This window comes from Macrotis lagotis, chromosome X (genome assembly GCF_037893015.1).
Source record: "Macrotis lagotis isolate mMagLag1 chromosome X, bilby.v1.9.chrom.fasta, whole genome shotgun sequence".
Lineage (NCBI taxonomy): Eukaryota > Metazoa > Chordata > Mammalia > Peramelemorphia > Peramelidae > Macrotis > Macrotis lagotis.
This window is the reverse complement of record NC_133666.1, coordinates 184,848,679-184,910,986: the sequence shown is the minus strand read 5'-3', so window position 1 is coordinate 184,910,986 and position 62,308 is coordinate 184,848,679. Positions and strand designations below refer to the sequence as shown.

The following is a 62,308-nucleotide window of genomic DNA, read 5'->3' as shown; positions in this document are numbered from 1 at the left end:
TAGAGCAAAGGCAAGTGATCTGATCTTCCCATCCACATTTGTTAACAGTTAGCAATGATACAATAAATACAATAAAAATAAACTCTTACAACAAAACTCAACTTCTGTATCTGGGAATACCTACAATTACACGGACTATATATAAGATTTATATAAGATGTATAAGATTTTCTATAAGACTATAATCAAATGATAGAATAGTTTCATGGATGAGTCAAATTAATAAACTTCTCAAACAAGGTTTGTATTTAATGCAATACCAATCAAAATCTCAACAAGCTTCTTTGCAAAAGTAAACAATTCTATATTCCCCACAGACTTCAGAAAAACTTGGAAAGACTTAAGTGAACTTACACTGAGTGAAGTGAACAGAACCGGGAGAATACTGTACAAATTAACAGCAGCATTGTGTGATGATCAGCTACAGCAATATCTAAGATGATTCTAAAGGACTTGTGATGGAAAATACTATCCATATCCAGAGAAAGAACTATTGGAGTCTGAATGCAGACCAAAGCATCTATTTTCCATTTTTTAAAATTTGTTTTATGCTTTATGCTTTCTTCCATGTTTTTTCCCTTTTCTAATTCTTTCACAACATGATTAATATGGACTATATTTAACATGTTTATACACGTATAATCTACATCTGATTACTCCATGTCAAGAGAAGGAAGCAGTTAGGTAGCACAGAGGATAGAGCACCAGCCCTGGAGTCAGGAGGACCAGAGTTCAAATCTGGCTTCAGACCTTGGGGAAGTCATTTAAACCCATTGCCTTACAAAATAAGAAAAAAGGGGAGGGGGTGAATGTGAACCTCACAATCTTATCAAAAAATGAAGTTGAAAATTATCTTTGCATGGAATTGGAAATGTAAATTTAATTTTTTTTAGGTTATTTTTTTGCAAGGCAAACGGGGTTAAGTGGCTTGCCCAAGGCCACACAGCTAGGTAATTATTAAGTGTCTGAGGCCGGATTTGAACCCAGGGACTCCTGACTCCAGGGCTGGTCCTCTATCCACTGTGGCACCTAGCCACCCTAAATTTAATTTTAAAAAATGAAGCAGGGGGTGGTTAGGTGGTGTAGTGAATAAAGCACCGGCCCTGGAGTCAGGAGTCCCTGGGTTCAAATCCGGTCTCAGACACTTAATAATTACCTAGCTGTGTGGCCTTGGGCAAGCCACTTAACCCTCTTTGACTTGCAAAAACCTAAAAAATAAAAAAAATGAAGCAGGGAAAAAACCCTCTTATGCCCAGTGAATTACAGCTGGATGATAGACAAAAAAAATACAAAAAAAAAAAGGAAAAAAATGGAAGTTTTTGTAGATAGGACATAAAATCTGATTAAATTTGAAGGAAAAGTTTGGACATGATAAATGTCTGATTACAATAAAATGAATAATTTCTACATAATCAAAGTAACAATCTTTAAAAATCAACAAATTGGGAAAAATATTTCACACATTCCTAGGCTTTTTCTTATCAATGATATCAATGATGTGAGAAAACCAAATCTCAGCATCAACCCAGTGATGCGTCTTAACCAACGGTGTGGGATGGTTTGAGTTTTCTACTGTAATGGCCTAGGTTAATGAAACAACTGCCTGAACTGCTAGTCAGTCCTCCTAAACCCAACAAAGTCCATACACACTATACATCCAAGATAATTTATAACTACAAAGGGTACAAAGTACTGGCAGTATTCCCAGTGGCCTTTATCTGTCATGTGGTAATACTACCCAGACCTTCCACTTCTAACGTGGGGACTCCAAGATGATCTTCCTTTGAGGGTAGGGGGTTATCTAGCAAATCTGTAAAGATCTGAACCTTGCCTTCCAATACAATAAACTTGACACCTGGGCAAAAGGTCTGATCTCCATTTAATTCAATACCAAGAACTGAGTAAGTCTGGGAAGTCTGGTCCCTTGAAAATCTAAATTTGCTAAAATGAGGTAATTGGGGATTTGTGAAAGTCAAGGGAGAGGGGCTGAAGACCTTACAACCTATTCTGCAATTTCCTAATCAGGACACTAAAGGATTGGCTGAACAATCTTTCTCTTATTAACCCTGTTTTAAAAACTAAATTCTTATCTTTCATCCAAACCAGGTCTTATCTCATCTTTTTTTTGGAGCAAGCCATTCAAGGCAGCAAGTAACACTGCTTAACATGAAAGTGAGTCACCCTTTTTCAAATAGTATCTAGGATAACAATAAGGAAAGATGCACCACAAACTGGCTGAACTTGCAAGAGTTCTATGCCATCTAAAATAAGTATAAGGTGCCTAAGGTGTGACCAGCTGCTCAGTATTACACAACCAATCAAGGACTGTCAGGTTCTTCATGATGAATGACCACTTCCTTCCCCCACCCTTACCACTTTCCCAGGTCACAAGAGGAAGATTTTCTGTTCCTCACTGTATAGGGTCCCAAGTCCACCTCACAACAGGGGATCTCAGTTAATTCCTCCAACTTATGAGATCTAGCCTCAGTAGATAAAATCAACCAAAAATGTAAAAGCCAAGCTTCTTTCTAGAAAAAAATATTTAGCCCTAAAGGGCTTACCTTCTTCCCTGAATAATTTTTCTTTTTTAGGTTTTTGCAAGGTAAAAGGGGTCAAGTGACTTGCCCAAGGCCACACAGCTAGGTACTTATTAAGTGTCTGAGGCCACATTTGAACTCAGGTCTTCCTGACTCCAGGGCCAGTGCTCTATCCACTGCACCCCCTAGCCTCACCTGAATATACTTTAATCTATTTCAATTCTTTCTCAATGATCCACCCTACCATAGGTTGGTAAACGAATATACCCTCTAAATTCTAATATTTGGGAAACTCTGAAGCTAGAGCCAAGATGAACTGGAGGGTCAACAGAGTAAGTGCTTCCTTACTCCAATATGTGCTCTTCTTCAGAATTTCCAACAACTTGAATATCCTAGAACAGGTCAAAGTCAAGATCAATGCAAAGCCTAGGACACAGAAATAATAACTAATGATAAATAATAATAAATAATAATAATAAATAACTAATAATTCTATAGTGCCTGTGCCAGGGATTATTTCAGAGAAATGCAAATTAGGTCATCTGATTAAAACCTCTCCTACTTCTAAGTAGGACCAACACAAAGTGGCCATTTTCTGTGGAATGTTTAATCAACTCAGTCTCATTTAATTTCATTTTATTAATTCAAGGATGAAGTTTCCAATAACCAATAATAAAAGTTATCACCCAGCTGAACAGCCTTTCTGTGAAAGGAGGGGCTACAAGCTTATCCTGTTGATGGGATCTCTCCAGGGTCCATTAATTCCCATGCCATCAACTAAAAAGGGACCAATCTCAGTGTATACCAGGAACAAGTCACTCCTTTCCTATGCCACTGTCATGCCTCTTCCTAGCATGATGTCAATTTGATTTGTTCTTTTAAAGCTGCTCATACAGAAACACTGAGGTGTTTTGGTGAGCTAAAGTTATGCATGCCCTTCAAGGATAGAAAACAATAAATTATAGAAAAAAAGAGCATAAGATTTGAAATAGATACTTGGCCTTAAATCCCAGTTATATTATAGGAACCTGGGAAAATCCTTCTTCCCAGAATCTCAGCTTCCTTGACTATATAGCAAGAAGGAGAACTTGGACTATCTTTGCCCACTGGGCAGTTATGAAAGAGCTTTGTCAATCTAAAAACAGGTGTATATACAAGTTTGGGTTATATGACTTGTAAACCTATATTTATAATAGCAACCTAGCTTAAAGTTGGGAGGGAAATGAAATCTCAGAGACCTTTCAGCCCAACATCTACTCAAAACAAGTCCCTCCTACAAACCTATCAAAAATGACCATCAAGTCTTTAAGTCCCAAAGACAAAAGAAATAATACTATATGCTATTTGAAAGAGAATTTTATTATCAGTACAGTTGAAAATGACAATGCACAAAAGCACACAAGAGGCTATTGTCCTGGAGGTTTTCACTCCCCTCCCACTTGGAATGCCAGGGAGAAAACAGTTGAAGAAAACATGCAATCACAAACAATGATCAACTCTAAAGACAAGAGGTTTGGTCCAAAAGAACCCAACATAATTAATCCAATGACTGTGAACAGCTTCGCTGAGTAAGATTAAGATATTGCAATCGTAGTGTTTCCTTGGGCTTCCCCTTCAGTGAACCAGGGGGGCCTGCTTGAGGGAGATGAGGACTGAACGCATGCGGGACACATCCTTGGCCTGCTTGCTAGACTTGGGGTTAAAGTCACACAGCCGAGCCACCCGTTCCCACTCAGTGCCAGGAGAAGTCTCTTCAACATCATTTACAAAAGCTTCTTCAGCTGCCCTGCAAACAAAGAGACAAGTGTTACTGTACTGTTCTCTTACACAACCCATGATGCCATCTCATTGCCTTACCACAAAAGCACCTCATCTGCCAGGTCTGTCAAATGGCATTGGGTTTTTCCCCCCAAGAAGAAAAAATACTTTCCTATGGCAAAAGACAGATGTGCCACATCACATGAACCCCCTGTGCACACGGAGTGCTGAGAACTGCTGTGTAAAATGTTGGAATACAGGTGTTTGGTTTAGGATTGCTCTCTGCCAATCTTGACCTGTCCTGCACTGTCACAACTATGGACTGATTTTGTTCCTGAGAGTCAAAGACTGGTACTTGTATATTCAAGTAGGCATTTGTGTATTGGGTTAAGCTGACCTGTACTGAATTCAAGTAATTTAGCCATGTCTGAAGACTGGCTAGGCCATCATAAAAATAATGAGCTAAATCTTAGGCTGTAGAGAACAAGGCCAGACCGAATGGAACTGAAGTCAAAGCCTCCAAGCCTGGACAAGCTGAAGACTGGAATCTTCCTGTTGATGTCAGGCTGTTTTAAGGTGAGCAAAAGAGATAACACTGGCTCTTCTGAAAAGGCCTTTGCTTCACAAGGCAAGCCAACACAGAAGGGGAAATGTTATCTTTTTGCAAGATGCTGCCTGAAGCATTCCTTAGTAAATATCCCCTGTTACTTTAATCAGGAATTGATTGGTGGGGGGTACTCACTCCAGCCCAGAAAGCAGTGGTGGGGAAAGAGACAGTACACAATCTAGAAGGGAAAACCAAATTCATCTACTCCAACAAGCAGTAAAGGAAAAGCCAAAGCAATGGAGATGGAAATTCCATGGAAAGGTTTTGCACTATTCACAGGAATGACTATGTAAGACACCACTGCAGACCAAGCTCACTACAACACTGCTACTTCATGGGACAGACACTGAGGGGCAGTGAGAAAATTTTACTTAACTGTTCTAGGCTGTAGCAAGGATGATTTATGTTTGTGCTTAAAGGTGAAGAGAAGAAAAGAAACAAGGAGAGAAAGTTTAAGTCAGATATAGGAAATGAAAATGAGCTTAATGCAGATGACAAGTAAGCTAGACATGCCCTCACCACTCCGGCTACATTCAGGAAACATGCTAATTTCATTGTGCAATTTTACTGCATGGTTGAACTGTATTATCTACAAATTGAACACAGTATAACCAAAACCCATCCTTGCCATTCTAGTTTTTCAAAATCAAAAATATTTTCAAAGGCAAATCAAACACCACCTGTAAATCCAGCATTTCACAAGTCTTGTTTCAAATCCATCTAGGAAGTTCATTACGTAGAAATTTATTTAAAATAACCATTCTTTGAAGTTCCAGAAAGGGGGGGGGAACTCAAGTATTGTATTTCTACTATTATTCCAAGATACTAAGATAACAAAGGGAAATTATAGCCTTAAAATACAAAGAAAAAGTCCAACAATTAAAGCCAAACAAATCAAAAGACTCTATTTTCTTTGTTGGGAAAAAATACCTAAAATTAGCCTGCTGCTTATAGTTGTGACTATCTCATCCTGTGAGTTAGACAAGGGTAGGGACAAGAGAATGGAGATCATCTAAGGGGAGAAAGGAAGCTCAGCAACAATCAAGTGGAAGCACATTCATTCATGTTAAGAACATAGAAAACAAATACACATTCATCTGAGAAACTTCTGATTAAATTATCTTCTTCCTTGAGGAAGAGACAAAAGCAACAATGATTGCAGCTCACATCTATAGAGTTCCTCCACAAATATTCTCCAAGTAGACAAATTAAAACCACCCTGGGAAACAAGTAGTCTAAGTACCAAAAATGAAGAAAGCAAAACTTAGCGAGCTTCAGTGACTTGTCCAAAGTCATAGAGACTAGAATCATTTAGGTGGCAGAACTGAAACTCTTTCTCCAGGCTGGCTCTAAATTTAGGATTCTTTTCCCTCCTGCTGAATACCAAGTGCTTTCTTTTATTCCCAATTCCACTCCACCCCAAGGCTGAAATACCTTTCTCCCTGCCCAAGGGTGTGAGATGAATGGGGAAAGAAGGCAGAAACAGGTGTTAGGGTCACACATCCCAGGCCTCCCTCCCCTAAAAAACCTTTGAAAAGGAAAACACTTTCCTTCAATACCTTTTGTCATAAGATAAAAAAAAAATGGTAATTATAGAGAATAGTTTGTAGTTTAAATCATAGTTATGTAAAATACCCATAATTTATATTGCCTTTTACCAAAACTGCTAAAAGGCAACCGACAGAATCAATCTGAAATAGCTTTAAAGGCAAGACAACTATTTTTATACCAAAAAAATACTAACATCAGACAAAAAAAGTTAAGAAGATCAAAAGAATTAGTTTTGCAACATACACATAACCAATCACGTCAGCGAAGGGTTGTTTGTAGAAAGCTTCATCTGCCACCCTAGACAGCAAGAAGTCCAAAAGGCAGGCAAGCAGGCAGGAAAAAAGAGAGAACATTGAAAAGCAGAAAAAATCTAATTATCAGTTTCAGCCTAGTGACAATGGAATTACTTTTAAGACCTCACAGAAACTATTAGCTCTGTTTTTAATCCTGTTTAGATTTTGGTAGAGTAGTCCAATTTTTGGACAAATCTACCAAATGGAGTTAAGAAATAGTGAATTATGTTAATCAGCTAAATTGTCTTCTCTGATAAGTCACTGAAAGTGACTAAGGGAATGAAACCTTAGGTAACAACCTAAATAAACATTAAAAGCTAAATTTATAGTAGCTTACACATTAATAATGGCTTTACAATTTACAAAGTATTTCACAACAACCCTGTGAAGTTGAGGCAGAATAAATATTCTTAACTTGAATTCTGCTTTCTGACTTTCAATGAGAACATTAAAACTCTCCACTCCCTTTTAAAATTATCCATATTACCATACCTTTTCAAAAAATTTGATTGTTTCATGCTTCAATATACTAAAACACTTAAGTAATCAGTTTAAGAATCTATACATACTCTATAAAGAAAAACATGAGCACTAAACTGATTGACTTGGCTGTAAAAGAGCCAATGGATACCCAAACTTAATTGTCACATGGTTACTAAGAAAAATAAATGTGTGAAAATGCCAGGGTCTTTAAAAATATATACAAAGAAGGCAGGACAAGGGAAAGATACATATTCTAATTGAGTCCCTTATTTCAAAGATACCATGAACTAGAATTATACTAAAGCTAACTAATTTGTCACTCCCTCTACCAAAAAAGTTTGATAATAATGCAGTTTTGAATTAAATGTAATAAAGTCCCCAGAAGCCTAAGGGAACCTCTTATCTTTAACTCATGATATTAGAATATCTAGGCCTAGTCAATATAATATACCCATATCTACATTCTCATCTTTTAAATGCTTACCACTAAGCATCTTAATAAGGCTTACATATTATTACCTAGTTAAAATAAAAGAATAACTCTTAAATGACAGTAATAATTGAGTGTTTCCTTAAATTCTCTCACTTCTATAATTCATAGAGATGATTTACTTTTTTAAAACAGTCACTGAAACTTGTCTTGCTTTAAAAAGGCAAGTTTTATCAGACCTTAAAGAAAAACATAAAAGATAAAATAATTTGATGAAAGAAACACTGGTAATAAAACATGATGAATTTTCAGGAAGGTGTTTTCAAGGAGAGCAAAACTATTATATAAACTCATTATTCTTTAAAGTTTAAAGAAAAAAATCAGGACTGATTTCAATCAAGATTTGTTATTTTTAATCAAACAGATAAATTCTATTATGTAATACCAAAGATTCAGTGTTAGAGATCTAGCCACCCTCATTATATAGACAAGTAGAGAGGGAGGGAGGGGGAGAGAGAGAGAGAGAGAGAGAGAGAGAGAGAGAGAGAGAGAGAGAGAGAGAGAGAGAGAGAGAGAAAGAGAGAGAGAGAGAGAGAGAGAAAGAGAAAGAGAAAGAGAAAGAAAGAAAAAGAGAATCTGACCTGGAGTTGGAACTTAAATATGGCTCTCCTATTTCCCAGGTCAATGTCCTTTGCATTAATGAAGAGAAACAATTTATCAAAATTGGAGATGCTTTTACCCTTTTTCTGAGCCCCATTATGAATAAATTAATAAAAGAAAGACCCAGTGTTTATAGAATGAATACAGACATTCTTCAATTGAGGAGGGCTACCATATCTTCTTTCTAGTGAGTTTAGTCATGGATTAGTCACCAAACATTTGTTAAGCTCACTATTTTAACATGCAATAGAGATAGAAAGAGGGAGAGTCACAGTTCTCAAAAGAATTTAGAAATGTACACACCTTTTTGAATACCACCTCACCTCCCCCCACAACATCCCCCAAGAATTTCCCCAGAGAAGCAACTTTCTTCAAGGAACACAGATCAGTTCTTCTCCTCAACTCAGGTGAGGACCCAGAAGGCTTAGAGAACGAGAAATGGGGAACAACTGTAGAAGAATTCTAAGAGTAAGATGCTAATTGAAGAGTTAGACTTGGTACAGAGCCAACTAATCATCTGGCTTAGTTCAGGCATGGCCAATTCAAAACCCACATTTATGCAGCTCTTCAGAGTACTACATATAGCTCTTGGAGCAAGGGCTAACCAAAAAATATTTGCTGTCACAAACTTTATCAATACTGTTGCTTCCTCAATATTTCAAGGAAATGTGATTTCATTCATGTGCATCCTTCTTCCACTAACACATCATCACAATCAAACTTTTAACTTAGTGGATGGTCCTCAAAATTTATTGTGGTGGAAAACTTCATCACCCTGCAACCAAGTTGGTGACATATGAATACAGAGAATGAGTTCATTTCCAATTTCTATAATTTGAAATTATCATAATTTATTTATAACAAGAAATTCATAGGCATAATTTCAAATCTTGGTAGCACAACATACATGGGTATTCACATTTTCTTAACCATCGAAGAGTTCCAATGTAAAAATAAACAAAATGCAAGTTGGTATTGTAATGCAAGGAGACCCTGAAATATTTGACACATTTGAACCTGCTTTTTTAAGATTCCCCCTCCCACAATCACAAGCAAAACTTCAATGGCATAAGTAGATATTATGCAAAAATAGGCATAAGTTCATATCTAAAGCTCTGGAAATTTTAGTTCAAATAAATTAGGGTGCTATTGCTACCAAACACCCTCCAGTCAAGAAAGGCATGATGGCATTTTACTGTCTATGTGCACTAACTGGTGCAACCATGTTTGATTCTGGGAGTTTTAAAGAGTGAATTCTCAAAGATGTGACGAAGTACCTAGAAACCATGTCACATGAAGAACAGTTCCAAGTTCTAGAGATCTTTAATCTGGATAAGACTGTTGGAAGAAAGGATGAGGGGGAAAAAAGGGGGGGGGGGAGTAAGGGCTATATCAAAGTTGTAAAAAGATCAGTGGTCAAACTCAAATAGAAACAAATCTGTGAAGGAAGCACACTTAGAAATCCACAAATTTACATTATTTATGTAATTATTTTAATTTGCTCAATCCTCTCATCTAGAGTTGGATACCTCTGATCGAGATCACAGAATCAGAACCAAAGGATAGTAGTCACAAGGAAGATGATTAAGGACTCTGCTAACTGAAGATACCTAATAATTAAACTTTGAGGCAAGTAATGGGGTCCCTCTTCCATTAGAAATACTTCAGTAGAAGTTGGATGGCCATTTATCAAGCAAGTTATAGAAGAAATCCCTACATTAAGCAAATTTGACTCAATAAGCTCAAATCCTAAAATTTTGTGAAAAATTAACTATATTTCCAGTCTAACTTTCCCACCTATGCTGGTCAAGAGGAGGAAATGAATTATCCAATGAATATTTTGAAAGAAAAAGGAGAAAAGTATTTTCATAAAAGCAATAGAATACTCCCTTTTTTTTCCTCTCTCTTTAATTTCCTAAATGTTACTGTTTGAGAATTTCTTTTCTGGTAAAGTTAAGATTAATTGAGGTAGAGGAACTAAGGAAAACTACTGCTTTTTTATAGTCAAAGAACATAAATGTCAAGAGTTTATATATTTTCTTCCCCTTTAACAAAGGGGTAACACAAAACTACATGTCGACAAAATTTCATAAAAGAGTTGAGTGGGATCCAGACAAGGACTAGAGAAAAATTTACTGAACTAGATCTATTGTAGAGAATGTCATGGTAACCAAATAAAAATATAATTCATAGAGCCCCTTAAGGAAAGTGCTAAGAAAGAGAACTTAACACTCACAAAATAGTTTAGATCAGTCTTTATTATGCGCACTTGTTATAGATTTAGAGATGGAAGAGACCCCAGAGGTCATCTGGGTGAGGACTTCCAGTCTAGCAAGAGTTAAATTACTTGCCCAAAGTGACAGAGGAATAAGTAATACAGCCAGGACTCAAACTTAGGTTCTAATTTTAAATACCCTAAAACAGAGATATGTGTTTGATGATGAAATTAAAACATGTAAGCCAAGCTCTCACATACTTTTTGAGAACAATTCAATATACTAGTTAAGTTGGAACATCAAAATATAGCTACCAGAAGATGAGGCACAAAAGAAATCTGAATATGTGACACATATTATTTCATATTGGAAACTGTTGCTTTATCTTCTTTGAACTTACCTGTTATTTACTTTTGTTTTTTGTAGTTGTTCATCTTGCCTTGCATACCACTCTTCCAATTCTTTTATTGCTTTTTCTTTCCATTCTGCTTCTTGCTTCTGAGAATTAGCATCTTTGGAGAAGAAATAGAGTAGAAACTTTGTACATTAGTTTGTTCATAGTTTTATCTTCAAAAATAAGAAATATCAAGACTTTTTAGTCATCAGCAAGGGGGAAAAGTGTCTCTACTACCTATTCTAAAAACCCACTGCTTAATACCATTTGTTTGTCTTTCTCTGCAACGGTTAGGGAAGAATTTGATAAATCAGGTTTGGGTACTAAGAATTAAATTAAATTAAAACAACCACAACCTGATTTGACAAACTCCAAAAGAATCAGGCAGAACTGGGTAAATCTGTTATCTCATTCTGAAAACTTACAAGTCTGAGTTCATACTACATACAGGTTGGGTGATGAGCATTCACTATATGTTTAGTAAAGGGAACAGAAAGTTGGACTGGGTAGGGAGTAAGTGATGAGGGAAAAAAGTGTTCAAGTTGAATTTTCATATTTAATATTTTCATATAAATATTTTCATATTTAATATTTTGACTTCCAAGCCCATTCTAAATCCATGAAGAAATAAATTCCAAATATTTATTTTGACTCTTGTCACTTACTAGCCATGTGATTCTGGGTTAAAAAAAAAAATCACAATCCTTCAAAGCTTCCATTTTCTCATATTAAAAGAAAAAAAAGATGGAGGGAGAAAAGAAAAGTAGGGAATAATACTTCCCAATTAACTTCACAGGATTGTGAGTATCAACAAATTGAAGTTGAAAGAATACCTGACTAAACCTGGATACCAGGCCCAGATGTTACCAAGTGAACAAGTCACCATCTCTGGACATCTATTTCTTAATCCATGAAGGGGGGGGGGGGGGGGTTCCAACTAAAAGATTTAAGGTTCCTTATAGGTTTAATGTTCTATAAATATATGTGAAAATACAATAATACAAAGAATAACAAGTGGCAAATGCCCAAATATAGATTATAAATAAAAATAACCAAAAAAGTTATTGGACAGTTGAAACAGGACATAAATGGGATAATGTGGAGGAGCACTAGGATGAAAGAAGATGTAGGACTTGGGGAGAAGTTGATCCTAGATGGTTGGTGAGGGAGTAATAAGGGATAAGAAAAGAAACAGATGGTAGGAGTTTAATAGCCTCAGGAATAGTTGTGGGTGGCAGATGAATAACACTTTTTTAGGTTTCAAATATTATACACTTTTCTATAAACAACAGATTGGGTGACTGGGTAGAGGATTACTAGAATACTATGCTCTCAGGTATATACATATATATATATATACATATACATACATATATATATACATACACACACACACACACACACACACACACGGTCATTACATTCATAAAATTGTTACAAAATTAGAAATCTATTATCAAATGGAAGCTAAGGGGCAGCTAGGTGGTGCAGTGGATAAAGCACTGGCCCTGGAGTCAGGAATACATGGGTTCAAATCCGGTCTCAGACACTTAATAATTACCTAGCCGTGTGGCCTTGGGGAAGCCACTTAACCCCATCAAAGATAGATACAAGAAATTAAAATTTCATATAAAAAAGTTATCAAACTTTAATAATGCAATCTAGTTCAATTTATGTTTTGCCTCTCAGCCAGTTCTGATCATCAACATAGCAGTAATAAGATGGAGGGATATTCAAAAACAGGGATAGGTCTTTTGGCAAGAATGCATTGCCAACTGCTAGCTAGGTCAACAGTAGTAATACTGATACACTTTGGGGCATAAGAATAGAAATGGGATGAGGGAGGAAATAAAATATGCATCACAGTAATTAAACATTTATATCAGAGTGAAGAATTCAATGCAAAAATGATTCATTACAATATTCTCCCTCTTTAATCCTTCTATGTCCTGGCTCTGAAACAAGAACAGTAATTTGAAAAAGCCCCAGTCCTTTATCTTCCTATTAATTTTTAAGAGACTGAAAATAATAAAAATCAAGCTCTCCTTAAATATCCACCTCAAATATTCTGGCAAAAAAGGGAAAAAAGGCAGAATGAGACTAATGTACTCAGAGCTAGAATCTCTGAGGAACTGTTGTGTTTCTGATTTGATCCTTACAACAGATGTATACACTAAATGTGCATAAAATTTTAGAGCAAACTATATATTTTGGAACACTTCCTCATATGCCTCTTCTTTCCCATATTCCATTGTCTTCAATCCATATCAAACCAAGATACTACTTATATGCAAGTGTACATTGACCTTCCAATGGAGAACATCAAGCTAAAGCCAAGAGTCAAATAAGATTCTAAATGCTTCAAAGATATGCACCATTAGCATTAGAACCTATTACATAAGGCTAAATGTACAGTATTCTATGAATGAATGAATGAATGAATGGAATGAGGAAAAAAATGAACCAAAGGGAAAAAATATGTTGATTTTAGTAATATAAACTTAAAAAAGAATTGTGAAAAGATTACCAAGGACTTCTAGACGTTTCATTTGTTCTTCTCTCCATTTACGGATACTTTCTGGTTCTGACTGTAATCGATCCACTTGTGAAATAGCCGCATAACTATCAGTTGGACCATTACTCTCCTTTACACAAAAAAATACAAAGTGTTAGATTATTATGAAGTATATCAATGGTATCAGTTCAAAATTAAATTGCCTTGTCCCACATAGTTTAGTGCTGACATTTGAGAACAATAACAAAGTGTATTTATAGTACTCAGGGCAGAGAACTGAGAGATGAGACAATGGCAATTATTTTAGTAAAGAGAAATCTGAACAAAGTGGTTAATTCCAGAATAGCTCAGTCTAAGGCATATTTGAAAAGAGGAAGGAGCTTCCTTTAGTAGCCCAAATTTCCTCAAGTTATTAATAAGTCAAAAATATTTAGGTAGCTAGAAAGCCTTAAATTTTGAGTTGAGGAAAACATACAGGTATATTGTGAATTAAATGCAAGCAACTAGATAATGGCTAATTGTAATTAGATATATGTAAATAGGTTAACATAACCCTTCCGAATTCTTACAAGTACTAGATTACAAGTATTAGAATAGTCAAGTATAGGACAAGTAAATTGAAAAACAGTGAAACCATTTAAAAAACATCACTGAATTCAGTTGATTATATAATATTATAGAATATTAATTGTGTCATATACATAAATTGCCTTGCAAATAAATAAATAAATAGGCTGATAGAGATTTAAAGTAAAAAGGGACCTTAGAAGGCACAGAATTTTAAGAAGTGGCAGCACCTTGGCAGTCCAGCATAAAATATAATATTACCAACAAGTAGTCATTCTGTCTCTACTTAAAAGATGGGGAACCCACCACCTTTTATTAGGAAGGTTTCTCCTAATATCAAGTTTAAATTTTCCTCCCTCCAACTTTAACTGATTCAGATTCCTGTGCTTTTGCTCTCTAATGACAAAGAGAATAGCTCTTACAGTGCTTCCACATAATTCAAAATATTTGAAAACAGCTTTCATTACACCAAGAGTCTTCTTTTCTCCTAGATATAATGTTCTTTTATCAATTACAATAGGCTGGTCCCTTATTCTGCAGGTTCTGAGGGATTAAGTGACTTCCCCAAGGTCCTGACAGTGAGGAGCAGAGCCAAGATCAAAATCCAGATCCTCTGACTTCAAGGCAAGGACTTTCCCCACTGTACCACACTGTCCATCAAAGAGAGAAAATACCTATTGATAAGATAACATATCTATACCAAAGGAACACACAGACCAGAAGTGAAACTAGAACATAATGACATCATAAGAAGGACCCAGTAATTGACTGTTTCTATTGATAATAAGTAGGATATGAACTCCTTTAGTTAGTAGTATATTTAAATAAAAGGTCACTGCCCCCAAAATTACAAATTTTCTTCCAATTGTTATTGTGGACCTCAGAGGATCTCAATATCCTCAAGTCCCCCAACAACATGAACATATGGAAAGATTAAAAACAATCATTAGTGTTAACAGGAAAATATAAAACCGATCCTTAAAATCTGGAGACTCCCAATTATTCAACATCTCATGAATGTAATAGTTAAAGAAATTCTAATATAAGCTTTAAATACTTTTCAAATAAATTTCACAGAACTTTAAGAAAACAGGGAAAAAATATGATTCCAAGAGCCAACAATATTTATGGAATAGGCTCAATTGTAATAAATACTTTCATAGTAGAGGGTAGAGAGGGAGGGAGGGTTACTTCTGAACAATTTTTCCCTCTTTGTACTCCCAAATTATACTAATTCCTTACACCAGTACAATTTTTAGAATTCAATTTGATGTTTTATGGGGATAATTTTATCTGGGTACATTTAAAAAGCTCTACCTTAATTAGAAAAGGAAGAAACTCAAATATGATAGCAAAATGGGAACTATCATTACTCTCTATTTCTGAGATGTACAACGCACTCTGGTTTTTTGTTGTTGCTTTTGTTCTTTTCAGGCTAATCTTTTTAAAAGGAGAATTTTGCTCCATTAAATCTTCTCTGGCTTCACCATACTCCTAATGACTGGAGAACCCTCTGAAATGAAGGACTAGTAAAACCTATTACATTTTGAATGTTCCTGAAATAAAGCCTCAGTGGTACATAATTAATGAATCTTAAATTACTGTCTTATGTAAATTTATATATATATATATATATATTACTACTAGTTACTGAAAATGGACAACGAAAAAGATGTAGTACTTATAAGATACACTTATTTAAGATACTGTGATAAAGGTAAGTAGATGGAGTTCTCGAGAAGAGAATGGAATTTCTTCCCTTTTGTTATTGTGATGGTTAAGTCAGGCAAAGAAAAATGAGTTAAACCAGTACATAAAACCCCTGAAAGAATATTGGGCACTTAATTGTCTTCATCAATAACTTTTTATTCCCCCCCCAAAATTTTTTTTTTAAATTTCATTCTGCTACATATACTCCCCTTCAATTTCTGAGCAGAAAGGAAACTCAAGAGCTAGTCTGAGACCTATCTTATTCTATAGACAATAATATTAAAGCCCACTAGAAATTGTGACTTATCTAAAACCAACCAAGTTAATTAGAGGCAAATCTAGGACCAGAATCCTAAGTTCTACACCTTCTCCCCTTCATAAGTACTTGTAAACCTTAAATGCCACGTGTAACCTATCATTACCACAACCTGCTTTCAAAATCTTTCCATTGTTAATGTGCTATTCACTCCTACAGTAATAAAAAAAAAAGAAGCAAAGTTATCAAAAGAAATAGAGCACTCTAAGCTTCTATGCAATACATTTGAGGGCATTTAACTTTGTTACCTGGTAGTATTCTCCATTCATCACTCCATCAATAGCATCTGTAAGACACAGGATTATAGTATTATAGTCAATATCAAAGCTCATCACAATTAGAGTCATAAGGAATAAATGAATTCAGTTTGTAACTAAAAATGAGATAATATAGAAAAAGGCTCATGGAATTATCAACTTATGGAAGGGGAAATGAATTATATAGAACACACACACACACACACACACACACACACACAAAAGCATTTACATAATGCAACATTAAAACCTACAACCTCAACAACACACTGCTTTTACATAGCCAGGTATTTAACTGAATATTTAGGAAGTGGGGAGAGAGAGAAAACAAAAGATCCAACCTCAGTTGCTCCATCAAGTTCAATTAAAACTAGTCTCTAAATCTGCAGTCTCTTTTCTTTTGATTCACCTTTCATACTCCATTAGAGCGTATATGAACAAGTCTTATCACATTACTCTCCTGTAGGCTCCCTCCTATCTAAACTGGACCTTACAACCCTATCTACCATCTTTATCTTTTCTAATTTACTCCCTTTTTCTGAACGCCCTTATCAAACATGGACTCACACTACACAGTACTTTTTTGCTCCTCTGCTCATCTTTGCTATCATGTTCTACATGAGAGCATTCCATCCACTCATTTTGCATCCTTTCTCCAATTTACTCCTTTTTTTCCATCAAACATGGACTCCCTTCTCAGTATAAGACCAATTCCATCTACCCATTTTGCATGCTTTCTCTATCTTTGAAAATCCAACTCATTCTGAGATCCAGTTCCAATGCTACTATTCCCACAAAACCTTCCTGTAATGTCCTCTCTTATGCCAAAAAGAAAATCTTTACTGCCCCTGACCTCCAATAACCATTTGTAACTCTAAAGTTCTTATTCTACTTTGCAGAATACAGTAATTTACTCTAGTTACTAGTTATTTTCCATTTTAAAATTAAAGGCAGGCCTTCAAGTTAAGATGGTTTTGTGGAAGGTTACAGAAGATCTTAATTCTCCCATATACCATTACAGCAAATATCTAAAAAGGGTACCAGACAGAGTAATCAATAAAACTTAAGAAAAATAGAAGTAAGCATCACTCCAAAAATATATAACCCAAAGTCTGTAGGTGTAGGGAAAAGGCTGATAACACAGAGAGTAAAAGGCCTATCCTTGGGTCTAGAGTTGCTCATGCTACAAGGGGGTTAAAAACCAATAATGAGCTCTGGTAACTGAGGCTGAAACTGATGTCTTTTAACAGAAGTGGTAGCTAGAACAAATCCTGTTAGGTCACAAAGTAGGGGGGGAAAGACAAAGGTATTGAGTGCTTCTCTGAACACAACAGGAGGGGCTATCTCCAATGTCAAACTGAGGGTTGCTAGGACCACAGCAGGAGATGGAACCAACTTGCAACTGGCAACTGAACAAGGACAAAGAAACAAGTACAGACCAAAGTTAGCAAACCCATTAGACTTCCAAGAGAACTGATTGAGATGTGAGGTTAAGGCTTACTAGCTACTCTATTCAGATCAGAACAATAAATATCTAGCTGTCAGAGGGAAAAGAACAAAATAAGATCTACCCAATTCAATGAAAAAATTCCAGAGAGACTGAAACCTGGCTCCAGAAAAAGTCTTAAATCAGATAGTAAGATTTGAAATAGACGTTCATAAAGAGAAGACTTCCAGATGGAAGAGATCCTCAGAGAAAACAAATGGTTTTGTCATAAGGATTCTAAAAGGATTAAAGAGAGTAAAATAATTGAAATAAGAATAGGTCAGAAGAAAAGGTGAAAAACTATCAAGTAGTGGGTTCCATGAAGGTAGAAAATGTAAGTAATTTATTAAATGTAAGTAAGAACTAACTAGAACCCTGTGAAATCCATGACTAAAACAAACAAAAAAATTCTCTGGATACCAAATTTCAAGAAATAATAACTACAAAGATCTGTTCAAACCAGAGAGCAAAGTGAAAAAATATTTTTTCCTTTCCAAAGTGTTTAAGACATACTTTAAGAAAAATCACCTTGGGGCGGCTAGGAGGTGCAGTGAATAGAGCACTAGCCTTGGAGTGAGGAGTCCCTGGGTCCAAATCCGACCTCAGACACTTAATAATTACCTAGCCATGTGGCCTTGGGCAAGCCACTTAACCCCATTGCCTTGAAAAAATCTTAAAAAAAAAATCACCTTGATAGAAAGAGATCGGAGAAATGACAGACTTGAAGTAATGTCACCAGGAAGAAATACCCCAAAAATGTTATCTTATTATGTAATTTTGTAATAACTCATCCTTTTATGTTTCTTCCTTAATTAAGGATATGATTTCTCTCTCATCACATTCAACTTATATCAATGCATACCATGGAAACAATGTAAAGACTAACAGGCTGCCTTCTGTGGAGGGTGGGGGAAAGGAAGAATGGGGAAAAAACTGTAAAATTCAAAATCTGAAATCTCTCTAAAAAGAAAAAAAAAGAAATCCAAAACTAGAAATGCCCAGGAATGTCACAGCCAAAATCAAGAGTATCCAAATAAAAAATAACCTATTGTGAGGAACCAGAAAACAAGAGCTGGAAGTACCAATTAATCAAAATCACACATCACAAAGAGATAAAAGGACTCATTTTCCCAAAAGTAATTACAATAGCAATTTTTATTCTAGCAAAGAACTGGAAACAGTGAATTTCTATTAATTGAGGAATGGCTGAACAAACGGTGAATATAATGGAGTATTAATGTATTATGAGAAATAGTGCAGATCTGACCACTCTCCCCCTAAAGCACCCACCCTTGAACTCTGGTGGTTCAACCTTTTGAGTTCAAATATTCCCTCTGCTTGACATTTAGGGTGCTTTACAATCTAGCCCCTTCCTTCCTTGCCAGTTTTCATGTCCCTTCACCCCTTTCCATATTTTTAATTAGCATTGCTGTCCTACTTGACCGTTCTTCCCATATGACAGTGTATCTCCTGATTGTCCCCCATTATTTCACCTTGCCCTTTAGGACAAATTAAACTCTGTTTTGTACAAGAAGTCTTCCCTTCAGCATTGACACCCCACCCCTATCTTTTTATCTTGTATGTATAGTTGTTTGTAGATTGTATACCATTTTAGACTTTTTGAAGTCAGGGACTCTGTGTGTGTGTGTGTGTGTGTGTGTGTGTGTGTGTGTGTGTGTGTGTCTATCTGTCACATGTATGCAGTGTGTGCACACAACTTTTTTTATTATCTGTAGCTTTTGGCACAGATCCTGGCACATAGTAAATCCTTATTAACTGACTGAATGATGACAGTGTTTTTATTCTCTTATCTCTGCATACATTCATCCAAGTTCTTTGAGGTTTCTCTGAATTTGTCCTTTTCACTATTTCTCATAATACATTGGTAGATAAGTGGAGATGTCCTGACTTTTCTCCTCACTGGGTCTCTGTTTAAATGATACTGTTTTTGTGTGCTTAATCTTTTTTCTTGAGGTTTGTTTCCCCAGGCTACCCATTATACATCTCCAATAGTGAACTTTCCTAGATACCAACCAACCAGTACCCAGTCCTGACAACCACTATCCTGTAGACCTTGCCTCAACTGAGTTCCCACTGAAATGCATTCCCCTCCAAATGAACCCTGAAAGACTGATAGGGCAAGCAAGAAACCCCCTTTCAGTGAAGAAATTACAGAGGACTGATGGATCCACATCCCAATATCTAGATGAATCTGGGTCCCCAAATTTTGGGGGGGGCAGAGAAGGGGGAAGATGCAGGACACAAGAAATGACTAGTGTATAGACCATCACCCATCATGAGTAATGAGTATTGTCTTGGCCACTTCTTGGAGAATGACCCCATGACCTATGTATGGGAAAATACCCAGAACCTGGTGCTAAATCACTCCCCAAAAGTCACCCTTGTCCCAACCCACTATGGAAATGCATTTAAGGAAGGGCTCCAGAAAGAGAAGGTCTCTTCTTCCTTCTTTCCTCTCCTTTGTAGGATGGCCACTTTCTCTAAGCTAGAACCACCAGCCTGGTCCAGACCTCTAGAGACCCTTAGTTCTCTATTCCTTTCTCCCTTACCCTCAGGCAGTCTCACTTAAAAACTGTAATTCAACCTCAAGCTTAAGGCCTCAGTTCCTTTGCCCCAACTCAGTTTCAGTTCAGCCAGATTTCCTTTCACTCTTTCCCTCAGGCACCTCACCTAGGCTTTTATTATTTCACCCTGTTCTCAAGAAGCTCTGTCTCTTTAGCAAAAGAGGTTTAGTTCTGAGAACTTTGCAAGTTTGTGAAATAAAAGTCCTGAGCTTTTTCCAACTCCCAGAAAAAAAAAAATTATGAAGGCTGGAGTGATGAGATAAACTTGTGACATGGAAACCAATCAGTAGATTATTGGAATATAGGCTTATACCAAGATAATGGCTTTTTAAGTGGAAAGGAGTTTTATATGAAAGATGTTCTAAAGGTAAAAACAATTTTCATCGACCAAGAATGAATACGTGGGATAAGTGAGAAAGGAATTGAGTTTGACATTGAAGTTGCTAGTTGAGATGACTAGTGGTGCATTCCACAGGGATCCAACATTTAGATCACTGATAATTTTGGAGAGTATCAGGTCTAGAATCTAGTGGAAAAAGTGAAAGTGGAAATACCTATTATAGCTGACTTTGTCAAAAAGGTTAGTTAAAACATGGAAATATTTCATTTGGTGTGACCTCACTTAACCCCACTGCCTTAAATAAAAATATAAATAACAGGATAAGTGAGAATAAAAACAATTTTTTTGGGGGGAAGCAGTGGGGTTAAGTGACTCGCCCAAGGTCACACAGCTGCAGAATTATTAAGTGTCTGAGGCCAAATTTGAACTCAGGTCCTCCTGACTCCAGGGTCGGTGCTCTATCCACTGAGCCCCCTTAGCTGTCCTGAATAAGAACAATTTTATTATCCAATCAGTTAATAAACATTTTTAAAACACATTACTTACAAATAACCACATACCTAAAAGATAAATGGAAGGTAATGAGGGGAGGGGGGAATAGAGAGGAGTGCTTATCCAGTATGAGGAATACTTATTTTACTCAGAAATCTTATTCCATTATGTCCTTCACTCCCATTTCACATGATGAGATGGCCCTTCTCATCAAGACCAACCCATAACTTACAACCTTGATTATTTCTCCTCTTTTTTTTTCCTCCAACAGAATGTCCCATCTATGGTCCCTGCTGTCTGTCTAATCTTTAGTTTCCCTATCTATGGACTCTTAAAGGAGATCTCTTATTTTTTGGAGTGGAGAAAGAATTATATGATGCTAATGATAAGCTTCCAAAAAAATTCTGAGGAAAAGTTTAAAGGGGGACATAAAAATCAGGGTAGAATTGGAACTATCATCTTACATTTTACATATACTCAAAAAAATTCCAAGCTGTTGATAATAATTTATCATGGCAAAGAAATCTTCATATTTGTAAAATAACAAAATATTTAAAATATTAAATTCAAAGGAGACACATTACATATTTCTATTTGTTCCATATATATATTGACAGCAGTGTAAAACCACTCTTGGATGGAAGTTTAGATTTAGGGAATTGGTCAGTATGGGGTAAAAAGGAGGGAGAGATATTGCGAAATGTTTTAAATAATGCACACTGGCCTTGTCAAACTTTCAACTAGAAACACTGCTGTCATATTAAATTTTGTCTTATCTTCCCCTGAATGACCAGAATATAAAACTCACCATATAAAGGTAATGACACTATACACCTAGTTCTTTTGGCTTTAACTCCTTTAACTTTATCAGATTCCTTCAATTCTAACTATAATAAACAAAAAATTGAAGAGGGCAAATAGAACAATGTTTATCACTAAATCTGGGAGCTTTTTTAAGACTACTGATTTAAAATTTAAGTGATTGTTGAAAAGTTTAAAAAAATCTTTGTCAAAGGATAGAGCCTGATCACGAGGGGTTCAGTGTTATGGCAGATAAGCAAAATTATTTACAACACTATGAGGTAGGGTTCATATTGTCTCTAGTTTACATAAAGGGAAAAACCCTTTCAGAGATGTGACGTGACTTGTTCATGGATCACATAGGCAGTAAGGGATTGCCTTTCCTGATGTAATAAGATAATAGAAGTATAAACACTTTGCAAAAGACTAGATTTGTGGAATAAATCAGAAAGACTTGAAGATGAAAACTAAGTTGATATACTAACAGAAGAATTAACCATAGTCCATGTTGATAGTCTTCTGAAATTTATAGCTTAGGAGTGGGAAGCCTTTGAATGAAACAGAGTGCTAAGGCTTAAAAGGAACTTGAACTTCATGAACTTGAATTTGAGGCGCCTCCATGACTTATTCCAGTGTGGGTCAACTCTCTCATCGGATATAATTGCCTCTAGGTATTTTTTTAGGGGTTTTTTTTTTTGGCAAGGCAAATGGAGTTAAGTGTCTTGCCCAAGGCCACACAGCTAGGTAATTATTAAGTGTCTGGGACCGGATTTGAACCCAGGTACTCCTGACTCCAAGGCCGGTGCTTTATCCACTGCGCCACCTAGCCACCCCGGTAGCTTTTTTTTTAAGGCAAAAGTAAGGGTCATCATTCAAGGGTCATACAAAATTTCGAGTCCTGCCTATGACTGCCTTGGCAGCACCAAAACAAATGATTTCAAAGATTCTATACAGCCGGAGGTTCCCTGCCCTCTGCGCCTCAGAGACTTTTTTTTCTTTTAGGTTTTTGCAAGGCAATGGGGTTCTCAGAGACTCTTAATCTGGAGTCCGTGAATTTGTTTCTTTCTAATTTTTATATTCAGTTCTGAATTTTTTTTCTTCTTGCTACTTGTCCACTCACATAAGATAATATTACATATGTGAAGTCACACAATTTTGTTGTGAAAGGAAAAAAAGAAAAATAAAGTAAAAGAACAGATTCAACCTGCACTCAGAATTCATACCACTTGACCCAGCAATATCACAATCAAAGAAAAAAGAAAAGAATCCAGTTATAAAATATTTATAGCAGCTCTTTTTGTGGTGGCAAAGAACTGGAAACTAAAGGGAAACTTATCAATTGTAGAATGGCTGAACAAGTTATGGTATTTGATTGTGTTAAAGAAATAATGTACTCTGAGGTACCACCACACGCCTCTGAGACTGGCCAATATGACCAGAAAGGTCAATGATCAATGTTGGAAGGGATGTGGGAAATCTGCAACATTAATACTATATTGATGGAGTTGTGAACTCATCCAACCTTTCTGGAGAGTAATTTGGAATTATGCCCAAAAGGTAACAAAAATGTGCATTCCCTTTGATCCAGCAAACCCACTACTGGTCTATATCCTGAAGAGATTACAAAAAAAGGGTAAAAACATCACCTGTACAAAAATGTTCATAATAGCTCTGTTTGTGGTGGCAAAGAAATGGAAACTGAGGGAATGCCCATCAATTGGGGAATGGCTTAACAAACTGTGGTATATGAATATGATGGAATACTATTATTCTATTAGAAACCAGGAGGGATGGGAATTCAGGGAAGCCTGGAAGAATATGCATAAACTGATATTGAGTGAGATGAGCAGAACCAGAAGAACATTGTACACCCCAACAGCAACAGGGGAGTGAAGATCAACCTTAATGGACTTGCTCATACCACCAGGGCAACAATCAGGCACAATTTTGGGATATCTGTGATGGAGAATGCCATCTGTATCCTGAGAAAGAATTGTGGAGTTTGAACAAAGACTTTCTATGTACCTTTAATTAATTTTCTAAAAAACTGTCTTATTATGCAATTCTGCTATATCTCATACTATGTTTCTTCCTTAAGGATGTGATTTCTCTCTCATCACATTCAACTTAGATCAATGCATACTATGGGAATGAAGTAAAGACTAACAAACTGTCTTTCTGTGGGGGGTGGGGAGAGAGAATTGAGATTGGGGAAAAATTGTAAAACTGAAAATAAATAAAACAAGATGATGGGCAAAAAAAAAAAAATAATGTAGAGGATGGTTTTAGAAAAACCTGGCAAATTTCTTTAAGCAAATGCAAAATGAAGTAAGCAGAACTTGTAGGACATTGCAAACAGTAACTACAATTTTGTAAAAATAATTGTGAAAGCCTTAAATATAATAATTCATGACCACTCCAAAGGACTTATGGTGAAAAATCTATCCACCTTCAAAGAGAACTAAGGAACTCTGAATGCAGAGCCCTATCTCATTTAAATCAACCTATTTTTATGTCAAGATATCATCCTGCTGATGTCATTGATCCTCTTCAAGAAAGAAGGTGGAGGGGCGGCTAGGTGGCATAGTGGATAAAGCACCGGCCTTGGAGTCAGGAGTACCTGGGTTCAAATCCAGTCTCAGACACTTAATAATTACCTAGTTGTGTGGCCTTGGGCAAGCCACTTAACCCCATTTGCCTTGCAAAAACCTTAAAAAAAAAGGTAGAATTCAACTTAGATCAATATATACCATGGAAACAACATAAAGACTAACAGACTACCTTCTATGGGGGGGGGAGGGCGAAGCAAGAATGGGGGGAAATTGTATAACTCTAAATAAAATCTTTCAAAAAAAAAAGAAAGAAGGTGGAAAAGCAAATTTTTACATTTAAAAAGGTACTCCTCTAGTTCTAGACTTCTGGTTTTATCCATATCTTATAAAAGGATACCTATTATATCATTATTTGACATTCACCTTTCTAAACTGAATTTATCTATCTAGTAATTCATTTGAAAGAATGAAAATTATTACTAGAAAGAAGTTAGTGATTTTGGAGGATGGGTGAAGAAAGGGCAACTCACAAATCTTCAGCTCAACAGCTTTCATTTAAAAACTCAAGGTCAAAAATTGAATCAAATAAGTATTATCCTTGATTCTTAGCAACTATTCATAATTAAATTGGCTGACTTTACCACCTGCTTCAGGAAAAACAACAACAAACCAGAGGGATTCTAAAAGGAATTGGGTCTATTTTGTCTACTAAAAGATTTCTAGGAAAAGACTTTTCTGAGAATGGAGATGACAGTTGCTTGGGAGGGAAAAAATGTATTTTGTGATGGATCATGAACACACTGCTGAGAATACAGAAGTGAAGAATGAAACAGAGAGCTTAAGGCTTAATTAAAAGGAACTTGAACTTAATGAACTTGAATTTGAGGCACCTCCAGGAACTGTTATTCCTGTGTGGTTAACTTTCTCATTTAATACAATTCAAACCAATTTCCTCTAGGTAGTTTTTTTTGATAAGTTAGCAGTTATTTATCACTTTTCTGTTTCATTCCAAAAGTCTCCATTTTTCAAACCACAATAATTAGAAACTTGTTTGGTTGAACCTTCTCTCCCAAATTCTACCTTATACCTTTTTTTTTAAAGGTTTTTACAAGGCAATGGGGTTAAGTGGTTTGCCCAAGGCCACACAACTAGGAAGTTATTAAGTGTCTGAGGCTGGATTTGAACTCAGGTATTCCTGACTCCAAGGCCGGTGCTTTATCCACTACGCCACCTAGCCGCCCCGCTCTACCTTCTTAAAAAAAAAAGTTCTAACTGGAAATTTGATTCAGTTCTTAGGTTACATGCTAGGTAACATGTGTTAATAGTTAGTTAATACCTACTAATCTAAGACTACCCACAACACCTACCAATTTTTTCACAGCATTCCAACCCATGCTGAAAAATCCATGTGCCACATGAGATATGCACTGCATATACAAAGGTATAAGATCATACTTTGAGTTATTAAATAATTAGGATCTATACTGATCCATCAATGCACTTGTATTTAGTCCTTCAAAAACTGCCCTGAAACAATTTGGAATCTTGGCCTTAAAAACACTGTGTTCTAACAACATAACACTAATCACCAGATTCCATAATATAAATTTCTTCATAGGTTCTCTGAGATACTGAAGAAGGCAAAATCAATAAATAGTTTAAGGTTCTACAAGTGACAGTCATCTTCTCCCCTGCCTTTTACAACTACCTAGCCTTCTCTATTTATTTTCCTTAACGTTTACTTGAGATAGCCCAAAGAATTGGATAAGGAGTCATGGGTTTAAATCCAAACTGTGGTGTCCCATACTGATCATGCAGGCTTAGATTCATTGCAATTCTTTAGTCTCTCTGAGTCTTAATTTCCTAGGTTGAAATGGATAACTTTTTTTTTAAGGTTTTTTTTCAAGGCAAATGGGGTTAAGTGGCTTGCCCAAGGCCACACAGCTAGGTAATTATTAAGTGTCTGAGACCGGATTTGAACCCAGGTACTCCAGACCCTAAGGCTGGTGCCTTATCCACTACGCCACCTAGCCACCCTGAAATGGATAACTTCTAAGGTCCCTTCCAAGACAATAAATCCTAAAAGCCCTCTTTCCTGAAAGGAGGCCTTCCTTCAAATCAAAAGGCCTTAGGTTCCCTTTTCCCAAAGGAAAAGCTTCTCTAATCAATAATCCACATTTCCTCATCTTGATACTTATTCTGCTAGAGTAATCTCACTGTGGAAGATCAAGGTAGGGTAGAGATGCTGAGTAAGTTAAGGGTCAGTAAGCATCAAATAGTTCGTGGGTTTTGAGGCTTTTTCCCCCCCTGGTTCATGAGTGTTCTGGATCATGGAGAAAGTGGGAGTTACTTTATCTTTAGGACACAATTTCTGTTTTGGAGAGATTTAGTCTTCCATGTTGCTAATGTGCCTCAGAAATTGTTGGCACTCGCTCCCTCTTTAACCACTGGCAATCTCACTCTTTCTTCTATCAACTCTACCTGTTGCTAACTTCCTTTTTTAACACTGCTGACAATCTACTTCCTGAAACTAACCTCTTCCTATAAGATAATTTATCTTCCCAGTCATTTACTGCCCCCTTTTTTTCTTTTGGGGAAAAGGAATAATCTTGCATTTGATTGCTCCCTTCCTTTTTTTGGTTTTTGCAAGGCAAACGGGGTTAAGTGGCTTGCCCAAGGCCACACAGCTAGGTAATTATTATTAAGTGTCTGAAATTGGATTTGAACTCAGGTACTTCCGACTCCAGGGCCGGTGTTCTATCCACTGCACCACCTAACAGCCCCTAGGAATAATCTTTAAATAACAGTTGAATCCAACTTTTTTATAATCACATTTGAGGTTTTCTTGGCAGATACTTGGCATTTCCTTCTCCAGCTCATTTTATAGATGAGCTAACTGAGGCAATAAGGGTTAAATGACGGCTAGTTAAGTATCCAAGACCAGATATGAATTTAGCAAGATGAGTTTTCTTGACTCCAGGCCCAGCACTCTATCTACCTTGACACCCAGCTGCTCATTAAAGAATATTAATTATGAATATTAATCAAGTCTTAGAACACATCCCTTTGCTCTTTACAAAGTTTCTTTATTCCTTCAAGAAATGTTCAAATATCACGTTACTAATCTGGGATGTTAACTTGTTTTTTTTAAAATAGTGGTAACTATTTTAATTTGTTCTGCCTTATAATCCTCTGTATTTTATTTTCTTAAAACATTACTGAACAGAGGTCCATAAATTTCACCAAAAGGCTACATTAAAAATTCATTGCATATTTATTTTGTATCTATTTATGTATGTCTCCACTTGTTTTTAAGCTCCTCAAGAGCAAGGTTGGTTTAATTTTTGTCACTGAATCCCCGACCCCCTAACCTGACCTACACAGTAAGTATTTAATAAATATCTTTAATTGAGAGAAGTCAAGTCATCCATTAACTTTCCAACCCCTTGAAATCTGGCTTCCAATCTCACCAACTCTCCAAAAGCTAACTCTAAAACTATACTACAAAAGTTAAAGACCACTTAACTAAGCTTGATAGTCTTTTCTCAGTCCTCATCCTCCTTGACCTTACTGCAGATTATAACAGTCAACCCCTCCTCTTTCAGTTTCCACTGCCCTCTCCTGGTTCTCTGCTTACTCATCTAACTAATCCTCAGTATCCTTTGCTGGATCATCATCTATATTCAGTCTTCTCAGCATTTATGCTCCCCAGGGCTTTATCCTAGCCTCTCTTCTGTCTCTATATTCCATCCAGAGTGTCATCAGTTTCTAAGGGTTCATTTCTGTGCCAATGGGTTCCAAATCTATACACTGAATCTTAATATCCTGAATGCATATTATAAATTAATTACCTGCTAGATATCCAAGACAGAATTATTAACTTCCCTATATTTTTGAAGGTATCAGTCTCCCACTAGCCCAAGCTGGAAACCTCTCATTCTCATTGAAACTCAATCTCTAGCTCCTTAAACCCCATTCAATCAGTTTTCAAATTGTATCTGCTCCCTCCCACCTCAGTCAGATCCCGATCACCTTTTGTATTAGGGAGGTGGGAGAGGTGGAACTATGATGTCATTGGTATAAGGAACTTCAAGAAACTTTCTTGAAAAGATGGTTGTCCTGCTTTCAGGGTCTGACTTCTCCAATCAATCCCCCAGATAACAGGTCTCTGATCACTTTACTCCCCCTGCTCATAACTGTTTATAGTCATTTCTTATATGTAAGTGCATTTTCACAAACAGTCCCTCACATATGAGATGTACTTTTTATTCCTTTCTCTCAGAGGCTAATTTATAGGTTGGTCTCATTCAAATTATAGTACTCTCTATTTAAATGCTTACAATTTTCAATCCTCAATGGAAAGTAAAACTTCTTGATTGTCAGTTGTTACTTTTGCCCCCAGCACCTAGCTTTGTTATCCTACCTAGAGCATCACTGCTTTCCTGGCCCCCTTCTCCCAAAGAGGAGTTTTTCTAGGGATTCCCATTTTGGGAATGGACCCAGGCTGGTCATACTTCATTTCTCTCCTGGTCTTTGACATCAAATCCAAATTCAGATAATTTTCTTATCACTTCCTCCCTACCTTCTTTGTTGCTTCTCCTATTAAAAAAAAAAACCTTTTTTTAAGGTTTTTGCAAGGCAATGGGGCCCAAGTAGCTTGCCCAAGGCCTCCTCGTTGTCAATTATTAAGTGTCTGAAGCTGCATTTGAAGTCAGGTACTCCTGACTCCAGGGCTGATGCTCTATCCACTGTGACACCTAGCCACCTCATCTCCCATTAAAATTTAAGGTTTTTGAGAACAGTGACTACTGTCTTTTAGCTTACTTTTGTGTCCCGAAAGCTTAAAGAGTACTTGGCATATATAGCAAATGCCCTGTGCCTGGACTTCTGTGGAGAGCAGAGGTTAGATGCAGGGATTTGAAGTAGATAGCTATTGCAAAGTTCAAGCAAATGTGATGGGAGATCAGTGAGTGAAAAGAGAATGAAGAGTTGTTGAGAAGGGAGAAAAGATAGGATTTAATAGCTGGATGAGAGAATGGGTAAACAAATAAAAAAAATCAAAGTAGATTCAATCTGATTAAGTTTCCTACCCGACTAAAAGATCCATGAAGGTAAAAGACCCCAAAACTCATCTAAATTTTCTTGTCACTAACAAGGCAGCGCTTTTGATAAAGTAGCTGTTGGATATTTACGAAACTCAACTGGGATCCTTGGAAAACTGCATTTTCCTAGGTGCTGTTTGAAGCTCCTCTACACAACCTTCCAGTCCGACACTGGTTCCTACAACCTACCCAAAACGCCCGGGCCAATCTTCCCAGCTCTTTTTGCAATCTCGGGTGCTAATAGGCTACTCCGGCTCACACCGCTGAACCACATCCAGCCTAACCCTGTTCCTCACCCTCTCCCAGAAAAAAAAGACAAGTGAGATTATCCTTTTGAGAGATGGCTCAAAACTCAGGGGCACAGGGAGCCGCGGACTCGGGAACGCCTTCTTTTCCTAGCTCCGGCTCCCCACCGCCCGGCTGCAGCGTGTGGGGCAGCTCCCAGCTCCTCCGGCTCTCGGTTTCCTGCGGGGGAGTGGGCACCGTCCTTTCTAGCGGAGGCTCGGTGCAGGCGCGCTCAGCACCCCCCGGCCCGTAGGGGCCACCTCGGCCCTCAGCTACACCCCGGCTTGGCCCGGCCTGTCTGTGTCATTTCCTGCTTCCAGATTGCCACCTTCCTCAAAACCCGCGGCCAGCTCACCACGAACCGCTGCCCGGTGCGCGGCGGGCGCCGGGCCGGGCTGGCGGCGGCTCACCCCCTCGCCTGCCTGGCCTGCCCTCCCGCACCGGCCTGGGCCGCGCCGCGCCGCGCTCCCCGCCCCTCCCCCCACGGCACACCGGGAGGCGGAAGGGGCCCCCGTTCGGCGCTCACCCGGGCCTCCGGGGGGCTCCCCTTGCAGGGAGGCGGGCACGCTGCCGCCGTCGAGGATGCTGAAGCCCTCGTCGTTCTCGATGCCCGCGATCTCGCTCTCCTGCTGGGCTAGGAAGGCCGCGGCCGGATCTTCCTCGCTGCTCCCGCCGCTCGCCACCCCGTTACCCACCGCGGGACCCCCCGGGGCAGGGGCCGGGGCGGCGGCGCCGAACGGATCTACTTCAGCCATGGCGCGCAGAGCCGGAGCGGGCGGGCGGGGAGCAGGTCCGGGGGGGAGGGAAGGCAGCCAGGGACGGAGGTCAGCGGCCACTGTGGAGCTGGTGCTGGTGGGAGTGGGGGCCGAGGGGCGGAAGCGGAAACCCCGCCCCTATAAGGTGAAGGGAGGAGGGGAGGAGGAGGGCCGGCCAATCGGCAGCCTCGCTGCTCCGAGCCCGGGCCCAATCGGCGGGGAAGCGGGGGCGGGCCCTGGGAAAACTCGTGACTCTAGGAGACGGGGGCGGGGCTCGAGAGGAGACCAATCAGGGTGGTGAACCGGGAAGTCGGGCTCCTCCCCGGAGGAGGCGGAAAGGGCGTGTGGCTGTGAATTTCCCGGGCCCGGCGGGGACTTCCTCGGGTCTCCCCGGCGCCGCCTGTGCGAGCCTGGGGGCCCTCTGGACTTTGTCTTTATGGGACTCTTCAGAGAACCGGCCACCTGTATCTGTGAACCCCGCCCTCTCCCCTTTCCTCCCACCATACTTTCCCCAAACCACCCGAAAAGCACATTCAGCACCCAAATACAATACACAGCCCCATACAGCAAGGGCCCACTGGCTCCTGTTGGCCAAATATCACAATTGAGCTGCATCTGGAGTCGGAGGATCCTAGCTCAAATTCAGAGCCAAGTCACTTAATCTCCCTTGAGAAGAGGTGCCCCTGGGCCCCCACATCTCTAAATCTAATATCCTGCAAGATGATGCAACCACAACCTCAAACACTTAAAATTGCCCAGCCTTGGGCAAGCCACTTAACCCCATTGCCTTGCAAAAAAAAAAAAAAACTAAAAGAAAAAAAGATGATGCAAACATTGACAGATCTATTTGGACTTTTTTTTGGTACTTTTTTGGGGTGCTATTCAGTATCTGAATTGTTTGTTGAAAATTATTCTGAATGAATGGAATTCGGGGGTTGAAGCGCTTTAGTGGCCATTTAGGTCCGGTGGCACAATTCTTTTTTTTTTTTGGTAAAGAAAGATTTTATTTATTTTGAGTTTTACAATTTTTCCCCCCATTCTTGCTTCCTTCCCCCCTACCCTCCACAGAAGGCAGCCTGTTAGTGTTTACATTGTTTCCATGTTATACACTGATCTCAGTTGAATGTGATGAGAGAGAAATCATATCCTTAAGGAAGAAAAATAAAGTATGAGATAGTTAAATTACATAATAATATGACACTTTTTACCCCCTAATTTGACGGTAATGGTCTTTGGTCTTTGTTTAAGGTCCATAATTCTTTCTCTGGATACAGATGGTATTCTCCATGACAGAAAGCTGAAAATCATGCCTGATTGATGGAATGAGCGAGTCCATCAAGGTTGATCATCACCCCCATGTTGCTGTTAGGGTGTACAGTGTTCTTCTGGTTCTGCTCATCTCACTCAGCATCAGTTCATGCAAATCTTTCCAAGTCAAAGCACAATTCTTTACCAGCTTTATTAACACTGATTTTGGTCCACTCTAAATGTTAAGTTCTTTTCACATTGAGCCTATCTGTTAACAGAGGCCTTAGAGATGTAAATTTTTTCAACTATTTTGTTAAAAATTGAAGTGTGTAGGGGCAGATAGGTGTCAGTGGATAGAGCACCAGTCCTGTAGTCAGAAGGACCTGAGTTCAAAGTCGGCCTCAGATACTTAATGATTATGTAGCTGTGTGGGCAAGTCACTTAACCCCATTGCATTGCCTTGCAAAACTAAAAAAAAAAAAGTTGAAGTGTGTGGGTGTTAAAGAAATAGCAGAAGATACCACATTTTAATGGGGAAAATATTGGATTGGGACTTCAAATTCTGGTTCTGTTTCTTCTAGGCTTGTGAGCTTGGACCAGGTACTTCACATTTCTAAAACTCAGTTTCCTAAACTGTAAAATAAGTAATGTGGATATGATAATGTCTAAAGTCTCTTCCCATTCCAGATCTACTTCATACAGGGTAAGATAAGAAATTTGAAATGTTAGCTTATGCAGCTAAAAACTTTAGCTTATCCAGCTAATTCAGCCACCGATTTCTTCCTGTTTACTTACAGAGGCACAGAAAAAGATGAGGTTTCCTGCTTTCTCAGTTCTCAGTTTGCTAACTTAGAAGAAATTAGTTCAAAGGAAAAGAACATGCTTTTTTAACAAATGCAGAAGAAGCCTCTGTGGTTAAAAGCTAGATTATTGTTAATATTTTATTTTTCTCTGTGCCTCTCCCCACCCAGCACAGTGAATTGGACATAGTTGTTTTAAAGAATGTGTGTTGATTTATTGATAGTGGGCACTTTTAGCAACCTTATTTTTAAAAATTGTTTCAGTCATAGAATGTATATCAGCAAGACTCAGGCAATTGGAAGACCCATCTTGGAGTCAGTAATACCTGTTTTTTGTTTGTTTTTTGAGGGGTAGGGGGAGACAAAGGGGAGGCTAGTAAGTGTTTTGTTTGAAGCAGATTTGAACTCAGGTTCTCCAGACTCCAGGCCCAGTGCTATATCCACTGTGCCACTTAACTGCCCAAGCCTTGGTTTTAAACCTGTTGAGTTCACCTATTTCCTATATGAGTCACCCTGGGCAAGTCTCCACCTCTCAGTTCCTTAGATCATCCTTTTCAATTTTCCTTTTTTCTGTGTAAGAAAAATCAGCCAAGTGACTGTAATCTCACTCCCAGGGAAGATAAGGCTGGTATAAAGGTGAGTTTGGTGGATCTCTTGAACACAGGGGTTCTGAGCTTCAATGGACTAATGCAATCATGTGCCCATCCTAAGTCAGGCTTCAATATGCCAGCCTCCCCCCACCCCACCCCCAGAGTAGATTGCCAACAAAGGGTCCTACCCAGATCAGAAATGGAGTCAATCAACAGTAGCATCAAACCATGAGGTCACTGTAATTTCTGCCTGGACAGGAAAGGGAGACTCAGTCTCAAAAAAAAAAAAATCCATATTTTACATGTGTTACAGATGCTATCTTTTCTTTTTTTTTTTGGAAGGAGGGTCAGGGTGGGGAGTGTGGTGTTCCAGTATGATGATTGATGACGATCAAGATATTTTGTCCAATTTCTCTTCTACATCTGTTTTGGGTTCATTATGCACAGTTAGAGGTTATGAGAGATAATCAATCAATCAATATTTAGAATATAGGATTTAGAATGTTCCTCAGTTTTATTTAAAGTTTAAAATTTATTTAAAATTTGTTGCTTTGGGGCAGCTAGGTGGCGCAGTGGATAGAGCACTGGCCCTGGAGTCAGGAGTACCTGAGTTCAAATCCGACCTTAGACACTTAATAATTACCTAGCTGTGTGGCCTTGGGCAAGTCACTTAACTCCATTGCCTTGCAAAAACTAAAGCTAAAACTAAAATTAACTAAATAGATAAATAAAATAAAATAAAATTTTTTGCTTTGAGGAATTAGGAAAGGTGGACATTTATTTATGAAGTATAATAGGGGCTGTGAGGGAGACTGCAGTTGGTTTTAGGGTGAAAGCAAAGTGAGAAGCAATTAAAACTGCCTTGGGCTTACAGGATAGTAGCCTGCTCATTATAATAATGGTCTGAGACTTCTCACGCTGAGTTACCTCCAGCTTACATGGTAAATTCCAGGAGAACCACTTGGGTTGTTTCCAGCAAGGATCAAAGGTGGAGGTGCTAATAACTTTTTTCTTTTGTGATTCTAAACATGAATGTTGACCCAGAGTTCACTGAGGAAGAGAATAAACTTCCATACTCAGAAATCCTAACAGGGAACAAGATCTCAATTGTGAATATAAATGTGGATATGAATGTATACTCTACAGTAAATACTGGTTCATGTTTACATTCCACAAAGGCTAGATGACACTTGTAATCACAAAATTCTAAAAATCAAATGTGTCCTTACATAAATAATTGATGGAAGCCATAAAATAGATATTATGAATGCAGGTTAATAATCCCTATAATCTTCCCCCTTTTCTAGTGTACTTTTGTTTCATGTGGTGGATTCAGTAATTATTGCTAGAAGATTTAAAGTGGGTGCTGAGGAAAAGGAGAATCAGTATGGAGCTTTTAGAGTCCTCTGAATGATTTCACAGATTATAATTCTTTATTATTTTCTTTATAATACTCTCTCCTACACCAGGCAGGTTTTTGTTATTCACTCGTGACTGACTCTGTGACCCCATTTGGGAATTTCTTGGCAAAGATACTGGATGGCTTGCTGTTTCCTTCTCCAGTTCATTTTACAGAAGAGGAAACTGAGGCAAAGAGGATAAAGTGACTTGCCCAGAGTCACAAGTGTCTGAGGCTGGATTTGAATTCAGGAAGATTCCTGACTCCAAGCCTGGCACTCTATCCACTGTGCCAACTAGCTGTACCAAGCAGAGGTACCAAGAATTTACAATTTATTGGCTGATTATTATGGAGTTGTTTTGTTTTGGGGTTTTTTGCCCCTCTAGGTCCATCATTGTGTATTGAGGAATACATGATAATAATGATACTAAAATTTATTCTAAAGTGTTTGAGTTTCTACAATTATGGGCAAGAGATGAATTCTTGATCAAACAAGGGACAGAAGCAACTACAAAAGAGGAAAGGAGAGAGTCAAAAGCAACATAATCTCCAGTACAAAGGGCTGAAGACAGTGAGATTTCAGCCTCAAGCTGTTGGAATCTCAGCAGAAAACAAAGTAGAATAGGAGAAAATGAAGGGGCAGAGAAGCCTGGGCAGTGCTAAGAAGGGCCTTCCATGTGAACTCACCCTAGTCCAATAACCCAGGAGCTGGAGTAAGAGACAAAGTCCTCTTAGGAGGCTGATCAAGAAGATGGAAACCAGTTGGAAGTGCCCAGGAACCCTCCAGGGAAAGGCAAAATCATCATCTCCAACTGTATAGTTGGGGCCCATCAGGGCTGCAACAGGGAACAAAGCTAGCTTCTACCTGGTGATTCCAGAAGGAAGAAATAAAGATAGGACCAAGGTCAGCATCAGTGATGGGGCCAGCAGGAATTGGAAGCAGAAACCAGGGACTGAAGCAAAGACAGATTCTGTCTTGTCTTAGCTCTCACCCTAGCTCCCTATTCCCCTACTAAGGTTGTGAAAGAGAGTTGGCAAAGAGACCAGGAGCCAGCTACCCTATCAAGAAGTGGCAAAGGTTGACCTCTTAACTCCTAGCCCAAGGAAGTACTCCCTTCATTGAGTTCTAAGAAATTTTTCTTAGGTGTAACTCTAAGCTGAGTTCCAAAGGTTCTTGTATAGACAATAGCTGATTTTTCCTTCTGCTCTAAGGTACATGTTATATTTTCCTGAAGTTTCCTTTCTTTGGTATGTCTTTCCACTCCAATGTAGCTATTTGTCAACATTGTTCCTGTAAAGAATATTCAAATACCGACAAGACTTTCAGGTGCCTGAGGTCAGGAAAGAATAAAAACGTAAGAGACAGATTGCCATTTACTCATAGTTTACATGATCTGGAGGGAGGTGAGGGTAGGGAGACTGTGCAGCTGCCTTTCCCCTTAAACTCCCTTATAGTATCTGCCCTGAAGCTTATCTCGTCCAAAACAGGAGGTAGAAGAAAAACTTACTAAGTTCCATTTTTGGGGGGTAGACTTTCTATGGCCTTTGGTATTTCTCTGTTCCCAAGTGAATGTCTTTTGTTGGTAGAGTTTCTTCAATAACATGGTCATTTTGGGGAGTAGTAGTAGGAGAGCAAAAGAGAAACTCTCTTCTTCCTCTCTCATTTCTCAAGAGCAATTCCCTCTGAACTTGGAATCCTTTATGAATGAGCTAATCTGCCACTTGACTGGCTCATTGCTGAATTGATTTCTTGTTTTATATAGACTGAGGTGTGATTTGAACTTTTCAACCAATTACAAAGTGCTTCCTTATATCTTATCAACTGCCTTTTATTCAATAGCCCAAAGTTCTAGGATCTTTTAAAAACGAAAGGCACACATTTTGATGAAGTTATAGGAAAATTCCTTAATATTTAGTTTATGGGTAAGTTGATTGATTGTTTAGTTGGATCTTGTTCTTCTTTATGGAAAAAGACCAAAATGACATCATTATGTTAGAGACAAATTACAGTTGGTCCGACTGTGGCTGATCAGACTGATACAAGCTTGGAATGCTCTACCACAAGTTGGACACAAATTGTCCCTGTGAATACCTGGGATGGGTACTCTAAACTTATGGATGTCACATTTTCTTTGGGCTGCTTCAATTCTGCAGCACCCTTACTGATGAGGGCATACCATACTGAGCAGCAGCTCCCATCCTGTACAATCAATTCTAAATTTCTTTTTTTTTATTGTTTAGGTTTTTGCAGGCAAATGGGGTTAAGTGGCTTGCCCAAGACCACACAACTAGGTAGTTATTAAGTGTCTGAGGCTGGATTTGAACTCAGGTACTCCTGACTCCAGGGCCAATGCTCTATCCACTGCGCCACCTAGCCGCCCCCAATTCTAAATTTCTTAAGAGAGGTTTTCAGGGTATCATTTCTTCTGACACCCTTGTGAGCGCTTGCCCTGTGTGAGTTCTCCATAAGATAGTCTTTTTTGGCAAGTGTATGTCTGGCATTCTTACAACATGTCCAGTCCATTGTAGATGCACTCTCAGTAGTAATGTTGGAATGCTAGGCAGTTTAGCTTGAGAAAGGACCTCGGTATCTGGTATCTTCTCCTATCAGGGGATCTTCAGAATCTTCCTAAGACAATTTAAATGGAAGCAATTCAGTTTCCTGGAATAGTAGACTGTCCAGGTTTCACAGACATATAGCAATGAGGTCAGCACAATGACTCTGTAGACCTTCAGTTTGGTAGTCCAGTCTAATAACTCTTCTCTCCCATACTCTCTTTTGGAGCCTCTCAAATACTGACTGACAATGCTTGTGTCAACCTCATTGTCAATGTGTATCTCCTTGGAAAGGACACTGCTAAGATAAGTGAATTTGTCCACAGCATTCAAAACTTCTCCATTTGCTATAACCAATGGTTCCATATTTAGATGGTGTGGTGCTGGTTGATGGAGCAACTGGGTTTTCTTGGTTTAATTGTTAGCTCAAAATGAGTACAAGCAGCAGAGAATCGATCCATACTTTGTGGCATCTCAGCTTCAGAGGCTGCATTGAGTGCACAATCATTTGCAAACAGAAGATCATTCACCAACACTCCTTCCACTTTGGTCTTGGTTTGTAGCATTTTCAAGTTGAAGAATTTACTGGCAGTGTAGTAGCTGACTTTCAGTGAAGGTATTTGGTAATATGACTGAAATATCATATAAAAAACATGGGAGCAAGGACTCAGCCTTGTTTCACTCTGTTGGTGACATGGACATCTTGAGAGCATCGTCCACTATCCAGAAACTCCTCATGAAATTGGTGTACGATACTGCGCAACCAAACTGTGACATAATTTTCCATAAACTCTCGTGATTGGTGGTATCAAAGGCTTTAGTCAGATCTACAAATGTATGTAGACCTCTGTTCTGCTCCTGCCATTTCTTCTAGAACTGTTGAACAACAAACACCAAATTGATTGCTATTTGACCCTTTCTGGTTCTCAGAGAGTTGACCATCTTCCAGATGAAGGATCAGCCTATTGAAGAGGACGCTGGCAAGAATCTTTTCAGTAACAACTAAGAGAGAGAGAGAAAAAAACCCCTGTGATTGTCAAAGGACAACCTTATTCCATTTAAAGAGGTGGACAGTGGAGGCATCCTTGAATTCTTGGGAGATAACTTCTTGTCATATATAACCTGGAAAATTTCAGTCAGGTTTTATATGAGCAATGGATGTAAATCTCAGCTGGAAGAGAATCAGCACCAGATACTTTGCCACTTGAAAAGAGTCTAATGTCATTCAAAACCTTTTCTATTGGAAATTCAACTAGGGATGGAGTGCCTTCACCTTGAGATAAATGATAAATGGCTTCTACATTGATTGATGATGGTCTATTAACAACACTATGGAAGAGTTCATTCAGCTCATCTCTCTAGGATCATGCCCCATCACCAATCAATGTAGCTCCATCAGCACTTCAGAAAAGCATTTTGTATTATTATTTTGTTGTATTAATATTTTGTATTATTACTATCCACATAAAACTGAATCTCATGTGCCAATTGAGCTGAGAATCCTGCTTCTTCCTAAGCTTAACTTGAACTTTGCTTTTGATGGAATTAATTGTTGCCTTCTTAGAAATGAATGAACTATCCTGCTGGTAAACCCTGTGGAGTTCTCATTTTTCATTTAGCAGCTTCTGATTTTCCCCCATTATTTTTTATCAAACCAGTCTTGATATTTTTAAGTGTTCTGACCCATATGATCTAATACAGTGCTGTACACCAGATCTCTGAAAGCTGCCCACTCCTTTTCTGCTCCACTGTTGCCAACTGTGCGTTGGCTCAATTATCCCTCCAAATTAGCAACAAACTGTTTCCTCTCAGGCATTCTAATCTCTTGACATTAATGCTACATTTTGCCTTGGGGCTGCTGCTTCAGTTGAATGTGAGTATTTATTTTGGAGAGGATGAGTCTGTGATCAGTCTAACCTCTGCATCAAACATTGCCTTCGTCTCTTATGTCGTAACTATCTCTTCTTATAATCACGTAATCTATTAGATGCCAATGTTTGCCGCAAGGGTGCAACCAGGAAGTTTTATTGCATTTAGGTTAGCAGAAGACAGGTATATTGATTGGCAGTTAGATTCAAAGGTTGGAATAGTACAGTAAATAGAGCTCTGCCCTTAAAATCAGGAAGATCTGGGTTCAAATTCCATCTCAGATGCTTATTAGATATTGATGAGGGCAAATTGTTTAACCTTCTGGGCCTCAGTTTCCTCTTCTATAAAATGAAGGGGAATAGATTTAAAAACTTCCCAAGTCCCTTCCAGCTCTATATCTATGATTTAAAGACTCTGTGATTAATTCATTAACTTAAGGCTCCTGTGCCTTGTGTAACTACCCACCCCATCTTAATAATTGTGTAACCCATGCCTCAACACCCTTTGGTATGAGACTTTCCTCAGTGTTAGAAATTGCTATTCAATGCTCTATATCCATGTGAGGGGCATATTTAGTAAGATACTAAGAGATAGAACACTTTGAAGGGGAAAAAAGATTTTGGGAAGAAGCTGACATATAGACAAGCTGACATGTTGACCTAACCTTATCTCCACTTTACTTTAGAAAACCTCCCTTTGTGTGAAATCTGAGACTTGCTTTCTTGTTGAGTTATCTCTCTTAATGAAAGAACTCATTTATCGAATATTATCTAGTTTATGCTCATATGTACACCTTTTCTGATTTATTTTGCTATCACTTGGATGAATGGGTTTATTTACCATTTACTGCATGTTTTTATTTGTGGAATTGACATTTGGTGGGAAAGGCATCAAACCTTGGATATATAGTTTAGGGCACTCCACTAAGGAATAGCTTGAGCCTAAAATTGTTTCCCTTAGACTAATAATATTTTGGTAGTTGGATAGATATAATTCTATCCCTGTATGCCCCTTCTCCCAGGAAAGCAGAGTGGTCAACATCTGACAAAAATCAAAATCCTTCTTGGAAAAGGTTGGGGGGGGGGGGAGAAACTTGAGCTATATGGTCTTGGCTTCCTGAGAGCCATCTAGACTGATCCCTATGGACACATAACTATAGTACACAAAACATATAGCCCACCCATGCCTCCTACACTAGAAAGGTAAATAGATTTAAGCATTAGAAGGGACTAAATGATGATCAAATACTTATGTTCTTTTTTTTTATGTTTTTGCAAGGCAAATGGGGTTAAGTGGCTTGCCCAAGGCCACACAGCTAGGTGATGATTAAGTGTCTGAGGCTGGATTTGAACTCAGGTATTCCTGACTCCAGGGCTAGTGCTCTATCCACTGCACTACCTAGATGCCCCAAAATACTTATATTCTAATAGGTGAAATAGGCAACTGGGTGACCCAGTAGATAAGAGTGCCAGGCCTGGAGACAGGAGGACTCATCTTCTTAGTTGAAAGTTGGCCTATCTGTGTTACCCTAGGCAAGTTACTTAAACCTATTTGATTTAGTTTCCTCATCTGTAGAATGAACTGGAGAAGAAAATGGCAATCTATTCCACTATCTTGGCCAAAAAAACTGCAGATATGGTCACAAAAAGTCAGACATGACTGAAAAACACTGAACATCATGAAATATGGATGAAAAGAGACAAATGTCCCTTGAGAATCCTATTGTTTTTCAAGAATTACAGATAGAATAAAATAAAAGACAAATATCACCAGAGAATGGTTTTATTCTGTTTTGTTGTTTTAAAAGAAGAAGAAAAGGGTAGGGGAAAGGATTGTAATAGAAGAACAAAGAAGGAAAAGGACTTTTTCTGTATACACTAGAAAAATAATGTACTATACCATGGAGGAAGGGATGGGGAGGGGAACATCATATTTCACCAATTTCATTTTTTCTGAAGCAGAAGAAAAAGAGAATACAAAGAATTTAGTAAAAATACCTTAAATTCCACAGGAAAATAAGGGGACAGGGAGAGTGAGATTTAAGAGGAAGGGTACTATTAGACAGGGAATAGTCACAAATTATACAAAGGTGGATCATAAAGACAGAATTAAGAGAAGACAAAAAGATTAAAATTAAAAGTATCAATGATTTAGATCTGGGTTGGGTGAAGAGAGTAAGAATAAAGGAGTAGGAACTTCTCTACCACTTCAAAGAGTACTAGTATTGATCAGATTCCTTCTTTTTCTCCTTTACTAAAAAGGGGAGAGGAGAAAAGAAAAAAATGAGGATAAAAAGAAGGGGAAAACAATCAAAGGTTAACATGCAAGGGTATCATAATGGATTACAAAGAAGAATCCAATGATCTCTGACAAGAAACATATTTGAACCATAGAATCACACAAAGTTAAAACCAGGAACTATAGCAGAATTTAATTGTACCTGTGCTAAATCCAAAAACACACAGATGGCAGTCGTGATTTTAGTCAAGGCAACAGTAAATTTAGATGTGCTTAAATGAGAGAAGCAGGGAAGGTACATTTTGTTTAAAAAACATTGTATCTAATGAAATAATATCAATACAAATATATTCACACAATGGCTATTTAAAGGAAAAACTAATCAAACCATGGGGAGAAATAGACTGCAAAACTATAGCTGTTGGGATCTTAGTTTGCCCCTTTTCATACTGACATAAATCTAATAATCTTTTAAAATCTTTTTAAAATAAGAAATTAAGGACTGAATAGAATTTTAGAAAGTTAGATTTAATAAATCTCTGGCAATTATTAAATTACAATTGAAAGGAATATACATCTCTCTTACCTTTGTGTGGAATTTGTAATAGGCCAGTCCTGGATCAGATCAAGCTAGTAGCATAGTAAGAGAGTAGAGCTAAATGAAATATTGGTTCATAAAAAGAGATTTTTCTTAACCATAGCATGGAAGGAAGGGATATAATCTTGATTTGGCTGAGCACAGCTTCCCTGACTATATGTGACTCATGATGAACCTAAGTTAAAAATCCAGGGAGCAGAAGGAGCTCTTCATACTATGGTCCTCTTTGTACTCAGGCCAGCAGGAAATTACATTGAGCCTTATTTCCTAAAGGCAACTAATTTTCAAGGACAGTTTCAGTGCTTTAAAGGAAATATTAGCTTAGCATGCATACAGGAAAGACTTTTGAAAAACTTAACCCAACCTCTACATCAAGACCGTTGGAAATATTGCTCCTATCACAGTACCTTTACAAAAAATTGATCATATGTTAAAACATTAAAAACTTGTAAGTGCAGAAAAGTAGAAATATTATATACATCCTCTCTTTGCCATAATGCAATAGAAATTATCAATAAAAGACCCTTTAAAAAGAAACATTTAAATTTAATGGAGACTAAATAGTTTAATCCTAAAGAATGTTTTAATCCTTAAAAAAAGTTTTAGAAACAATACATAACTTTATTAAAGAAAATGATAGAAATGAGACAAAATACCAAAACTCTTGTTGTTCCCATGCCTGAAATTTTCTACCTTCTCTACCTACTGGCTTCCTCCAGGTTTCAGCTAAAGTTTCAAGTTTTTCCCAGTCCTCTTTAATCTTAGCCTTCCCTCTGAGAATACCTCCAATTTATCCTGTATAAATCTTGTCTTTAGACTGTTTATATATTGTCTTTACAATTAGATTGTGACCTCCTTCAGAGCAGGAACTGTCCTTTCCATTTCTTTGATTCCTCAGCAATTAAAACAGTACCTAATATATATAGAAGGTATTTAATCAATTGCCAGTTGATTGACTAATTGAATGGGATGCTGCCAAAATAGCCTAGAAGGGAAAATTTGTAACATTAAATTTCATTAACATTTCTTTGAGAAAGAAAAATAAACAACATCAATAATTGCAATCTGGTCGTCTCCTCTAGGTAATTTGTTTGCTGCTGCTGCCATTCTGGATTCATGGTTAAGTGCTTGGTCCCAGTGTCTCCCCTCTGTTTCAATCTCCTGCTTTTGGGTTTTAGCCTTCAACATATGTCTCCTTTCCTCACATAATCCCCAACTAGGAGTTGGTTTTCTCCCCTGCTTTGGTCCTACGAGATTGCATTCAGATGAAGATATTCCAGGTCTCAGACCTACTGCAAGCCCCCCACCCCTGCCCCTGCAACATGTTCCTTAGTCCAGAATTGTCCCTGGCTTTCCAGGCCTCTGAGAAGTGCAGCGCCAGGTCTTCTTGGGGTGGCCCCTGGGGACTGTAAAAGTTCTTGCTTCACTTAGGAAAGGCCAGAACCAAGAATCTCAGTATTTAAACCTAATTACCAGTGCTGGTGCTGATGGGCAGACATTCCCCTGGAGTAACATATTCACAGTGCAGACCCAGTTTCAGGCCCATTTACCAGATTTTATCTTCACCTGAAATCTATCTCCTGCTTCTTGGTAATTTACCCAGTTGGCTCCACAGTTCTTCCTTCTTTCTTCTTCCTTCTGTCTTTAATTCTGCTACTTCTCCTCCTCCTCCTCCTCCTCCTCCTCCTCCTCCTCCTCCTCCTTAAAATGTGAGTTTTCCAAAAGATTCTATCTTTGGTTCTCTTCCCTGTAAATAGTTCCTTTGTAGTTTTGTCCATTTCCATAACTTCATTTACTACCTTAAACCATTTGACTGCCAAATATTTATATTTTAACTCCCAAAATCTATAGAGTCCCCTGACCTATCTCTCCATAAACTTACTCTCTGCCCCTTTATTTGTATATATTTATATAGAGAGATGTACACATATACATATCTATGTATTTTAAATACAAACAGACATATATTTATGTTCTTATATGCATATATAATAATAATAGTCCTTTATTCTTTTTTTTTTTTTGCAGGGCAATAGGGTTGAGTGTATTGCCCAAGATCACACAGTTAGGTATTTAATTAAGGGTCTGAGGTCAAATTTGAACTCAGGTCCTTCTGTCTCCAGGGCCAATGCTCTATTCACTGCTCCACCTATCTTACCCTTGGCCTTCATTCTTTAAAGAAGATCATGACATCAGGGAAGTGATGCTATGACATTATGATTTGAGTAAGGGGACACTGCACTAATCAGTCTCAGGGTTAAGTGCCCTAACTTCCCTAACCAGCTAAGTGGTACAGTGTATAGATCACTGGTCTTGGAGTCCGTGGGACAGGAGTTTGAATCTGGCCTCAGGCACTTGACAATTACTAGCCGTGTGACCCTGGGTAAGTTATATGCATATATACACACTATATGAATATATAATATTATTTTATATATGTACTAAGAGATATATAATAGGATATAAACTCATATATATCAATCTATTTATAGAGAGAAGGATTTGTAGTAGGATATGTATAAATACATATACTAGATTTATATGTACATATGCATGTACTATTTGTACCTGTAAATTAATATGTGTGTGATATCCTCCTATAGAAGTAAGCACCTTGAGGGCAATGATATATATATATATATATATATATATATATATATATATATATAGAGAGAGAGAGAGAGAGAGAGAGAGAGAGAGAGAGAGAGAGAGAGAGAACCTGGATTTGAATACTGGTTCTGCCCCTTAACAACTCTGACTCTCGGCATCCCTTAACTTCTTGGGTCTCAGTTTCCTAAGCTCTAAAGGGAGGGAGTTGGACTAGGTAACCTTCAAAATCACTTCTAGTTCTAGATCAATGGTTCTAGCTCTATTTCACTTGATGGCTCCACCATCCTCTCATTGATCCAGACTTAGGACTTTATGGTGGTTGCCACAATGGAGGAGTCAAGATGACTGAGCTATGAAGAAGGTATTCACTGCTGTCAATCAATCCACAAACTCCTATTAACCACCATCTTGTGCCAGGCATTCTGGCTGAGGAAACAAAGACATAAATGAAATGGTCTCTTCCCTCAAGGGGCTTACCTTATATAGGAGGATGGGACATCATTGAGCAAGGAGAATCCATAGGGGAGGGGAGGACATACATGAAAACTTTATGTAGGAGGTGGTGTCTTTGAATCCTAAGAGATAGAGACGAAATAGAAGTACAGTCAGGTTATGGGGAATAGCAGGTGCAAAGGTGTAGAAATGGGAGAAAAAGGGTTGCTTAGGAGGAACAACAAGGTAATGGGTTTGACTGAACAGCAGAGGGAGGAAAGGGTGATGGATAAGGTGTTGTAAAGGTGGTTGGGCTTGGTTGGTGAAGGACTTGAAAAGCCAAAGAGAGGAGCCAGCAGCCAGTATGGGAGTGATATGGTCAGGCCTGTCCCAGAGGAAAATCTCTTTGGCTGTTCCATGGAGAATGGATGGGCAGGGCAGAGTATGACCATAGTGGGACCAGTTAGGAAACTATTACAATCATCCAGATAAGGAGTGATGTGACCTGCCTAGGTATGACTGAGTAAGTGAACAGAACAGGCTGGAGAGATATTCTGGAAGAAGAAACATTGAAAGCAGGAGGGATGGGAATTCAGGGAAGCCTGGAAGGATTTGCATGAACTGATGCTGAGTGAGATGAGCAGAACCAGAAAAACACTGTACACCCTAACAGCAACATGGGGGTGATGATCAACTTTGATGGACTTGCTCATTCCATCAGTGCAATAACCAAGGGACAATTTGGGTCTGTCTGCGATGGAGAATACCATCTGTATCCAGAGAAAGAATCATGGAGTTTGAACAAAGACTATTACCTTTAATTTAGAAAAGAAAAAACCCTTTTCTTATTATTTAATGCTGCTCTTTTATACTTGATTTTTCTTCCTTAAGGATATAATTTCTCTCTTATCACATTCAACTTATATCAATGTGTACCATGGAAACAATGTAAAGATTAACAGACTCCCTTCCATGGGGGGAGGGGAAGGAATATTAGGGGGGGAAATTGTAAAACTCAAAATAAATAAAATCTTTAAAAAAAAACACTGAGATTTGACAACTGGTTAAATACATTCCTTTCTGGTTAATTCCTTGCAAGGCCCACCTCTTTATGTGTCACCTGATCGCAGCCCCCCTTCCCTTATTTCTCATAGCATGTTCTTAAACCTATTAGGCTTATCTCACTCTCCTCTCATAACTACATGTGTATCTGTCTTCTCCCTGCCTCTATTAGGTGTGAATTTAATGAGAGCAGGGCAGTGGCCTAGTAGAACAAGCACTGGACTAGGGAACTAGGGATCTGAATTTGAATCCTAGCTGTACTGCCAATTGGCTAATTGACTTGGATGAGTAACCATCTCCATGGAGTTGTTTAGTTATCCATAAAATGTAAGGGAGGGGTGGCCTGATTATCTCTAAAAACCCTTCTAGCTCTTATAGGTTGTGAAACTATATTTATATTCCAATGTATTGCACATAATAGAGTTTTTTGGCATAAATACATTTTTATTTAGTATTTTATTATCCCTGGTTATATGTAAAAATAATTTTTAACAAAACTCTCTCCTTTCTTCCAGTCTGCCCTTCCATTGAGAAGGTAAGCAATTTGGTAGAGGTTATAAATGCGTAGTCTTACAAAACAATTCCACAATAGTCATATTATGAAAAAACAGGCTTCACCCAAAAAAAAAGACACCTAAGAAAAATAAAAGTTTTCTTCAATCTGTCATAATAGGCTTTTAAACAAATATTTTCTGAATCTGACTCTTCAGGACTTTCCTCTATGTTGAACATCCTCTCTGTATTTTACTTAGAACGAGTAATACTTTGTGTAGCTTTCGGTATGTAGAGTCCATTCTTGGAGAACCTTCCTCCCTGCTCAGAAGGTGGCTGCCTCATATGCAAGGTACTTTTTGGATCCTTTCTCCTGAAACTTGATCAGTTCCCACTTTTGATAGTCAACCAACAGGTACAATTTTCTTAAAGTCAATGCATTTGTTGAGATGGAAGTATAGGGAAAACAGCAACAAAGTATTTCCCCCAATAAACCTAGAGGACATTCTCCCACCACAGAGAGTCAGTAAACAACACTACCAGAAAGACATAAATTTAGAGAATATACATTTCTCACACCTCTAGCACTGAAAGATCCCAATATCCTTTTCTTTTCTTTGGTGGCCTCACACTGCTCCTTAGTGCAGCATCTCTACTGAACAAATTGCTCATTTGGACTTTCTGGGCTTATTCCTCTCAGCAGCTCCACTTCTAACAATGGGGTTCCCTCTTTTCTGGACTCACAAAAGTTTTAACTCAAGTATAAGATTACATTTTCCATGTCATTTTATTAGATTTGGTCTCATGTTTTAGGCTATGGAAATCTTTTGGATATTGATTCTGTCATCCAGCATGTTAACTATCATTCCTAGCTTTATATCATCTGAAAATATGATGACATGTCAACTATGCCTTTGTCTAAGTCATTCATAAAAATATTAATCAGCAAATAGCAAATACAAATCTTGAAGACGCTCCAGTAGAGAACTCCCTAGTTAACATCAAGCTATTAATGACTACTCTGAATTCAGTCAGTTTTAAATTCATCTATTTATACTATAATTCAGCTCTTTGCAATTTCTTCAAATGAAAATGCAAATAAACTTGTATATCTATGGTATCCTAATCTACTAGTCTAGTATTTGTCTCTCTCTCTCTCTCTGTCTCTCTCTGTCTCTCTCTCTCTCTCTCTCTCTCTCTCTCTCTCTCTCTCTCACACACACACACACACACACACACACACACAGGAAATTAGGTTGGTCTAGTATGATCTATTTTTAATGAAGTCATGCTGTCTTTTTGTGATCACCACTTCCTTTTTCTGAATTTTCACTTAAAATTGTTTTAATAATACACTATCATTTTACCATTGGAATGCTCACTAGTCTGTAGTTTAAAGATATTTCAAAGATGACTGATTGTGGCTCATCAATTGTAAATTCCATTGGTCAGTTATTTGGTTTTAATGATATGTGTCATGGAGAAAAGGCTAAACATATGTTTAGCCTCAGAAGGAAGAAAATGGATGGGAGTTGTAAAGGGGGAAATTTAGACTTGATAACAAAAGAAACTTCTAGCCATCAGAACTGTTCAGAAATAAAATGTGCTGCCTTGAGAGATGGTGGATTCTTTTCCTAACAAGTCTGCAAGTTTCAGCTTGATAACTTCTGGTTGTATATGTTCCAGTGTTGAGTCCACGGGTTGATCAAGATGGCAACTGAGGTCCCATCCCCCTCTCAAATACTTGGAGTCCAAATGCCTGTTTACTGTCTGTCTACTAATCTTTGACAAAAACTTCCAATTATCCACTTGTATTAATAAAGATAACTGTCATATTGTCATTATTGGCTTTTCAAAGTATTACCTCACTGGAGACTTAACCAGTGAGGTAGAAACAAATATCACTGCCTTCATTTTATAGTCCTGCTCATCTTTTATTCTATTTTTCATCCTCAGAAATCTGTGTCTATGTGTGAAAGTGGCACACCTTCTTTTTTCAGATTATCTCAAATTTTCATTTGAATTTTTCCTGTTTACATATGCTCACAAACTTCTCTTTCCTCTTGTAACATAAAACTTCACCATAGGGGATGGGAAAGAAATAGGAGAGATTTTTTTTTTCTTTAGGGCTTTCAAGTCTACAAAGCACTTTTCTTCAAAACCAGTCTGTTAAGATAGATAGCACACACACACACACACACACACACATACATAGCCTTTTTTTTTTATCTTTGTGAATGGTTTATGTAATATTGAAGTTAACAAAAATCCATCTGGTCTTGGATATTTTTTTTTCCTCTGTAGGAATCCATCTATAGTTTAATTTCTTTTCCTGAGATTTGGTTGTTTAAATTTTCTATTTCTTTATATTTTATATATTTTGTTAATAATCATCTTAATTCAATAATAAGTTTTGTGGGCATTTAGTTGAGCAAAATAATTTTTAATAATTTCCTTTATTTCCTCTTAACCTTTTTTTGAATTCTTTGTCATTTTTATTATTAACAATTTTGTTTTTTTAATAATTTTTAAAAATTTTATTTAAGGCATTGGGATTAAATGACTTGCCAATTATTAAGTATCTGAGGTCAAATTTGAATTCAAGTTCTCCTGACTCCAGGGTACTGTGCCACCTAGCTGCTCCATTTGTTTTTTTTTTTTTCAAAAATCTAATAAGTTGTTTATAGTATGTTTTTTTTAAGCTCATAATTTTATTTATCAATTCAAGTGAGGATTTTTGACTTTCAGTTTTGTCCACTTCTTTGATTTTCAGAATTTCTATCTTTGTATTAATTTGGGGTTTGTTGCTTTCCTACTTTTTTTAGTTGATTAGTCTTCTCAATTCTTTGATGATATAAGTGTGGTATTGCCACTTAGTCCTTTGTTCAGTCTTTTTTCAGACTTGTCCAATGCTTCATGACCTCATTTGGGATTTTCTTATCAAAGATACTGGAATGGTATGCCATTTTCTTCTCTAGCTCATTTTACAGATGAGGAAACTGATGCAAACATGGTTAAATAAACCTTCCCAGAGTCACATAGCTAATTGTCTGAGGTCAGATTTGAAGTCAGAAAGATAAACCTTGTTGATTCCAGGCCTGGTACTCTATCTACTGTGCCACCTAGCTGCCAGGATCTAAGTTTTTAGAGACATAAACTTCCCCCTAAGTACTACTTTGGCCAAATCCCAACACTTTCGGTAAGGTGTCTCATTTTTATTTTCTTCTTTAATGAAATTATTCATTATTTCTATAATTTTTTTATCCACACATTGTTAAGCAATAAATTATTTAATCTTTGTTTGAGACTGAACCTTTCTTCAGAGGTCTTTATCAATTATAATCTTATTGTGTTATGTTCAGTAAAGGATACATTTAATATTTCTACTTTTCTGCATTTATTAAGTTTTTGCACACTATCAAGTGGTGAATGCCTGTACAGCAGAGAAATGAATACTCCTTTAGATTCCCACTCAGTAATCATCAGAGACACATATCTAACTTTTATAAATTGCTACCCAGGTTAACATTTTTCTTTTTTTTCCCCATAAGGCAGCAAGAACTGACACATTTAGAGTGTTTCGCATCTCCCCATTTGGGTCTCCCTAGCTGGAGAATCTAAGGAACCTGTTTCCAAGAGTCACAGTGACATGCCCTGAAAGTCAGAGCATGCGTAGACATTCTAATATGCTAACCCTGTAGTTAAGCTTGGTGATTGATTTTGTAGCTAGAAAAAGGAACTAGCACCAAGAGGTCTCCAATTCTGCAGATTTACTCAGTCTTGGTAGATCACTTTGACTCCTTTACTAACAATGTCTGGTGAGGAACAATGCTATTAAGGGGAAAGGCCTTGGCCTTTTCCTCTCTGAGATCATGTTGCTGCAACATTTGTTTTTTAGTTTTAAGTATAAAGAAGTTCTAGCATTTTGGTTTTGTGTCCTAAACAAGTAGTGACCTTCTGGATTGAACTTCAGGATCCAAGCTGGAAACTCTGGTGCATGTGAATATGAACTTGGAGAGACCAATGCCATGCATTGAACTAAATTTGAGCCCTCCCCCCCCATAGGAATAGAGAACAAAGGGAAAATGCGTGAGCTCTTGTTCATGCTATAACTTTAGAGTAAATATTCTTTTATAAAAAATGAATTTATGTTCATTAGTTAAATGAAATTGGGGAGCTACTCATTGACACCCAACAGTGTGGGGCATACCTGGATTGAGGGCTCAAGGTGATAGCATAAAAGAAGAGGCACCCCAAACCCATTAGGGTACTCCTGAAATTCTGAGGGAGAAATAAGATCAGGCTCAAGGAGTGGCACATTCTCAATATTTAAAGTTATCTAGGACTGAAGGTAATACATTGAGGCCTCCCCCAAGAAATACTTTTAGTTTTACCTGAAAGTATTTAGATGCTATGTTATATCTGTTAAGTTCATTGAGTATACATTTTGTCATAAAATAGGCTATCTCTTTTAATCAAATCTATTTTTATTGTTCCCTTGTCTGAGATAATGATCTGACCCTGCTTTTTTGAGTTAACCTGAAATAAATTTTATTCTAGCTCCTCATTCTAAGTATGTGCAAATCTTTTTATTTCAAGTTTTTTTTCAATGATTAACATAGTGTTGGAATCTGCTTTCGAATCCATTATGCTATCCTTCTGTTAAGGGGAAAAAAGTTTAAGAGTGAGGATACAGTTGAAAGATGGGTTAAAAACAAAATAGACTTCAACTTAGAGGGTACATCATAAAAGGGGAATTCACCAGCTCTTTTGACAAGACTGGACTAACTGCTGCTAGGGAGTTATGAGCCTTAAACACTTTTGGGAGCTGTCATTTCTTCCAAAACAAGAAAAGAGGATATCAAGGCTGGAGAGTGGAACTTCTGGGAAGAGAGCTAAAGAGATCTCTGAAGAGAGATATGAAGAGAGTTGGAGAGAGAGCTCAACAGAGTAGTAGTGGAAGATGCACTACTCTTTCTTCTTTAGGTCTGCAGCCTTTGTTTTTTTGGGTTTTTTTTTGTTTTTTTAGGTTTTTGCTAGGCTAGGATTACACAGCTAGGTAATCATTAAGCGTCTGAGACCGGATTTGAACCCAGGTACTCCTGACTCCCGGGCCAGTGCTTTATCCACTGCACCACCTAGCTGCCCCGGTCTGCAGCTTTTGATTTTCACAGATTGGAAGCTCAGTTTATGAAGAGGATCCAGCAGAGTGTGACTGAATTCTGGCTTCTTGGTTTGTAATAATGGTGAATCTACTCTCTGTTTCTGTATTTCATCATTATTGCCCATCCAGCGGGTACAAAATTAATCCCTTTGGGTTGTTTTGTTCTGTTCTAGCTTGAATAAATATTTGTCAAAATAAATTTATGTTCACTTTTACAATGTTAAGGGTTGCTTTGAATTTAAACTTTTTGCCAACTAGTTTATTTTTTCTAAAAATGATTCAACAGATATAATTGTAGTGGCACCCTCATTTTGCATTTTTATTCTACAAAGCGTGAGAAAGTGAGAGGGAAAGAAAATCAATGGATATTTGATTGTAATTAATTTGATTGATTGGGAATTCATCATTGGTTAGAATGAATAAATTGCCCAAGAGCTGAAAGCATTTTAAGTATGTTATTTATAATGTTCATTTTGAAACTTTTTAGTTTTGCAGAAAAAAGGAAGCCATAATTAACCTGAACTAATTTCATTATCTCCAAACCAACTAGTTGCTTTGTGCTAGAGGCTTTTGTGATCTTCTAGTTCCTTGTTGACTGAGTAGAGGTCTTAAAAGAATCATGCCCTGATTAATTCGGAAAAAAAAAAAACCCAGATGTCTTATGGTTTGATCTGATTACCTCTGAGAATTCTGTTCTCTTTAAAGGATATGATTTCTCTCTCATCACACCCAATTTGGATCAAGGTACAACATGGAAACAAAGTAAAGACTGACGGAGTGCTATCTGTGGGGTGGGGGTAGGGGGAGGGAAGCAAGATTGGGGGAAAACTGTAAAACTCAAATAATATCTTTAATAAAAATTAAAAAAAAAAGAATCATGCCCTGAGCCCTGAACCAGCCTCAGTGACCCCTATGGGGAATTAAAGGGAAAGAAAGAATGAAAGGATAAGAACTAGTTATTGGGATCAGGGAGATGGGAAAAGATCAGCAGCAAGAATGTGCAAATTGAATGCTTTAATTACCTTTAGCTAGTGTTAATTATATTCCTTCTCTTTTACCAATCACCTTGTAAAAAGGAAGATAGGAACAAAAAGAGAAAAAATTACAATAGAATACACTTAGTAATAATACCTGAGAATGTGAATTCACCCATAAAATGGAGGAAAACAAAGAATTAGAAAGAATCCAATATTAAATTAGTTATAAGAAATATTTGAGACATGAAGATTCTCAGACAGTTAATTCAAATGGAAACAGGGGTTACTAAACTACACATAAGGATCCCTTCAAATTGCATATTGACTTTGAAAACTCATATTGATATTTTGATTTTTATTGCATTTTTATCTATTTTCTCAAATATTTTTATGGGTTTTTTTTGCAAGACAATGGGGTTAAGTGGCTTGCCCAAGGCCACACAGCTAGGTAATTATTAAGTATCTGAGGCCAGATTTGAACCCAGGTACTCCTGACTGCAGGGCCAGTGCTTTATCCACTGTGCCACCTAGCTGCCCCTAGAAAGAAATTTTTAACAAAATTCATCTATTTCTATTAAAAACACTAAAAACTGAGCAGCTAAGTGGCGCAGTGGATAGAGCACTGTCCCTGGAATCAGGAAGATCTGAGTTCAAATCCGACCTCAGACACTTAATAATTGCCTAGCTGTGTGACCTTGGGAAAGTCACTTAATCCCATTGCCTTAAATAAATAACTTTTTTTTTAGGTTTTTGCAAGGCAATGGGGTTAAGTGGCTTGCCCAGGGCTACACAGCTAGGCAATTATTAAGTGTCTGAGGTCGAATTTGAACTCAGGTACTTCTGACTCCAAGGCTGGTGCTCTATCCACTGTACTACCCAGCTGCAGCAATAAATAATTTTTTTTTTAAATTTAAAAAAACACTAAAAACCATTATTCCTGTGGTAAATAGTAGATATCTAACACCAATAGCAAACGTTAGTGTATTGGAGAAGCAATAGACTCCTTTCTAATAAGATCAAGGATCAAGAAGTGATGTCTATTATTATCATGATAACTTGATAAAATTTTTAAAAATGTTAGCTACTATAATAAGAAAAAGAAACTGAAGGATTAAGTATAGAAATGAAAGTATATCTTTTAATAATTGATATGATGGTTTACTTAAAGAATCATGAAGACTCAGTTAAAGCAATAACTTCATCAAAGTAGCAGAATATTAAAGTAATCTTTCTACAAATTACCAACAAAACATCAAGAGAAAGAAAAATACATTAAAAATTAATGCAAAATAAAATGTTTAGGAGTCCACACACATGAAACATAAGAATACAACTATAATAAAGCTAGATATAAATAGATAACTATTAAATGTTCATATTTGGATCATGCCAATATGATAAAAATGAAAATAATACTAAATTAATTTACTTTTTAGGTGCCAAACGGATAACAATTCGAGGTATTATTTTACAGAGCTAGAAAAACTAAATTAAAATTTTATGGGGGGGGACAAAAGGTCAAGGATTTAACAATTTCGAAGGAAGAGGTTAGATCTGTCACATTTCAAACTAAACTATAAAGGAGTAATAATCAAAACTATTTGATTCTGGCTAAAAGGATATCAAAGTTGATTAATGATATTATCTTGCCTTTTTATAATGCTTTAAAGTTTGCAGAACACTTTAAAGATTTCCTCTCATTTGAGGAAAATGTTATTACTTTCCCCTTTTACATGTATTGAAACTGAGGCTCTGAAAGGTTCCTTAAGTTGAGTTGCCTAGGGTCAAAGAGCCATTAATGTCTGAGACAATGTTTGAATTCACTTCTTCCTGCAGGTAGCTTTAATGCTTTGCTTACTTTGCTGCTTATCTGCCCAGACTGCTTAACTGTTTGATCAGTTAAACAGATTAGATTTATAACATACAAAAAGCAAATGACCCCAAAAGGAGAGGATTCAATGAATCAAAAACCTTAAGTGTTAGTGGTGAGGACCAAAAACTAAGAAAAAATTAGTTATTAGTTTGACGAAAATTTAAGCTTATGTCAATAACTTACAGCAATATACCAAAATAAGCTCTAAATGCATAAAAGAACTATATAGAAAATATTACATTATGAACAAGTTAGAGAAGAATGGAAGTAGATACTTTTCACAGTTACAAATAGAATTCTAGACTAACAGGTTAGATCACAGGAAATAAAATGAATAATTCTGATTATACAAATTCAAGAAGCTTTAACACAAACAAAATTAATGCAGTCAAAATTAATAATATTAAAATATTAAATTGGGAGACAAATTTTGCTGCAAATTTCTCTCATAAAAGTGTGGCATCCCATATATATATATATATATATATATATATATATATACACACACATATACAGAGAGAGAGACCCATACAAATATCTAAGAACAAGAAGTATTCCTCAAATTCCCCAATAGTTAAATGATCACAGGAAATAAATAGTTCTCGGGAAGAAATCTGAACTAACAATAACCATATGAAAAATATGCTCCAATTCACTAATAAAAAAGAGAATGAAAAATTTTTAAAAAATCATATTCCATGTCATCAACATATCAAATTGATACCTCTAACAAAATAGAAAATGACAAATATTGGAGGGGATTCAGGAGAACATGCATACTGCTGGTGGAATCATGAAATGATGTAATGATAGTGAAAAGTAATTTGAAATTATTTTCAAAATATTACTAAATCTCGTATTATCATTACTAACATCATTACTAAGCATATTGGATAGATCAAGGGAAGATGGAAAGGATCCATATACACAAAAATATTTATAGCAGACCTTTTTGCTGTAGCAAAGAATTGGAAACAAAGTAGGTGTCCGATAATTGGAGGATGTCTAAATTATATCAATGTAATAGAATTAATATTTCATTAAGGCACAATAAATTTGTGTAAATAGTGATAATAGAGAATAGAGAGTAAATAGAGAATAGCTCATTTAATTGCACTTTGCTTTATTACACTTTGCAAATATTGTTTTTAAATAGAAAATTTGTGACAGGGGTGGCTAGGTGGTGCAGTGGATAGAGTACCAGCCCTGGAGTCAGGAGTACCTGAGTCCAAATCCGACCTCAGACACTTAGTAATTACCTAGCTGTATGGCCTTGGGCAAGTCACTTAACCCTGTTGCCTTGCAAAAATCCTAAAGAAAAAAGAGAAAAAGAAAATTGGGGACAACCCTGTGACAATCAAGTCTATTGGCACCATTTTCCAAGCATATGTTCACATCATATCTCTGTGCCACATATTGGTAATTTTCATAAGATTTCAAAATTTTTCATTATTATCATTATACTTGTCATGGTAATCTAAAGTCATTGATTTTTGACATTTCTTTTGTAACAGTTTGGGTGCCACAACCTATGCCCATAAAAGATGGCGAATTTAGCATAAATGTCCTGTATGTTCTGACTACCCCACTGAATGGATGTTCCTGGACTTTCTACCTCTTCTCAGGCCTTTTCATTACCTGAGACACAATAATATTGAAATTAATTAATAACCCCACAATTTCCTCTTAATGTTCAAGTGAAAGGAAGAGTCAATCAATAGGCAACTTCATTGTCTTATTTTTAGAAATTGCCACAGACACCCTATCCTTCAGCAACCACCACCTGATCGGTCAGAAGTCTCAGCATCAAGGCAAGCATCTCCATCTACGGAAAGATTGCCTCTCATTGAAAATTCAGATATTACTTAATGTTTTAAAATAAAATATTTTAAAATTAAGATATATACTTTTTTTAGACCTATACTATTGCACACTTAATAGACTAAGCTAAATGTAAATATAGCTTCACCTGGGAAACTAAGAAATTCATGTAATTCTCTTTATTGCAATATTTACTTTACTGCAGGTGGTCTGGAACTGAGCCTTGGATATCTCCAAGGTCGGTCTGTATTCTGAAAACCTAGGAAGATTTGTATTAATGGATACAGAGTGAAGTGAGATGGAGATCAATTTAAGTGATGATTAAATATTATAAAGAAAAACAAATTCAAATGACTTTAGAATTATGATCAAAGCAATGACCAAACACAAATTCAAAGAACTTCTGATGAAGGACTCCTGACATTATGTAGATGAACTACATAATGAGACATATTTTCAGATTTGGATATCGTATGAATTTGTTTTGTTTGACCATGCTTATAAGAAAAGTTTAAAAATATTTTTGGGGAAGGGTTGGAAGAAGAGAAAGCAAGTGATATTTACTCCACTGAAAACGAAAGAATGCAAGAAGTATCACTGAAGAATTTTTAATCCCACAAGAGAGGACAGAAGGAAGTTCAGAGTGAGATACAGATAAGGACAACTACCATGTTGAATTTGTTACGTACTTTTTAAAAATGCAAGTTATATATAATATAAATTATTGGTAATCTGAGATCATCGATTTTTTTTTTTAGGTTTTTGCAAGGCAAATGGGGTTAAGTGGCTTGCCCTAGGCCACAAAGCTAAGTAATTATTAAGTGTCTGAGACCAAGACCGGATTCGAACGCAGGTACTCCTGACTCCAAGGCCGGTGCTTTATCCACTATGCCACCTAGCCGCCCTGAGATCATTGATCTTTGACATTACTCTTGTAACAGTTTGGGTGCTATTATGCTCTTGACTTTGTTGATCTATTATTTGGGTGTTGTGTGTTTTTCTTTCAATAAAAATAAAAATAGTAATATTTTAAAAGACAATAAATATTAATTCATTTACCTTAATATGCCATCTTTGTCCAGTCATTCCCCATTTAATGAATTCCCATTTTATTTCCAATTCTTTGCTCTAGCAAAACGTTTGGCTATAAATTTTATATATAAATTTTATTTTGTATGAATAAAATAAATAACTAAGATCAAAAGGAAAGCAAAAAATTGGGGGAAAATTTTATAGACAATTCATTAGATAAAGGTCTCACATCTAAAATATATAAGGAACTTTGTCAAATCCCGAAGAATACAAGTCATTTGCCAAATGACGAATGGTCAAAGGATATAAACAGGCAGGCTTTTTTTTTTTTTTTAGGTTTTTGCAAGGCAAATGGGGTTAAGCGGCTTGCCCGAGGCCACACAGCTAGGTAATTATTAAGTGTCTGAGGTCACATTTGAACTCAGGTACTCCTGACTCCAGGGCTGGTGCTCTATCCACTGTGCCACCTAGCCGCCCCAACAGGCAGTTTTCTGATGAAGAAACCAAACAATTTATAGCCATATGAAAAAATGCTCAAAATCATTATAAGATAAATGAAAATTAAAATAGCTTTGAGATATCATTTTACACCTACTAGATTGCCTAATGCCAAAGGAACTGGAAATTGTAGGGTTGTCCATCAATTAGGGAATGACTGAACAAGTCATATTTTTTACTGTGATGGAACATTACTGTGTGCTGTAAGAAATGATGAACTTAATGATTTTAGAAAAACATGGAAAAGACTTGCACAAAATAATGAAAAGTGTAATAAGCAGAACCAAGATAATATTGCATACAGTATCAGCAATAGTTTTAATAATGATTTTTGTATGAGTAAGTCATTTTGGCTATTACAATTACCCAAAGTAACTATAAAGGATATTTTTAAAAGGTGTTATTTAATCCAGAGAAAGAACTAATAATTAGAAGTAATATATAGAATAATTTTACATACATTCACACACATACACACACACATATAAACCTATTTATATCTAATGGTAGCTATCTCTAGAGTGGAGGGAGAGAAGAAAAAAAGAAATTTACATGATAACTTTGTTGTATATTTGAAAGGAATAGCAAGTTGTGCATAGTAGATTTGCAGTTTGATGTGCAATCAATTTTATATTATACTATATATTATGGAAATGCTTGTATTTTCCATAAATTAAAAATAAAATTTAATAATGAAAAAAAACAAAAGGCAAGGAAAAACCACTTCATTGCAGTTGGAAATCTAATTAGTAACCTGAATTTTGAGTAGGCAATCCATCCTAAAGAAACAAACAATAGGATGTCTGATCCTAGTTTTTCCATAATTTCCTAGAATCATAGTTCCTTTCAGAATTGGAAAGAACATTAAAGATTATCTAGTCCAATCTTCTCATTTTACAGATGGGAGAAATTATTTGCTTAAGGTCACATAGCACTATTTCCCAACTTTCAGTACAATAATCTTTCTACTCCATCCCACTGCCTTCTCTTTCTGTGTAAATTTTATGTCGTTTATTTCATTCCAATTTCATAATTTTCCTTCCAAAGTCCATGTTTCTGACTATATTTCCTCTTTATTCTCGGCAACATCATTTAATCCAATATTCTTCCTCCCTACATATGAAATCATAAGATGATGCTCTTGGAACTCATGCTTCTCTATCCTGACTCAGGTCTCTGAGAGAGTTCTTTAGCTTTTCTGCACCCTTCTGAGTTTTCTATTAATGAAGGGTTTAGGCCTTTAAAAATATTTTTATTTCCTTTCCAATTGCATGTTAAAACAATTTTAACATTTTAAAAAAGTTTTGAGTTCCAAATTCTATCCCCCCCCCCTCTCTCCTCTCCTCTCCCTAAGACAATAAGCAATCAGATATGTTATACATGTGCAATTGGATAAAAACATTTCCTCATTAGCCATTTTGTATGGCTCCTCGAATAAAAGAAAATGAAAGTGAAAAATAGCATGCTTCAGTCTGTATTCACACCACATCAGGCTTCTATGGAGGTAGATAGTGTGCTTAATCATTTGTCCTTTGGGACTTCCTTGGATTATTGAATTTTTAAGATTAGCTAAGTCATTCACATCTCATCAAACAATATTGAGGTTATTTGTATATATGTGTGTATGTATATATACATACACACATATATATATATATAACAATATATTGATATACTGTATGACATTCTCCTAGTTGACGAATTCACTTTGCATTAGTTTGTCTTTCCAAGTTTTTCTGAAATCATCTACACAAGCCTTTCTAAGAGATGCAGAACGTGAAGGAGCTCATTTTCTGCTCTTGTGTCCTGCCTTACTAGAGGACCTAGAATTCCAAGCTAAGGAGTTTGGATCTTCTTTTAGTTTCCCAAACTAATTTAGCAACAGGACACCTTAAGCTAAGAAGATATTAATGGAATCCATAATTATTATTGTAACTAATATTGAAATTGAAATACTAAATTTCCCGGAGTATAAAAGTTACTTGGAAATTTTGGAGAAAAATTGAGGAAGTTACTCATTTTCATACTCCCAAAATTGCTTCATGTAATAGGTATAATCCATAAAAATTCTATTCAATACCTGGAAGGGACCTTGATTTTGAGAAGTCTATGTCATAGTATCAGCAGTAAACTATGTCTGCCTTCTAAGTCCTGCATAGCTTAATATGGAGAGGTTCATCACCTAGTGATAGCAGTTTTTTATAGTGACCAAAAAACTGGGAACTACTTGTTGATTTAGGAATGACTTAACAAATCACAGTATGTCAATGTTATAGAATATAATGTCATAAGAATGATAAATGGGATGATTTTGGAGAAACATAGAAGATTTGCATGAATTGTTACAGAGGAATATGATCAGAACCAGAAGAGTAATCTATACAATAAAAACAGCATTGTAAAGGTCAGAAACTTTGAAAGGCTTAAGAACTCTGTGCAATTATCAGTCATGATTTCAGAGATATGATGAAGCATATTACTCATTTCCTGATTAGGTAATGAACTCATGATAAAGAATTTTTGGACATAATGAAGGAATTAATTTTGCCTGACAATGCATATTTATTATATTTTTTCTCTTTTTTCCAATTGGGGGATATGGAAAAAAGAGAACAAAAGAATTTATTAATTTTAAAAGTAAAATAAAGCAAAAGGCATATAAAAATGGCTTACCATTAACAAAAAAGTTAAGTCAGGAAGACCTGGTTTGAAGTTTTTGAGGGAAACTGAGCAGGTGGAAAAGGGAGATGAATGTAAGTTGAATAAGATATAATACTAGGATACCAAAATGAAAGTGACAGGCAAACAGAGAAATTTAGGAGAGAGAGTAACAACTGGAGTTCTAGATTTGGGAATCATAGCTGTGATCACTGAAATTATGATGAAATTACCAAAGGAGAATAGGCAGAGGGGAGAGTAGGGGCCCAAGCAGTGGATTTTAGAGGAATACTTTTTTATTCCCACATTTAATGGACGGGGAGAGGAAGAGGAGCCAGTGAAGGAGATAAAGAATGAAAGAAAAACCAGGATACGTTATCCAAGAGACAATAGAGTGTGATCAATATTTTAAATGTTCTAAAGAAGCCAAAGGCAATGAGGATTGAGAAAAATTCTTGGATTTGTCAAGAAGTAATAAGTAACTTCTGGGGAAATAAGCTTTAGTAATATATAAACTTGACAAGGAGAAGTTAAAGAGAGATTGGGTGATGAGGAAATGGAGACAGGTACTTGCTTTAGATAATTGAAAGTAAAACAGAGAAAGATATGAAGATAGCAAAAATATAAAGTTAATAGGTTCCAGTAAAGAATTTTTTAAGAGTCAAGAAAGAATTTTGAATCAATTTAATTCAATTTAACTTAACATGTGTTTACTATTTAGAAAGTGTCTTCCATGTGGCAGGAATTGTGAAGGCTCTGGGAATACAAAGCCAAAAAATAATTAGCCTGTAGCCTAGGAAAGGAAGGGGCTGATTGAATAAATGAAATCAAAGGTATGGGTTAACCTTGGAACAACTTGTAGTCTGATTTGAGCAGGAGAAAAGAAATTATGTTGATGAAGACAGAAGTATGTAGATATAGAACTAGTTTCATTTTCTGAGAATTTGTCTTCTCAGTAAAGTAGGAGTCGAGGTCACTTCAGGAGAATGAAGTGGAGTTGGAGGTATTGGAGCCTTGAACCTGGAGGAAATTGGGCACAGACATTGTGAAATGGCAAAAATATTTAAGAAGCATAGTAAGGCAAATGAAAAGCAAGATTGGAGTTTGCTTCTCCTCGCTATGGTTCAGAACTTGCCATCCTTTGGCTCTGGTCCAGGTTTGGTCCAGGAGCACCACTGATCTAGGGGGCTTGGTCCATAAACAATTATTGTATAGAAATTCTCCCTCTCAGTTCAGGTACCCTTTTCTTCTGTTGCCACTAAGCCTTCAGCACTGGGGCACTGACTCGGTCTGCTACCATCTCTGGGGTTATGTATTCTCTTCCTTTTCTGGGGCCACCTGGCCCCTAAAGCATATATTTCCTTGGTGGGGTTGTCTATTAAGAGTGTCCATGCTTCCCTCCAAGTAACAGGTCCCTATGTGTCTGATGTCTTTTTGTTTCAATTCTGGTTCTATTTGTCTCTAACCTTTTTAATAGGTTAATTCCAAGGCTGGATCTTAATATCTTTAGTATAAGCAACTACCATCAGTAGTGGGATTCAGCAGGTTGGCATGGGTTTGGTAGAACTGATACCTAATTTATGTTGAGTACAGTGAGCTGGTTGTTAAAATGTACTTGTAATCAGGGTCCTCTCCAATGTGGGAGCCTGGGCAGTTGCCCAAAATGGAAATCAAAATTTGTATTTCTTTTTAGGTTTTT

At 37.1% G+C, this 62,308-nt stretch overlaps 1 protein-coding gene across 1 annotated transcript; it reads right to left on the bottom strand.

The window, feature by feature from the left end:
• Positions 1-3,878: 3,878 nt before the first annotated feature.
• Positions 3,879-30,799, bottom strand: CLTA (clathrin light chain A). Its single transcript, XM_074207627.1, has 5 exons — positions 30,464-30,799; positions 16,286-16,323; positions 13,457-13,574; positions 10,936-11,047; positions 3,879-4,323 (listed from the first exon to the last, which is right to left on the bottom strand). Exons 1-5 carry the CDS (start codon positions 30,690-30,692, stop codon positions 4,152-4,154), a joined length of 669 nt encoding a protein of 222 aa, XP_074063728.1. The 5' UTR covers positions 30,693-30,799; the 3' UTR covers positions 3,879-4,151.
• Positions 30,800-62,308: the final 31,509 nt, after the last annotated feature.

Excerpts from the sequence above, each read along its gene's own strand:
- CLTA (XM_074207627.1), bottom strand. The coding sequence starts at position 30,692 with ATGGCTGAAGTAGATCCGTTCGGCGCCGCCGCCCCGGCCCCTGCCCCG. Across the intron at positions 16,324-30,463 it reads GGAGCCCCCCGGAGGCCCGG|ATGCTATTGATGGAGTGATG; the intron begins GTGAGCGCCGAA and ends TGTGTCTTACAG. Across the intron at positions 13,575-16,285 it reads TGAATGGAGAATACTACCAG|GAGAGTAATGGTCCAACTGA; the intron begins GTAACAAAGTTA and ends TTTTGTGTAAAG.